The sequence below is a fragment of the Falco peregrinus genome, chromosome 7, assembly GCF_023634155.1.
Source record: "Falco peregrinus isolate bFalPer1 chromosome 7, bFalPer1.pri, whole genome shotgun sequence".
Lineage (NCBI taxonomy): Eukaryota > Metazoa > Chordata > Aves > Falconiformes > Falconidae > Falco > Falco peregrinus.
In genome coordinates, this window is record NC_073727.1 from 66,229,829 (window position 1) to 66,301,917 (window position 72,089).

At 41.8% G+C, this 72,089-nt stretch overlaps 2 protein-coding genes across 4 annotated transcripts; both read right to left on the reverse strand.

The window, feature by feature from the left end:
- Positions 1 to 15,839: 15,839 nt before the first annotated feature.
- On the reverse strand, positions 15,840 to 57,505 carry COLEC11 (collectin subfamily member 11). 3 transcript variants are annotated; one of them, XM_027787839.2, is made up of 7 exons: positions 57,289 to 57,505; positions 39,464 to 39,619; positions 33,654 to 33,725; positions 20,862 to 20,933; positions 20,089 to 20,142; positions 18,664 to 18,759; positions 15,840 to 18,507 (listed from the first exon to the last, which is right to left on the reverse strand). In XM_027787839.2, the coding sequence occupies exons 2-7, from the start codon at positions 39,591 to 39,593 to the stop codon at positions 18,098 to 18,100; spliced, it is 834 nt and encodes a 277-aa protein (XP_027643640.1). In that variant the 5' UTR covers positions 39,594 to 39,619; positions 57,289 to 57,505; the 3' UTR covers positions 15,840 to 18,097. The 3 variants fall into 3 exon arrangements, with proteins under 3 accessions (XP_027643640.1, XP_005238202.1, XP_055666872.1); XM_005238145.3 differs by having other exon boundaries at positions 15,840 to 18,489; positions 57,289 to 57,499; XM_055810897.1 differs by lacking the exon at positions 57,289 to 57,505 and adding an exon at positions 56,509 to 56,698.
- A 7,366-nt stretch (positions 57,506 to 64,871) lies between these two features.
- Positions 64,872 to 72,039, reverse strand: RPS7 (ribosomal protein S7). The gene is made up of 7 exons (XM_055810718.1): positions 71,914 to 72,039; positions 71,248 to 71,329; positions 70,844 to 70,915; positions 69,127 to 69,270; positions 67,463 to 67,527; positions 65,627 to 65,777; positions 64,872 to 64,987 (listed from the first exon to the last, which is right to left on the reverse strand). The coding sequence occupies exons 2-7, from the start codon at positions 71,320 to 71,322 to the stop codon at positions 64,910 to 64,912; spliced, it is 585 nt and encodes a 194-aa protein (XP_055666693.1). The 5' UTR covers positions 71,323 to 71,329; positions 71,914 to 72,039; the 3' UTR covers positions 64,872 to 64,909.
- Positions 72,040 to 72,089: the final 50 nt, after the last annotated feature.

The window sequence follows — 72,089 nt, forward strand, 5'->3', positions numbered from 1 at the left end:
AGCTTGTACAAATTCTTTCTCCACTGGAAGAACACCCACAGGCCAGAGGAAATATGTCTTAGAAAAGATATCTGAGCATTTTGACTAGTGTGTTCACCCTAAAACCTACTTTACAGTCACTTTCACAAGTGTAAATGAGAGAAAAGGCATTGCAAAATATGGTCCTTTGATTTCAGACCTATATTGCACACACTACATAAAAAACAAAAACACAAATGCGAAGATTTTACTTGTATTTTAGTTATAGAGCTTATCAGAAATTTCCCAGCAGCAGTATGAAAATAGTGGATATGACAGTATCAAAGCATTCTGCAGGGATATGCCAGTTATGTTGCAACCTCTGAGGAAAATCTACTCATTTTTGGCCACTCTGCCCCCTGTCCATCTTCTGGGTGCTTGGCTGCTAAAGCCCTTTATCTAGCCAACTCCTGCACTGCTTAATCTCTTGAGCTCTTTGGAGCTTTTATAAGCAGTCTGGTTGGCAGAGTTCTCAGCCATCAGGGAGCTAGTAAAGCTTACTGGTTCCCTGGGCAGCTGGAAATCAAGATAGCACAACAACAAAGCTGAACTCTCTAGAGCTACTGCCTCACTCTGCAGCCAGCTGGCTCCAGCATGCCACAGACAACACCAAACATGCTACCTCAACAGCCTCCCAAGCTATCTGAGCTACGTGGGTAACTAGTACCTTAATAATTCAGGTCTCTGGACATTTCCAGTAGCTTCCTTTCTCAGCTCTTCATCTTCCTGACAACACTGCTTCCCAGAAGCTGTTTTACTAGGGAGCTGGTAAAGCCAGGTATTAATGAGATGCATTCAAAAAATGCATTTTAATTTTATCCTTTTTTTTTTCTCCTAGAAATCATGCTTCATACTAATTGCTGTGCTCCCAACATTTTCTTCCAGTGTTGTATTTGTTTTTTAAATGCAAGAATGTTTATTGCAAGGGTTTCCTCTGGCAAACTGGAGGTTGGCTTTGATCTCGGTAATTGTCAGATATCATTGTTTCTCTCATTTTCGCCTCCCAATTCTCAAACTATGTGCCTACACTCCAAAATATACTTAGCTGTTTTCCTTGTCCAAAGAATAAGAATCCTACTGAAATGTTGTCGTTATCAAAAACAAGTGGGCATGTAGGAGCAAGAATACAAATATGGTTTAAATAATTAGCATGTCCTCTGCTGAAGCTTGCTCCCCGCAGTCTGCTTGGTTTAACAGTTGACATGAGCAGTGAAGGAATAGGGGTTAAATACTCAAACTTTCACACCATCTACAATTTCAAAGACCTGACTGTCACACTGATCTTCATTTTTATATCTTATTGGTCCACTCTCTAGAGCCAGTCATTCTTCCAGTATGTACTTAATGGTTGGATTTTCTTCAGGGAGCTTTTGTTTCTTGCCATATCGGATGACAACTAGAGGTTCCAAGCTTGCAGTGGAACTCCAAGATTACACATAAACTTCAGGAGAGGGGGACAGCTTATTTTACCTCTGTTTTCTGTATTTGAGAATAAAACCTATCTCACCCAGAGAGCTGAGATCCAAGAATAGCAAGCAAGACAGGTAAAGGAACATGAGTAAAAAATCCTAAAATTTATTGTACAAATGCCAGCTTCTGTGTAATACCAACATGAAACTAGACACATGAACTACCTATTTGTTTATGCACATCATGATTACTTTTCCTTTTCCCCACCCCACTAGATTTATTATATTTTTATAACGTGCAAGGTGTCTAGTCTTGGGCAAGCTGAGCATCAGCATACTATACCTTTAATAGATTTTCTGATGGGACAAAAATATCACCCTTTGTAAATAATGTCTATTAAAAAGAAGAAACCAGAAACGTAATACTTGGTGAAAATTTGTACATAAAAAAAAAAAAATACACCTACCCATCAACTTCCATTTACAACCAAGCACTTTTTCCTTTAAAAAAAATGACCTTTTTGTGCCCTGTGTCCTGATCGATAAAAATTAACTACTCCTGAAGAGCATGTAAAAAAGACAAGCTCTATGAAATCAGTTAACAAAGGAAATGTGAATGTCTCCCAGTGCACATGCATAGCCATATGTGAAGTTAGCCTTGCTTTGAGCAGGGGCTTGGATCTGATGACATCCAAAGGTCAGTCCAACCTCCTCTGCAATTCTGCATCTTACTGCCCAGGGGACACAGCACATAGCATGTTTGCCATTGAAGAAACAGCCTGCCTGGTAGCTTGTGTAATGTGGCCATAGCAGGAACAGGGGGGTGAAATGGCCTCTGATCTCCAGACTGAATGATGGAACAATGCCAGTCAGGATCTTACCCTCATTTCTCTGACAGAAACTGCTGTAATTTTCCCAGCGGCAGGAAAGCCAGATACATGTCCACACTTCAGCCACTCCATTTCAGTGTATTAACCCCATCCACTGTGAAGATAGAACTGTGTTAACATGCAAGGTGTGACCAGGAGTGGATGAAGTGCAGCAACCTGTTCACATTTTGCCTTTTCCAACAAGTGGCGGCAACCTCTTTCAGAAATATAAGGCAAGCAGGAAAAGTAACATTTGAAATTGCTGCAGCTAAACCTGTCAGAGCCTTTTCACAGGTTTTTGAATATAGATAGGAAGCGTAATGTCTAGCCTGTGGTCCCAAAGCAGCATGCATGTTTTCTTATAGTCATCAACTTCTGCATGTGTAATTCCTACTTCTAATATATTCAGTTATTTCACATGACATTTGCAAGTAGTTCAGTTCCAATATACATATCTGCCTATAATCAGAGCCACCTGCCCTTTCTCTGGCAGATACCAGCTAGTTTGAGTTCTCCTCGTTTTGATTTATAAATGATTCAGTAATGCACCATAAAAACAATATTTTAATTACAATTGATTTTAAAGAATATAGTCTCTGTTCTTCCATGCTAATGGATGTAAGTGCGCATTTTCATAACACAAAGCAACTCAGCAGGATATTTTTTCACCTTTTCATTAATAATCTCTCTCAAAGTACATAACTCCATCTACTTCAATGGCACCCAAAAAGCAGATAATGCTGCTGAGCTATAGTTTATGGTGAAAGATAGGGAGGGAAAGAGGGGTTTGCCAAACAAAAAATAACTTCTTTTTTATGAGCTCTGCTGTAAACTGTACATGTCCACCCTCAGAAGACAAGAACCTAATTTCCAAGCTTTCAAAAGATGCAATATATATTTCAATGAGTTATATTAGTAGAATTTCAACCTGTACGCCTATTGTCTACATGAGGGATGAGTTACAGCAGAGGTCTGTGGATTTGGAGGGAGCATGCGCAGTATGGAAAGAACTGACTATTCATGGACTCTTCCCGTACAAGTACCGATGGGTGTGAGATGAAGCTGGTTGGAGTCATGCTCAATACAAACAAATGCTGTGAACCACTACTTGAAACATTTACAAGATTTCTTTGAAATTACTTCAGAAAACCAATATTTAAGTTGGAACAATTAATTCTAATGGAAATATTCTTATATTTCTGTAAAATGTAACATAGCTCCCCAAAAATATTACTTAGAAACCTTAAAAAAAAAAAAAAAATCAAAAACAACCTTGTGCCTATTTCCACTCTGCTATCCACTGCAGAGTCTGTTAAGAGATTAAAGTTGGGAAAATACTATGGAGATCATAAAGCAAAGTTATAGATCTGAGCAGCAAGCAATCACTGGACTTAATATTGATTCTAAAAGGCCAAACATCAACAGTTTATGTTTCCTTATTTTGGAGTGATGCTGTATGGGTGTTGCTGTAATTCTCTTTGCAGTGTAAACACATATGGCTATTTATATCTTAACATTGCAGAAGTTAGCCTAACATGCTCACAGCAAGATTTCATTTGAGGCACATTTTCCTGACTGCCTTTGCCCTGTGTTGCACTGGGCCATGTGCACAGCACAGCACTAGCACTTGCATTGCCAGCCACAGGAGACTCACCCTATTATTACTTGATTTTGCCCTTGGTGCTGAGCCAGCCCAAAGGTGCCTGGGATACAAACAAGAGCTGCAAGGGATTTGGACAGGAAAAACAACAAATTCTTTGCAGCTACTGGCAGTGAGCATAATTGTGTATCCTTGATGCTGGGCAGGCATAGGTGGGTGCCAAGATCAGCGTTCAGCTGGCTGAGAAGATGACTGAAAATCCTTTTTTGCTGACTGAAAATCCTTTTTGCGCAGTTCTGCTTCACGCTCATTATCAAACACTGTCTATGTCATGCTACACTCTGTCAGGAAAAGAAGACATAGCATCATGGCAGTAAAGACATATGGGCCTGGAAGGGACCAGAAGAAACTATTATAGCCCAGTGGCTTCAAAGGGGCAAGGTGTAGCAGTCATGACAATCTCATATGGGTTGTTCCCAGCCACCACTGCTGGAAGTGGCAATTAAGAGGCAAGCAGAAGACAGCAGCAGTGTAGGCTGGTGTGGGAAGGGCAGGACAGCAGCAAAAAGGAAAGAGGGGGGCTGGAAGGCAGGCAGGGGAGTAGCCGCAGGAGTGGTAGGGCACAGAAGAGGTAAAGGCAGCAGAGAGATTTAGCTACAACAGTATTATGAATCACTAGTTTAGTCCATCCCTCTGCACAGGGGCCAAATCCACTTTAACTTGATTTTAAAATAAGACAAACCAATTTTTTTGCATTTAATGTTTAAATATTTTCAGTGAAGATGGAAATAGTAGTAGAAGAAGAAGAAGAATACTGCTTCACTAGAAAACCTGTTTTAGAGCTTAAGTTTTGTTAGATTTTTCCTGATATCTGAACCAAAACTTGTTGGCTTCACATTTAGCCTAATTTTTTCATGCTATGTTGTCAGTGGGCATTGGTAATGATCAGTTATCATCTCCATTATAAAGATTCTTTACAATTTGCACCATAAACTTCCTTATGTAACTCTTTTCTACATTAAATGTTGCTCTTAGACTTAGTTCCCAGGTCACGTTGTCCAACTCTTGATCAGTTTTGTTGCTTCATCTTTGGATTCCCAACATTTTGCCCATATCCACTACTCAGAAGTGAGCCCAGTATTCTAGCTGAGACCCCACCTACACAAGGGAAAAGAAAATAACTCCCTTCCTTCTTTATATATGAGTATATCCCAGAATGAAATTTCTTCATAAAACACCAAATCTTCAAATCTTCTGCATTTTAGGACTGATGTTAATCCTGAAACCTCCCAATCTTTTCTGCCTTTGACATATTTTGGGGTATTTTGTCACCTTTTTTTTAATGTACAATACTTTTCTCTTTCTGTTATTGTATTTCATTGGTTGATTGCAAGCATTTTTCCACTAAGTAAAGGCCAATTTAAAACATGATGTTGTCTCCCACAGTTTCTGAAATCTTCCTTACTTGTTCATTATATCATTCAAAACATCATTGTAAATACTGAATAGAATTGTGTACAGGATAAACCTTAAAGAACTCTGACTTGAAATGCCCTCTCATTTTTACCCCAAATCACTGATAATGTCTCTTTTACAGCAGTTTTTTAAGCAGGGCACTCACTTTCTGGGAATTAATCAAAGTTATTCTCAATTTGGTATGTAAGTATCAAGAAATACCACATCTCACTGGTTTTCTACATCTACCAGATCAGCAAAGAAATAAAAAAATATAAAGATGGTTTTGACATGATTTATTCTTGACAAATCCATGACACCGTCACTTTATTATCTACTTGGTACCTTTACTTAATTATGTAACCATTTTCTCTAGTATCCCAGCCAAGCTGCCAATGTGTTACTTTATTTTTCTTTTTCTTTAAATACAGGTATGATGTGAAAGCTTCACTAGAGCTCTGAGTCCTCTTGATCCTCCATAAGCATCTGAAGACAATCACTAATAGTTCAGCAATTGCTTTGGCAACTTTCTTAAGTATTCTGCACCAAATTTCACCTGACCCTGCTGACTAGAACATTTCTAACTCATTTAAATATTCTTTAGCCTGCCCTTTCTCTCTTCTGGCTTGCAATTCTCTTTCCCTGTTAAAATTAATTGCAACAAAGATCTGATTGCAATTAACCTTGAGACAGTAAATCTTTCAGCCTTTCTTATTTCATCACAGCAGACAAAATATTCTTCCATCAAATTAAAAAGAAATATATTGTCTATGCGGTACCATCACCACAGTAAAGCATTTTCATGATACACCACCAGGCATTTGTCTTCTGGGTAGTCCGAATGCAGTTCTGCACTCCAATGATGCCACTGGATTTGCAGGCCTGAACCCTCTCTCTGCTGATCAGCACCGACTGTCACGCCAGGACCACACAGTGCCTCCACGCACCTCCACAGTGGCATTTTCCCCAGCAGACACTTAAAAGGGCAGAGATACCACACTCACACAGTGTGTTGTAGGAGACTTGGGTGGTGTTCCCCAGGGCTCAGTACTGGGGCCATTTCTGTTTAGTGTCTTTATCAATGATCTGGATGAGGGGATCGAGTACACCCTCAGTAACTTTGTAGATGACACCAAGTTATGTGGGAGTGTCGCTCTGCTTGATGGCAGGAAGGCTCTGCAGAGGGATCTGGACGGGCTGGGCCTATGAGCTAAGGCCAGTTGTATGAGGTTCAACAAGGAGAAGTACTGGGTCCAGCACCTGGGTCACAACAACCCCAGGCAAAGCTACAGGCTTGGGGAAGGGTGTCTGGAAAGTTCCTGTTGGGAAAGGGCCTGGGGGTGCTGGTTGATGGCCGGCTGAACATGAGCCAGCAGTGTGCCCAGGTGGCCAAGATGGCCAACAGCACCCTGGCTTGTGTCAGACACAGTGTGGCCAGCAGGACCAGGGCAGTGACTGTCCCCCTGTACTGGGTACCAGTGAGGCCGCACCTCCAATCCTGTGTTCAGCTTTGGGCCCCTCACTGCAGGAAGGACTTTGAGGTGCTGGAGCGTGTCCAGAGAAGGGCAACAGGGCTGGTGAAGGGTCTGGAGTACATATCTTATGAGGAGCAGCTGAGGGAACTGGAGTTGTTTAGCCTGGAGAGGAGGCAGCTCATTATTGCTCTCTACAACTACCTGAAAGGAGGTTGTAGGCAGGTGGGTGTTGGTCTCTTTTCCAAAGTAACAAGCAATGGGATGGGAGGAAATGGCCTCAAGTTACACCAGGGGAGGTTTAGACTGGGTATTAAGAAAAATTTCTTCACAAAAAGGGTTGTCAAGTATTAGAAGAGGCTGCCCAAGCAGGTGGTTGAGTCACAATCCCTGGAGGTATTTAAAAGTCATGTAGATGTGGTGCTTAGGGACATGATTTAGCCATTGACTTGGCAGTGCTAGGTTAACAGTTGGACTCGATCTTAAAGGTCTTTTGCAACCCAAACCATTCTATGATTCTATGGGTTTTTGCAGACTATACCTTCCCTGGCAGCCTAAACCCTTTCAGAAAGGCCAACAAACCCAGATTTTGTTTCACACACACAAAAAAAAAAAAAAAAAAAAAAAAAAAAAGAGAGCAGCAGGATATTTTGTCTCTTTTGCATTACTATTTTGTTGATATTATAAATACATTTATGCTCTGAATATACCTTTCACTAAGGAAAGGTCCCTTGGGGGTCTTCCTGTCCAAAAGAGAAACAGCACTGTGCTTGCAAGACCTTCTGCCATGAGCGCATCATAACTCTTCCAGAGACCTTTTGGTTAGTGTGCTCCTTTTCTTTTCACCACCATCAGCCATCTTGCCCTGAGAGCTTCAGGCTTGCCCTCAGATCTTCTCATGTCCCCATCTGAGTTGTTCTTCTTGCACTCTCCATGCAAAAGGAACCTTTTTCTTTTTCCTCTGCCTCCAAGCTCACAGATTTAGATGAAGCGTTGAAGACCAGCTTATAAAAAGCAGTACAGCCCTAGCTAGAGCTGGATTAATGGAAGATGTTTGATTTTACATTTACACAGAGGAAGCCAGTAACCTTTTTAACACATTCAGTATGGTATGTTCCCATTTGGGTTACGGAGCACACCCACGGTGCTTCTCTGTCAAGCTGTTGCTGTTGAAACTAGTGAAGCAAGACGCTCTGTGTGTGTAAGTGACTGAAATGGTCTCTGCGATGGCTGTGCTTGTGGTTTCTTCTTTCTGTTGCCCATTGTCTCTCCTGGAGGTGCTATTTATTGCTTTGCAGCACAGACTAGGAAAGGCACATATCACAGGTGGCAGGGAAGGAAGAAACAGTGCAGGCAACCATTATTCTCTCTGTCTCATGCAAGAAAGGGAGATAAGTAGAAATTCATCTTGCCTCTAACACAGTGATCATAACTGCCAGTTTGGGAAGGGTAGAAAGGAGAGTTATTTTCTGCAGGCAGAGCACTGGGTTTTTTCCTGAGTGTGACTCATGAGTCAGTTCCACACTGGGCTGCGTGATAGAAGAGGCATCTGGATCCACCATGTGACAAAAAGTCACCCGTGGCAGGTCGTGCTTTTCTAGTGGAGGTCACACCTCCCTCACAACCTCATATAGCCTCTTTTAATAAACTTTCCTGACAAGCACAGCTGGTCAGCCAGGGAAACATCTGAGTGGCAGCTCTATATAATGGGTATTTTGGGGTGGAAGCTTCTGAGATGTGATGGGTGGGATTCATCTGATCAGACAGAAATGTCTGCACCTTGGTCTCACCTTAGGGCAATGGAAAGAAATGAGAAGTCAGAACAAGGAACATTCCCATCCCAATTTAGACATCTAAAATAGGACAGATGAATCATACCCTGAATGCACTTATTTCTCCCCACAGACTATAAAGAGAGACAGTGTGACTAGTTCAGATGCAGATATCTGTACAGATAACAGTGCTGGTGTTAAAACTGGCAGAGACAACTCCCTTCCAGGGGACCTGAGCCAAGGGTTCTGGCACGCTAGCAGCAGTTGGGGCAGCAAGGGGATCTGGACACCTCCATTGAAAAGTCTCCATCCATTTAGGTGTTGGCCTATGTGCATGGAGCATAAGCTGCTATAGCTAGCAGAAATCTGCTGTCAAAGCTGTCAGTGGTAACTGGAAGGAGGCTAAATTGATCGTCATGATGGACTCAATTCAGCTGCCTCACACAGAGGGACCTAGTGGCCTTTGAGGCTCCCCAAGACATGAAAAATATTCAGCAAATTTATTCCACTGTTCTCTGTTGAAGAGATGCAAAACTTATAGCTTAGCCAGGCAAAACATCTACCAGTCTATGTTGTCTGCTGCAGTGGTGCTCCCAGCACAGTAAACCCTGCACACTATCACTTACAGCAGGGGAATCATCTCCTATTAGGAGACTGGCAATGAAGTCAGGGATTGAGAATACGCTAAGTAATCTGCAAGAATAAGCTAAAAAACAGTATCTAGTTTGAAGAAACCTTTTTTAAAAAATCAGTTCAGGGTAATTAAGGGTAAAACAGGCTCACCAAAAGCCACCAAAGTAAGTAACTGCCCAGGTAATTATGCCCCATAATTGCTTTCCTTCAGTCCTTTTTACATGAAATAGTACCTTCTTTTCTAGACTAATTGCATACATAATACCTTAGTTAATATTGATTTCCACTGTATGTATGTATTTGGTTTCTTTTCATTTTAATTACATACCTAGCAATTAAACTAGTCTACATAATCATTATCATACTCTTTAAAAAAATCTTCAAAGATTTTAACAGGTTTAAATATTCTTCTCCGCATCTTATGATAAATTATTTTTCCCTGCCTGCTCACTATTAAAAATGGATTTCTGCGAAGGCACTTACCTGTAGCCTCCAATCACACATATACATTACTTGTTTAAACAGCAGAGAAGGTAAATGTTTTTGCCTGTATCCCACCTCAGCATAAACAAGGTAAAGAATAAGAGAAGCAAAATACAGCCAGTGGGAAAAGCCATAAAACATTGTAAAAATGCAAACACAGCGTGCAGCATGCATCCAGCAGAAAAGGTGGGATGCACAGGACCCTATATTGCCCGGCTCCCTCGATACCCATTCTTGCTCCCAGGAGAGCCAGGACAATGCTGAGAAGTTTTGAAAGCTCTGTCTTCATCCCTGCTTAGTGATTTCAGCAAGCAAGGCCAGGGAAAGGCAAGGGATCAAGTAAAGAAATGATCAAATAACACTTATATCACAGTGAAGCTGATTCAAAGACACGTGTATGGAAAGCATTCTCTTCTAGGAAAAGAGGTGATCTAATGGTTCTTTTTCACTGCAGCCAGCATACCATTAACTAGACATATTAGAACAGATGACTTGTTCCGTGGTCAATCGGACTGACAAAGGCTGGTTTCCTGTAGTATCCACCACTATCATCTCAAGTCTTCAGTGTCTAAAAAGGATGATTTCTAATCAAGTCTCTTCCTGCTGCTAGAATTTTGTATAGTCTGTCTCCAAGATGACTCTTTGGTGTTTAACAACAGATGAGTTCATGCTGCAGCCATTTCCTGAGGAGGAACTGAGGGAAAACTTTGTTCATCACCCACTTACATCTATACACAAAATGTTTCAAAACATTCAGATCCCTGAGATCATCTGTAACACCTGGTTGAAAATGGCTAAAAGGTTCAAAAGTTATCAGAACGAAACATGTCATGCCATTGCATTGGCCTTATTCTTCCAAGAAATGGGCTAACACTGATGACAGAAGGAGCAGCCAACACCTGAGGCAGGCACTGCTAGATAATGATCTGCAAGTGGCACCAGAGATTTGTGTAAAACTGCCAAATATAAGGCTCACAAAGCACCAGAGCAGGTATCCCTGGTGTCAGCTAATAGTGCACATGCCAGAACACAGCCTGGCGTCAGCAAACTCGGGCCCTGCTTTAGCTGAACGATAAGGTCAAGGGACACTGACTTGTTACCAACCAGCCCATTTTGGTTTAATTTAAAATTGTGAAGTGGATTTTTCTCATGGGTTAGGTTTGTTGATCTTCTATTTACTCTAAAGGAAAAACTGTCTAGACTTAAAGGAGATTCATCTTAGTTAATAGTATAAACCATATTTTCCAAGAATCCATTTTAAATTGCTTATGATTCAAAACAACTGCACAGCCAAATCAATTTCCAAGATAATACAGTATGGAATATATAATAAAAGTACATAATTAACTTCCCTTGTGAGTCTGATGAAGTGCAAAGGGAAGAAAAGCTTTAAGAATAAAACTGAGGACACTGTGGAGAACAGGAAAGTAATCTCAAAAAGTATTTTTTTAAAAAAGGGGTTATCAACTAAGTGTTAGGCATGGTGTCAGCACATCAGCTGTAATGCATTTATGCTTTTGCAGTGCAGGTTTAAGGGATCCAGAATTTATCTTCCACTTTCAGAAGCTTCTGAATGGTAAGACATAGCCAAAAATCAGCACAAAAAGGGAATTGCCTGCATCAATGCCATCTATAAACTCTTCTGCTAATCCAGCTGTGGATATTTAGAAGAGATACTGAATTTTACCTAAATAAGTCACAAGTTACTATGTTAGATTTTTTATCTAGTGGAGAAGGGAAGAGATACTGGGGAAGAAGCAGGGAATGGGATTAAATAAAACAAGCTGATATATAGAATGACCAGGATTGAAAGGGACCTCTGGAGATTCTCTAGTTGTACAGAATCACATCCAGGCGAGTTTTGAATGTCTTCAGAGGAGACTCCACAGCCTCTCTGTGCAGCCTGTTGTTCCAGTGCGGTCACTCTCAAAGCGAAGAAATATGTGCAGAGCACTTTGTAATAAGGAAGCTGTATTTTGCATTTTTATATCTTCTTTTATTTCAATGTGTGCTACTAACACAGTAAACTGAACATATTGTTCGATTTCCCTATTGCAGAATGTTTGTCTGTCTTTATCGTTCTAATCATACTAAAGAATGGAGCAGAAACGAGTTGGATTTGTACCTCTTTGGATATACAAGAAATCTTTTCTTCACTAGATGGCACCCGTCTACTCCTATGGATCAATGCTGAGTACGTCAAAAAGCAAAGGTTTAATTTTCTGAGGAGAATATAAAACCATAGGAGACTTACTCTTTATGTTGAATGATTTGACTGCTTCTTTGTGTTCTGCATCATACCCCTTGTGTGCTTTCAAGGGTAAAGTTTCACAACATACAGCTACTTCAACTATTTTATGTTCAGTATTTGTGGCACAACAGACTACAGCCCAGAAATTTGCATGAGAGATTGTCTGTTACACCAGCTCAGACTTTGAATAACAGTGGTAGAACAAATTACAAACACCAAAGTGCCCCTCTCTCTCCTTCTTTCTGAAATAAGAATAGGTCTAGACTTTACGAAGATACTGTGCCAAATCCTCAGCAGGTATAAATCAATTTGGCTTCACTGAAGCTGACTGATGCCAGGTGAAGATCAGCACCTGCAGTTTAGATGCTGGCCTGCAGAGCACAGCTTGACTTGTTTTCTTTTTCTTAACTCCAAGGCATGACAATTGAATTCATTTGGGCACACTTCTCAATTCTTAGTCAAAACTACCACCTGGGCACTGGACTTAAAATCAGTGCACATCTCTTTGTTATAAATCAAAATAATCTTTTCACAAAGAAGAGAAAAAAGCTCACTAAAGATGTCAGACCTGGGAAATCAGTTGTTCAATACCACATCAGTGGCTGCACTCAGTAACATGGTAACTGATGCAAGCAGAAGCAAACTGCTGCTCAGCTCCTTCGTTTTGCCTCTTCCTGCCACTAGATGATAGTATGGTAACACACGTATTGTTCAGCAGCACAACAGGCCTTCCCTTGCTGAATTCTTGGCAGTATTCACACTTCTGTATGCAAAGAATATACAGAAACTCATCAATACTACATAGCTAGTCTTTGAATAGCAGTGCTTAATTATATCCCCAATGATTTCATACATTAATACACCCAAAGAGTAGTAGATGCTATTATTTGGCCATAGATCCAAACCGGGCTTTATTTTGAAGCAGGCGTTTGTCTAAACTAGTCACCTTCCTTTATTTTTGTAGCTACCCATCCACAGCTATAGTGAGATGTTTCAATGGAAAGGGCAAGATAATTACATTTCCCCAGCAGAAACAGGCAGAATGACTGGAGGTAACATTTACATTCCACCTCATGGGCATCCCACTCGCTGCTGGTTCTGCACATCCACTTGCTGCTTCTCCCACCTTTTCCATTTCATGCTCTCCCTCTTGGGAGGACTCCCCTTCTCATCCAATTGAAAAGCTTCCAGCTAGGAGGAGACGCGCATCCAGAAAAACACCTTGAGCACACAGCTATCACCGTCTCCACAAACTCCTCCTCTCCCAATTCACATAGTTTGTACTCTCTTAACAAGTAAAATTAAAAAGAAACTGTTCTTTCTCTCAGCTACTCTGTAAAGTAAATAGTCAAAAACATCCACTGCACATATTTTTTCCTAAGCAAACCTTAAGACTCTGGTTTCTTTTTACCCACAATAACAAGGTCAGATCCCCTCTCAGTAGGCTACATATTCCCAGCTAGCAATATGCACCCCAGAGAATGGGTGAGTGGCTGACTCCCCGGTCCTGCACAGTCCTCTCACATCACAGGAAGGTTCACAGACACACTTTCATCACTCCCCCGGTGGAAAAAAACCCATCTCTTGGTTCATAATCTGTGGCAGACAGGTTGAGTGGCGTGGACCTGTTGACACCACAGGGCAAAACGAAACATGAAAACCAGAATCTCCAGTGAAAAGAGATTGACCCTTGGGACAAACTCCCACACACATTTCTATACAGAGCTAAGTGAGCAGAATGCTTGAAAAAAAAAAAAAAGGCTAAGGGGAAGCGGTCCAGAAAGTGCAAGGGGTAGAGTCGTAGATAATCAGTGCTTGCATTGTAAGCTAATTTTCTACTTTAGGATTTGATTCAGCCACCAGCATCACAAGTCACTGAGTTTCCCATTAAAAATAGATCTGGATATACACCTAGGGGAAACCTTGAATGTCTGCTTTACTGGAAATTTAGTTACTCTGCCATTTCTTCTTATTTTAAATTAGGGTGAAAGTATATTTGTAGATTTTCATATTTAAAAATGCTTGGATTTGTTTTATCTTATTTAATTGTGGGACACTTGTAACTGCATAAACTGCTAGTTATATGGCATAATACTTAAATAAATCATTTTTGTAATCGGTAAGATTATCTACTGTCTGATGTTGGTTGAACTATCCACTGCTTTTTATTCAGAGTGTCTACAGTGTCATAGCAGTCCCAGAAGGAGAAACTGATTCAAGTGTCAAACTCTTGCAGTATGGCAAACAACAGAACTTTAAAAAAGATAACTTGTTCCCACTGGAAATTAAGACATGAAGAATAAAGTAAAATATTTCAAGTATTATACTGAATACTGTTATTGACATGGTGTAAAACATAGTAACAATAATATAAAAATCATATCCCTTTATGGGTCAAAATGAAGCTTCAGAACTCAGAAATGGAATCTGGGAAAATTCCAAAAGGAAGGACCTTGAAAAATGTCTACTTCAAAACTTCTTTGTCTGTTCTGAACCTTCATCATATTTTACAATTATTATTTTTTTATTTCATCCTATTTCACTTTTTATCCAAACTAACAAAAAAAGTCCAACCAGCTGCTATTTTGTAATGCATATTTGAACTGGCATTTCCTGAGCTTATGAAAAACAAAGCACTCCGTTTTACTTATATGAACAAAGATGCTCTATATCCCATGTATAAATATTAATTTTTTACAGTTCTCTGTGACACAAGACAGTTTAAAACTCACAGCCAGGGAGGACCTGCTGCTAACCTGCAGCATGTCACAAAACCATATTTTCAGGGATAATCATGTCTGCTGTCAGGGCACAGCAAGGACCAGATGGTCCATGAATGATGACAAACCAGGAGCAGAGCAGGATAACAAGGCAGGTGGGAGCAGCACCTTCCACCAAGGAGCCAGGGTGTGGAGTGGCAAATCCATGTGGTGATCAGGGTCAGACATCATCCAGTGCTCTCCAGGCTGTTCACAGTGATACAGGGCTCTCACCAGCAATGGAGCTCCCCTTGGACTCAGCCCGCTAAATGCTTTACCTTTGCCAAGTCATCTCCTAGAAGGGGGATGCACATTTGGCCTTGACATCAATAATACAACAACACAGACTTAGCAGCTAAAGGTGCAGAATATAGTTCAATGAAATATGCGTTTTATTTGAAGAAGTCATTCAAAAGCATGAATGAGTGACTACATTAAAAAAACCCCAACACCAGACCCTGTTATTGTTGCCTTCTTAAAAAGCACCAACATGCCCCTTAATTAAGAATAAAATAAATAAGGGCGATGGGGAAATATTTATAAGGAAAAATCATCCATCAAAAAAAGTACAGCACATACGAGTAGTCTGGGAAACCTCAGTGCATGCTTGCCAGACATGCTCCAAAAGCTTCCATACAGCCACACAAAATGAGAAATTATATTACAGTGCAGGTTTTAATGCACGTGGAAGATACCCCAAATAAAACTAATTTACCAGTAACTCCAAATTCCACTGAAAGTAATGGAAGTCTTACCATGCACATCAGCAGGCGTCATGCAGGCCAAGCACCACATGCAACATTGATTTCTGCCTCCAGCAAGGGTCCACCTATGGGGGTCAGCAACTGGAGGGTGAAAGAAATGATGAAGGGCTCATTCATTTCCAGCCCCTCCATCATTTCTTGCCCAGTTCCTTGCAGGGGTAAGATGTGCAGTCTTTACTCCTTGCAGGACAGGGGGAGACCGTACACACTAGCCTTGCTCCCCTTGCCCAAATAGTGAAATAAAGACTGTTGAAGACAACGTACAGGGCTCTGACAATACAGCTAATTTCCTTTCTCATATATCATGAGCTGCAAAAATATATCCTGAAGAACATGAAAACCGGGGGAAATAAATGTTTTTTCCATTGACTTTATTTTTCATCTTAAATTTTAACAGAAATTGAGACTGCTTAAATGCTCTACACATCAAGGCAATCTTTATAAACATCATGTGACTTCCAGCTAAAATAGGAGAATCTGGCATCTGAAAAAGCTTCCCACCTCCTCAAAAGGCCTCTTTTCATGTTTCTGAAGGAAATCGAACATTACAACAGAGACTTTCAAAACCTGGGTGAAAAATAAAGTTAGCAACTTCAGGACATACATAATGATGGAGCTCCAGATATCTGTAACTCAGGTTTGGACTGTTTTAATATAGCTACAATGATTCAACAAAAGTACGTTGGAGATTTAAATGGTTTCTGAGGATTTCTATAGCAGGCAGAAAACAATCATAATATTCAAAAGGTGCTATTCTAAACAAATTGCTTCAGTGGAATTGTTACCTCCCTGCAAATTCTGTAAAGAGTCTTTGAATATTACTGTAGAGCCATTATTCGCATCATTTCATAGATTTCAATATATAGTTGGAAGAACACCTAACATATAGGAATCATACCTACCTTTATTAGAAAGAAAGTAAAGCAATCAAAGGACCATTCATTTCTTAGAGTGACTGCTCTGGAGCTGGGCCGATATTCAAATATTATGGGAATTTACTACTGATGTTCAAAATTAATAGCAAACATATATATATATATATATATATATAAAAAATGCATTCACACTCACAGAGTAACTATAGTAAGCAAAATGGTTTGTTTTCTTAGGTATGTAATAATAGCATTGCATCAAATATTGTCAGACTCTGTAGATATAAACAGAATTTTATGGCCATCGATTGTTTATATACCATAGCACTGTAGAGTTGATGAGCGGGTCTTGCCTCGTGGTAGTGAAATCTCTGGGACCACTGCCACATCCACTGTGGATATCCTGTAGACCAATCTCCCATAATGATCAGATATGTATTTTGATAACTATGTTATACAAAGGATAATTTCTCCTTAAAAATCATCTTAAACCACCGTGTAAGATATTCCTTAAAAAACACAGTCAGAGATTTTGCAGTCGTCTTTCTATGCCTAGCAGCAAGGTAAGATATGCAACTGGCTCTTAGGAAGATCCAAAGTAATTCATCGTTACCTTTGTGAAAATATGTTGTTGTTGTTTTTTAAAATACGCATCATATTTTCCATCACATGCAATTGTAAATTGGGTACATAAATTATTTGTGCAAAATTACTTATTAATGCTATATACATAATCAGGAAAATTTTGGAAACCTCTGCTGTTTTTCAGGGGGTCGTCCTTACAAACTGAGTAAACATGTAAGCTGTTTTCCTACCAAAGGGAACTACTAGCTAAACTGGTTTGATGAGATTCATTGTCTATTTATGAAGTCTGCCTTAAATTGTGGAGGGCTGGTATTCTGTTTGTTTTGTAACAAGATGCACCAAGATCATCTTATACAAATGTGAAACGTGCTTACTCTGAGAAATTATTTGGGTTCTGAAATAGTTCATGCACTGAATCATGTTCAGCTAAAGAATTCAGAAAACCAAAATCTTACTTTTACCTTTAGTCAACCCCAAAACAAAACACCCATCTAGCTGGGATCCCTCTTTCAGTACTAAATTATAAGAACTTTGTCCTCCCGCAGCACTAAAAAGCACTAAAACTCAGTTTACTTAGGTGCCTCCTTGTCATACATCTGTAAATACACATTACAAAATTGGTAGGACTCCTTATTTGTTGATTTGCTTTTACAGTTTAAAAAAAAAAAAAAGTTGTAATACCTTCATATCCAAAAAACTTACAGTAATATTTGTACTTAACTACAGTATACAAAATATTTGCTGAAATATCCCTGTAGCACTACAAGCAATTAACATTTATAACTAAAAATTTTGTTAAGCTAAAATATCAGGAATCTACTTCTTCAGAAATAATCATTCCATCAACTAGAGGCCAAATTCTGCCTTCCCTTACAGCCACACAATTGCATTTGTTACCTGTTGTCAGAGCAGAATTTAGCCCCAAACCACATTTTTATCTAAATACATATATTTTCCTACAGAAAAACCAAGCTATATCTTATCACTTCCCTTCTGAAGGGTAAATACTGATATTTGAAATACCTAAATTGTATTTACAGCTGTACAACACTGATGCCACATACTTGCAAAATACCGCTTGTACTCTATTAACATGGCGTAACTTGTACAATCCGCTTAAAAACTTGCCTTAATATAAAGAAAGAGCAGACAAGCTTAGACATTTTCTTTGTCAAATTCACAGACAAAATACATGGTAATATGGCATGCAACATCATTCCATCCTCCAGATGCCACCATCTCCACACAGTCCTCTTCGTCATAAGCATTGTTGGGCTCCCCACTGCGCCATTTGTTGAAGGTCTGCATGGGCGATCTGTCAGAATAGACAAAATTTCCCTCTTTCTCTAGGTCGTTAATCCCAATGAAAACTCTGGTTAGCCCAGCTTGGTTGATGTACGAGGCAATCAGATTGTTGGCAGTCTCATCCTTGGGCATGCTCAGCGTTCCTCCTCTTCCATGGCAGTAGAGTTGGGCTTCCTTGTATCTTTTCTCTTCCTTCACCAGCAGATATATCTTATTATCTGTCTCACGCACACCAGCAACAGCTGCGGGGGAGGGCAGTGCTGAAAAGTGAGCACTCGCATTTCTATAAACCAAGTTACTGTACACCCCAAAATAGCTTCACAAGTCAGATGTGGAACAGTGACGTTTTCTATGAGCAATTACACTGGTAAAATGAGGGAACAAGAAAGGAAAATATTTATATAAAATTAACCTACCATTTTTTATGAATTTTAGTTCTGTCATCAGCTGGGCCACTTGGATATCCATTTCACCAATAGCCTTCCTTAGCTGGCTGCACTCACAGGGGATGCCTGTGAAATGATACAGACACACCAAAATCAAAAAGCTATCTAATTTCAATAATTATGTAAACAAAAGGTCCCGCCTGGCAGCCCTGAAGAGGGCTGTCTGGCAAATAACAGACAGAAACCTAGAGCCTTTGCTACCCTGCACCATTGCATGGTTCTCATGAGTGCCCTGGCCTATCCAGAACAGCTCAGTTCACGTCCCATGAAGCTTCAGCCTTGCATGATTAGTGCTAACCTAAACACAGACAGATATTCCCTGCAAAAAAAGATACAGATTTTTTTAAAACAAAAAACTTTTGTCAAAATTTTTCATGTTGAGTAAAATTATTCTCTTCAGTCTTCTCCAAAGAGCACATTTTCCACAACAAAAATCTGTACAGCACATTGTTTGCCTGTTCCTCAGGAGGAACATAACACAGTAGATCCAAAAGGCTAATGTTCCAAACATGTAAAGCGCATAATTACCTGCAAAATGTAGTTCTGTACTTTTGAAAGTACAGAATTTACAGTACTTCTTCTAATAAAATAAGACAATAGAAAACCATCTATTAACCCAAATCTGTATTAGTTTGACAAAGATAATCTCAATGAGAATACTATGAGAGTGAGTTGTTATATCTGTGAGCTCAAATTTCAAAACAAGGATAAATTCCAGTTTCCGGTTCTGTGTGTAATTATTCAAATCTGCATTTGACCACCCAATTAGTCAGTTTAGCTGTCTAAGTCAGCCTAAGCCTAGGGTACTTATACCGCAAAACTGTGCTTGATGACTAGGTATATGGTACTCTGGCTCAAGAATTAGAGTGACAGATTATCTTCTTATGAGAAAAGTAATTGCTGTACCTCACCTTTGAAAGAACAAATTGGGTAAAATCTGAATCTGCTACTTTTGTACGGCTTACACTTCTTACACTAGGCTTTGACATTTTTCTCTGGAAGATCTGTATCCCTGGTAATCTCCTGCTTCTATAACAATAATCCATGGAGGGCCAGGCACTTCCAACTTTTTGTTGGCTGGAAGCCAGAGTGTGATATGCATACATGTCCCTTGGCAATGGTGATGAATGATACGGACAGTTGCACTTTAGTTCCTGCTAGTCTTCAGGAGTGATTATACCTCCGATAAGCTCTGAGACATTGCTTCAACAAATACACTACAAGTCCAGCAACTACTGCACCTTCAATAATTCTAAGTAATTCGAAAATATTGCAGTGAAATATTACAGTGCCTATACAAATATTACTCATTATTTCTCCCAGTATGTATTTTTGGTGATAATGCATGCACCTCGTAAAATCCTTCACATACACAAGGTGTGTGTCATGGATTACCTGGGTCACCATTAGGACCTGGTGGTCCTATGTCACCATTATCTCCTTTTTCACCTAAAGACAGGAAAAAGAATGTAAATCTAAGGCAGCTTTTTTGGTCAACAGTTCATTTAGCACATACTTATTTTTTCTGTAGTAACATTCAAATGTGGAAAGTAGAAATATGCCCAAGGAAAAATAAAGATTTTTCTGTCCTAGGTGTTCCACAACAGAGGCCAACCAAAGCTGTGAAACTTGAACACAAAGAACATGTACCAATATCCATTTTGTTTACATTCATGAACTTCACAGAACCAGTACGTTCAAACACTGCAGAGGGAAAAGGGCTGGATACGCTATGCTGGTGCCTAGATCTAGATTCATAACCTAGATGCTTAAGTAAACATTGGTTCAAATGACTTAAAGTCACATAGGAAGCCTATGGAGTATGCAAGATCAGAATTCAAGTCTTCTGGCTCTTAAAATTTGCCAGAATACAGTGCATTTTCCCATCTACTTCTTATAACTGTCCACACTTGTGTGATGGTGCACGAAGTTCTTTACTGAGCCTTAAACCAGGATTCTCACCCCGTTTTAAGGCTAAATATACTGGTGTCAGAGCGAAAGGTAACTGGCTGAGAGATCTCAGTCATCTGGCTGACTACAGCGTGAGAAACTCCCTATTATAGTAACCTCTGAGACTTATTTTTCAAGCCCTGTATTTTTCTCAACCATAAAAGATCACAGATTTTCCAACTGAAACATAAATGGAAAAACATATTAACTAAGCGTACCTTTTGAACCAATAGGACCGATTTTTCCATGCCGTCCCATGCTGCCTTTCTGTCCTTTGTCCCCCATTTCTCCTACACGTAACAGAAAGACAAAAGACACAATGTAGTCTGATTCATTCAGATTCTAGTACAGATGGATCAATGGATTAAAGCTATCACAGAGTTGAGAAGACCTAAAGGATCCAAGACAGATCCAAGCACAACTGACAGTTTCATCTAACACAGTAGCTCCACAGTGAGGGCTGAATTTGGGCTTAATGGCTTATTTATACAACATAGACACTGTGGAAGCAGCCACATGCTCATTTTTTGCTCTTGCATTTGAAGATGACATTAATAAAAAATGAAAATTAATGGAAATCTTACATAAACATTTATACATATATATATCTATATACATGGGCACATGCACATGTTGATAAAAAGTCTGACTCAAGCCAGCAATGTAGAATTTTAAAGACAGTTCTACAGAATACCTCAAAGTGCCGTTGTAGCAAAGGAGCTGCTAAAAAATCATATTGCTCAGCTGTGTTTTTACAAGTAAAAGGCAACTATCCACCTCCTAAGGTCAATTGACATTGCCAACAAATCTGCATGAACCAGCCAGTCACCTATCTGTCTTCATGAGGCATACCCAGAAATCTAATATAAGACAGCTTGATTCACTTGCTTTGTCTGACTTTGACCTCTTTTCTATTAGTTGTACTTTCCTGTGTGATGCAAAGTGAATATTAGAATGGCTTCAGGGGAAAAAGAATTTGCACTAGAACAAGGCAGTTTCTTTTTCATCCCTGTCTTCACAAACCAAGCTGAAGCACTGCTAATAAAATGTGTGTCACAGTCCAAGTATAGGTGTCACTTAATAATAAAACAGATAAAGCATGCCTGTTACATCATATGCTTTTTCTGGATGACATTTCTCAAACATTATGAAAAATAATTATCTTAATGGTGTGAACCTGAGAGAGCTTTAGCCTGTAATAGCAAAGCCTCATTCAACCCCATGTCTACAGAGCTCATCTACAAGTTTAGAAGATAAGCAGTTGAAATGAATAAGCACTAGTCACCTAATATAGTAAATACATGAGGTTTACACGTGGCTGAAGGTTTTCGCTTAAACTAAGCTATTTATAGTCAATAAAGTCTACATAGTCCAAACTTGTCAGATTATTATTTCTAAACGATACTTCGGTTATGGTATTGGTTTAAAGATTTCCTGATTTGTTTTAGGTAGACTTTCTGAGACTTACGAAGTGAGCCCTGTTGTATCATTACACTCACTATGCAGTGAATGCGGCAGAATTTGCCTGATGCTGCAGCCCCAATGGCACAAGGAGCCTCAGGAAACAGTATCGCATCTCAGTGTACATTGGTGATACCCTTTTCTGGGTGCAACACCGGAGCAAACTAATGCTTTCCCATCAGATTTAGGCCTCTTTGTATCATAATTTCAAGGAGAAATGTGGCCTGGTGGCAGGGCAGCCGTACAGCTACATCATATAAGATAGGCTTCACACTGTACCATACAGTGTTAATGGAAAGCAGGTACGGAAGGACTACAGGGACGAGAAGCCAAATGCTTTCTGAGACTCCCATCCTGCAGAAACCCAAACCGAGGCTGCTTTAGGTAATAGTGATGCAGTATTTTCAATGATTGTTGAAAAGATTGTTTCCTTCCTCAAAGTAACAATTGTTATGCACTGTTCAGCTACACAGGAGCAAGGAATCAATAAGACAAGTTAGGAGGAAAATCTACCAAAGGGATCCAGCAACTAAACTTGTGTAAATTGTCATAGTTCAGTGTCAGTTGTGGATCTATGACAACTGAAGATCTGTTGCCCTCTGTTGTTACTACAACTGGACAAACAGTCACAAGTTTCCTCTATATATTTTTAAGAGCCAGATAATTTTAAGATCCATTTCATTATTACCTTTAACTTAAAAGTGCAATCAGTAGCAAGTTTCAGAATATAAACTGATCACCACTGGGCTAAGAGATGTCCTCTACATTACTCCATGAAGTCTTAAGTAACTGTCACTTGATGGCATGAGTCAAAAAGAAATAATTTCCTCTGAACTGAGAGAAGCCGAATGTGTATGGCTTTTTGGTCTAATTAATTACTGGCAAATCTTACAATCAATGGTTTTCCTTTGTTTCCAACAAGGATCAAATTCAGTCACTACTGGACATGGACTCAAATAGGAAATTTTACCAGAAACCAAAAATATTTTTCTCTTATGCTTTATATTCTGATTGGAAGAATGGAAATAATCCCTTCAGCTAGCTGAAGATCTACTTTCTGGAATTTAGCTTCACTTTCAGAACAGATTCGTGGCTTGCCTTAAAGATGCAAATCCTTTGGGCTGTGCAGGTTATAAAGGTACAGATGCCACCATTGGGTATTTATCCAATATAGATAGCATATCGAGAGGGAATTTCCTTGAAAATCTCTAAAGTGTCAGCTTGTAATGAGTTTATCAAGTTGCTCTGAAAGTGACCCGTCTTGCTTTGGATATTTATGAATTAGGATTACCATAACAGATTGTCAGATGTTTGAATGCTTTCTCTTTCCAGGTTGCTAGACCTGAAATTAATTAACCATATTGATCTAATGCATAAATAAAATACCATATATCAAATGATTTCACTTTCTTTCTCATAAATACTGCCCAGAAAACGAACTACTTCTCAGTAATAGCCAGTAATAGCTACGTGATCTGCTCAGAAGTAAAAGTGTGTTATCTCAAACAATGAAGACATACATTAAGTCTCCTGTGCTCATTAAAAGAGCTGTTTGGATTTGGTTTTCTCTTACAGTGACTAACCCCTGCTTCTGCTCCAGGGGCTTGCTTATTCTGCTTCTTCTGCAGAATAAATCACAAGGTTTCAAGAGAGACCCATCTGCCTTGAGGGTTTCAAAAGTTTTAATACCTTTTGTAAAGTCCTTTTTAGTGTCCCTATGATTGCCAAAAATGCAGTCTAAAGAGTCTTAATGAAATCAGGAAGTGAGAGCTGGAAAGAAATTAGGACAATGAAAGACATTAAATCTCCATAGACCAAAAGTAGGAAATCTAACAGAAAGTTTGAATGGAGAATATGAAGTAAGTAATATGTCACCTCTCAAATGGAGGTGGGAAACACTGAAACCAATTATAGGAGACTTAAAGGATTTTGGAAGTAACTGAAGAGATGGAAACTAAATAATTTCCTTGGTGGCCTTTTCAGACCCACAAACAAGAGAAGAAATAAAATACCAGAGATGGATGGTGGGCTGCACCACAAGTCAAAAAATGAGGGCTTTAGCTCTGTGCAACAGTATAACTGGGGGTCTTCATACAGTATGCCAAATCTCTTCAGACAGCATTAATTGGAACAGACAGGAAGGTATAAAACTACTTAAAGAAAAAGGTGTCAAAAAGACAAACCCAGCAGAAACACAAAATCACCTTGTCACAGACAAATGGAATTGAATCGTGTTAAAGGAAAGACAGCAGTACTTAAGGATCTCGAACTTAAGAATTTGAAGACAAATCAGATAGAAATTCTTCATGATTTGACATAGCGGACATCACAGACACCTACCGAACAATGAAGGTAGAAGTGTACCAAACCAGAACAAAGGCCTCTTGACTTTAGTGCCATATTTGACAGCAAACTGCAGAGGACACTTAGAAAAATAATGTAAGATACAGACCAAAATTGCAATGTTTTCCCTCAGCGTACCTCCTTAGTCTCACAGCAGTCAGTATTCCCAATGCAAATAGTTAGCCTGACTAGAATGAGAACAGTATTTTTAAAGGAAATAATGATGTTATGGTATGGCAGTAATCTACACTCAGGACATCTAACTTTTTAAAACTATTAGCAAGTGGAAATCAGAAAATTCTGAATATACCAACAGACCACAGTACTGCTTGCAAAGGCAAGCATAAGGTCCTGCCCCTGGGCAGGAATAACCCCATGCACCAGTACAGGCTGAGGCTGGCCTGCTGGGAAGGACTTGGGAGTGCTGGTGGGCAGCAAGGTGCCCATGGGCCAGCAGTGTGCCCTGGTGGCCAAGAAGGCCAACGGGACCCTGGGGTGCATCAGGAGGATCATGGCCAGCAGGTGGAGGGAGGTGATCCTGCCCCTCTGCTCTGCCCTGGTGAGGCCGCATCTGGGGTGCTGTGTCCAGTGCTGGGCTCCCCAGTTCAAGAGAGACTGGGAACTGCTGGAGAGGGCCCAGCAGAGGGCTACAAGGATGATGGGGAGACTGGAGCATCTCCCTTATGAGGGAAGGCTGAGAGAGCTGGGCTTGTTTATCCTGGAGAAGAGAAGACAGAGGGGATCTTATCAATGCCTGCAGATGTCTCAAGGGCAGGTGCCAAGAGGATGGGGCTGGGCTCTTTTCAGTGGTGCCCAGTGACAGGACAAGGGGCAATGGGCACAAACTGCAACACAGGGAGTTCCACCTGAATGTGAGGAAGAACTTATTTCCTTTGAGCATGGCAGAGCCCTGGCACAGGCTGCCCAGGGAGGCTGTGGAGTCTCCTTCTCTGGAAGCATTCAAAACCTGCCTGGACACAATCCTGTGCAACCTGCTGTGGGTGACCCTGCTTTACCAGGGGGTTGGACTAGATGATTCCAGAGGTGCCTTCCAACCCCGACCACTCTGTGATTCTGCTTTACGATAAATAACCTGAATTCTCCATACCACTGAAGGTTGGTAATTGACTAGGGACAGTGGTGACAACACAGTTATATCTTAAATGAACTAACAGTGGATAATCCCAGGTGGTATTTTATGTAGTTGGGGCAAATTAATTTCACCTAGCATTAGCCACCTGAAAGCTAGGTTTTTAGTTTAAGCTATATATCTAAGCTCCCTTGGTAGGCAATGGAGAAATAAACACCTCTTAGCAGCAATTCATCCCAGTCATGTTAGACAGGTATGTTAATGACAAAGTGAAACTTTGAAAGCTTTGCATAACAAAAAGCGGGGGGGTGGGGTGGGGGGGGGGTGGCGGGGAGGAGAAAGAGGAAACTATTATCAATCCATACTGACTAGAAATCAGAAAGGCTGGAAAATTTGCAAAGAAAACAAAAGATGATAAGGAAAAAAAAAAACAATCTAGGAAGGCAGCAGAGAAGTTTAAAGGATCTTAAAGTACATTCAAAACAAAAGAAATGGAAATAGTATGGTCCATTCCTGAATGGAGGAGTTTATATTCAGATGCACACAAATACAAATAACTACCCTTAGGAAGCATGTATCTTGTCAGAATTACATTTACAACATAACATCAAGCTTGTTCAGGCCACTGGTCACTCCAGCCCAAGATTTTGATTCCCACAGTGGAAGAGAAGGTGCAATACAGGGAGATCACGCAACTCCAGCCACAATCTGTAGTCCATTGCAGGTGGAGTTGCTATAAGTCCCGCAGCGGTTTCAGTATGTGCCTCCTAGTTCCAGTGTGATGGGATCTGGGGATTCTGTGACCTTGATCATATCCTCCTTAGACTCCTCTGTACAGATGCAAGAGTCTCAATCTGTCCAGTTTCTCCTTGTGAGGCAGCTCCTCCATCTTCTTCACGTTCCTGGTGCCCCTCTCTGACCTCTCATGTTCTTCTTGACAGACAGAGGCCAGAACCCCATTCACTACTTGAGACAGTGCACATCAGGCTTTTATACAGAGCAAAATCAGCTGCAAAAATGAGCTTCCTGTTTTGTCCTAGGTGTCTTTTCTGATGATGGGTAGCGTTTTGTTGGCTTTGGAGCTGCTGCTAATGACTTCAGAGCAGTTCTTGAGTTTTAAGTGACAGTTCTGGGGTTTGGCATCATGTAAGTATGATTAAATCATGCATCCCTAATGTCCCTAGGCAATATATTTATTTACGCTGAAGCCCATCTGCCATCTTTTTATCCACTCAGTTTAGCAGGGATTTTCTGAAAATCCTATTGAGTTCAGGTGGAATTCAAATCCAGTTTTGAACCAGATACCCACTTTGTGAATCCACAACTGCCAATGTCAGGACTTTTATATGGAATCCTGCCTGCAGTACTCCTTAGCGAGCAATAAATTCATGTAAAAGTTGACTCAGAAATGTAAAGGATTGATTGATTACATATTAATGAGCAATCAGTAATACTAAAATATAAATTAAGATATTATTACCTCTCTTTAGAATTTGATTCTACAAATGACTGAGCACTCTGGCTCCAATCCAGTTAAATTAATGAGTCTTCTCTCCCACTTAAGAGGCTATGCCTGTACTAGTAAACTAAATGCCTGGGACTGTTCCCTGGCAGTGAGAACTAGGTGGCCGAGAATGGTACACTCCACAATATTAAATTCTCTTAGTCTTCAATCCAGGATAATCACTTGCAAGCTGCTCATTAGCTCCCAAAATGTGCCCAAGAATCACCTGGGAAAGTGTTAGCTGGCAAATGCCACAATCACTGTGCTAACAGTGCAAAGGTAGAGACAGCTGAGTTCCAAGCCTAAGAATAGTAGGTGACTCTGCTTCACGTACCATTATAATAACTGAGTATAAAAGAGGTATAACGTATAAAGGTTGAAATTAAAATACTCTAATGTACTCTTCCTTTGAAGAGTTCCAACAGTAAACTCACCCTATCCTCCTTATTTTGTTTGCCATAAGCAGAATCCATGCTACTCTGGGAATATTCACAGTGTTGTTATTGAAATAGCTGTGTGGAATTTGTACACATGGAAGCTATGGCCTCACAGATTGGGTCTTGATTCAGTTATACAGAGTTCACTCCCAACATGGGAAAGCACAGTACAGCAATTAGTGCAAGTGGAGAAAGTTACATCTATTAACTTCACACCCCAAAACTTGCACTGCAGTGCATGCTACTTTCATCTGAATCAGCCATTGTACTCAATCCAGTGCTCTACGCTTTACATGAGGCCAACACAGTTTTATATTCTGCTGACATGCTATGCATCATAATTGACCTATACGATTAATTAAAAGCAATGAGGAAAGTAAGTGGAATTTAACCTTAATCAGTGCCCAAAGACATCAAGACGTGTGATGTCACCCTGAAACATCAGGACAGAGAACCAGATTGGTTTCAGGTAAGCACCAAAACGTTTTAAAGTTTATCAGTTTCTAAACTACCAAAACCTCAAAATATCATGAGGAAAGGATATGATAAAAACATCTGCAGCACCTTCTAACCTTAAGGTGTTCATTTCAGGGCAAATATATCATAAGAAAACCATTTATTTTGTAAGTTACTTGTTCACTGATTATTACACACCTAAGGAGTTCAAAGAAACGAAGCACATTTTCCTCAGATGAACTTGCTTGAGAAATGAAACAAAGAAAGGGGAAAGGAAAAAAAATACTACTGTGATTTTGATAATGTAAATTAACAACAGAAGTAGGAAACTCTACAAATGTTGCAGGAGAATTACAGTTTCTCCCTCATGTAAACCATCACTTACTCAACTAGCAGAAAAATACAATGAAATTTAGCAGTTTCCATCAACAGAAGCCAAATATTAGCCCAACAAGACAGCAATTATCAGGCTTCAATAGAAATACAGGGGGTCAAACACATGTTAACACAGCAACTGAAGTTTAACAGGCTAATGCACAGAAACAGGGCTGCTGTGATCATCCATGTATGCTCTTAGAAAGGGCAAATGCAAAGTGAGGCAATTTCATCCATCCTTCATTATCCACTAAGTTATATGTTAAGTAGCTGGATCACGGGTCTAAGCTTTACACCAACTGAGGTTTTAAAATACTTGGCCAGCACTTTAAAAGACATCAGTGGTGTATGCCCATCAAGAGGTTAAAAACCGAAAAAATGCAAGCCCAAAAGCAGATCATGAATGGATATTATATGATCTGTCCAGTAAAAAGATAATTACCTAGTTATTTCTGAGAACATCACGAACAAAATATCAAACCCCAAATGATGCTCAGTTCTTATCCCTCCATAAATAAGATGAAAAACCTAACATGAAAAAAATGTCAGTGTGTTGGATATTTCAGTGTTATCGGCTTACATGATTTTTTCCAAGATAATTGATGTATTTTATTTTTGCGTCAAAGTTCCAGCTTCTGGATAACCAAGGGGAAAACCCTTGGACTGCTCCAAGAGAATATACAGTTGAGTCACTCTCATTCAGCTTGAAAGTCTAGAAAAGTATTTATGCATGAGCTTAACTTCAGGTCTGGGCACTACACACTGTCTGTGGAGGTTAACTAGAGACTGAAAAGAAGACAATGTTTTTTCTAGGTCAAGGCTGGTTTATTCTTCTGTGTCCTTGCCATACGGTAGAAATTACATCTGTGAAGTCTGTTTGCTTATCCAGTCAACACTGTGACACTCAGAAAATACATTGGATATTGTACCGTGATGAAATCTGGCACCATTTTGGCCCAAATTGTTTTTAAGGCAACTATTGTTCTTTAGAGAAGCATTTGTGGAAAGGAGTTGATGAAGACAAATATCTACAAGATATACAGCATTAATGGATTAGTTAATTAGAATTCACTTTAAACAGGAGCTCGTTTGTAGAAATTTCTTACTATGCTAAAATAAAGTTGTTTACCAAATATTCCAAGAATATACATTTGTCAAGTCAAATCTGGATGCATAAAGAGTAAAAAACATGTTACTACAGAAGCGGTTAAGAAATTTTGCCTGTGATTAACCTGAAAGCACTGCCTGGAAAAATACAGATATAGTATGCATTAATATTCAATTTTCTTTCATCTCTTTTCTGTTTCAAGTATGTTTTTCTTGCAGTGAATTTTCACTTCAGTGTTTCTTCTTTCAGTCTCATCAGAATTTTGGGCTTTTGGAGGTATGGAAAACTGGAAAGTTATCATTAGAGTTAATCAAGACTTCCTGATTATAATGATTTTCCAATAAATGCAATTTTGCAGTATAAAATGTATAAATTAAATGTTACACAATGGATCAGCCTGACTGAAAAAAAAAAATATTTCCACTTCTCAGATGGTCCACAACATTTGGAATTGATTTGATAAAATGCCAAGCTAGAGAAACATGCAAGACAGCACAACAGGAGAGGCTCTCAAGCTCCCCGTGAGAAAGCAGTATGACCACATGCCCATCTCAAACACTTGTACAAAAATTATCACAGTCTGAGAAAAAAACGGGAAGAACTGAGAGACTGTTTAATGACATCAATTGCCCAGGTATGACAGGACAGCCAGAACAACAGGAGTGCTGCAGTGGATGGATATTGCTCTTTAGGAAGGACAGGCAGGGATGACAAGACAAGGGTTATGTTCTGGACAGTGGGCACCTTGAATGCATGGAGCTTTGCTTCCTAACAGACAACTGGTCTACTGAAAGCCTGTAAATCAGATTCAGAGGGGAGGCCAGCAAGGGGAACGTCATAGTGGGCATTCATTACAGACTGACTTGTCAAGAAGAGGGACTGGATGTGAAGAGTTCTTTTAACTGTCAGAGCTCCATAATCCGAGGCTAGCTACTTCAGCATCTTCTGAAAGAGCAGCACCATAAGGAGCAATCAATCCAGAAAGTGCATCAGGGACAATTATCTAATGCAAGTACTGGGTTTCCATCTGGAGATAATAGTCTTGACCTGTTATTCACACACCCTCTGGCTGTGGATATAATAGTCAACAGCAGCCTTGGCTGCAGTGACCATGACTGCCTTCATGAGATAACAGCATTCGAGATTCTGAGGGAAGTGAAGAAGGCAAGCAGGATAAAAGCCCTGGGCTTCTGGACTTCGGCTTGTTCTGGGAACTCATAGACAGGATCCCACTGGAGGCAGCTATGAAGTACAAAAGGGCCCAGAAAGAGCTTCTCAGTCTTAAGGAACAATTTCTTTAAAGCATAAGAACTACCCATTGCAATGTACAGGAAAATGAGCAGATTCTGCTGCAAGCAGGTCAGCTTGGCTGGGAACTGAGACCAAATGCAGAAAGGAAGCATGCAGGAGGTGGATACCAGGACAGGCTACCAAAGAGTAATATACGAGTATTCCCCAGGCACAAAGGGATGACGTAAGGACAAAGTGCAGCTGGAGCTGGCCTCCACTATGGGTATGAAAGACAACATGTAAGACAGTAAGTTAAGGCAGCAGTAAAAAAAAAAAAAAGAGAGAGACCAAGGATAACATGTGTGCTCTGCTCAGGAGGAAGGGAGCCTAGTGACAAAGGACACAGGACAGGCTAAGGTACTTAGTGCTTTCTTTGCCTTGGCAAGGTGTGCTCGCTGGCCTCCCAGTTCTTCATGTCTGGTAGCAAAGATTTGGGAAGGACATGCTACTCACAGTAGAGGACGACTGAGTTAGGAACTACTTCACCTGGATGCACACAGGTTCATGGCACTGGCCAGAAGGCATTCAAGGATGCTGAAAGGGCTAGCTGAGGCTGTTGCAAGGCTGCTGAAGCCTAATTAGCAGCTGATAATGAGTGCCATTCCTCAGGAACCAGTCCTTCATCAGAGACAGGGAGGAAGAAGTGGAAGGCTCCTCTGTGAGTCTCCCAGGAACCCCATGCTGGCAGGAGTGGTTGGTGTGCTGCAGGGCAGCACTGCCAGTCAGGAGAAGCTTGACAAATGGCAGGAATGTGTTGACAGGAATATCATGCATTCAGCCAGAAACTAAGTTCCTCACCTGTGATGCACTGATGAAGGCTGGCCAATGGCTGGCTAAAAAACTCATTTGCCTAAAAGGACCCAGAGATTCTTGGGCCCTGGTACAAGAGAAGCAAACTGGAGTCCAGCTGAAGATGGTTTTATGTAGCTTGGAGTAGAGGAAGGTACAGGGGACTTAACTGCAGCCTTCCAATATCTACAAGTGGTTTGTAGAGAAGATGCAGCCTCCTCAGAGACCCACAGTGACAGGACAAGACACAATGATCACAAGCTACAAGAAAAAATTCAGTTGGCCCTAACAAAAAGGTCTTTCACATTGACACTAGTGAACAGACCAATCAAAAAGGATGTGTATGCTCCATCCTTGGAGATTTTCAAAAGTCTACTGGACCAGACCGTGAGCAACCTGATCTAATTTTAAGTCTGCCCTTTTTAAGAAGGAGATTGGACTACATGAGCTCTTTATGACCTCTTAACCTAAATTATTCTGTGGTACTTTAACTTCTCTTCATGCTGCATTACCTTGCAAAAGTTGAAATTTTAGTTCCAATATTTTTTATATGAGTTGTCCTTGAAGGGTACAACTCCGTAAGGGAAATACACTGGCTGAATACACACACCCCTCACGGGAGTTATAAATTTTTCAACGCATTGTAGGGGGAAGAGCTCTGGCTATGGATTTTGGTCCCAGGGAAAACTGCAGGTATCAGACTCCCATAATTGCCCGAAAGAACTATAGAACAGATCGTGCATCATCATAAGGAAGTGTAAATTACCACTGTGATTGCTTTGAAAGGAAGCTTGTAAATTCAGTTCAGTAAAAACTAACTAAATCCATCATTCCGATGACAGGAATGTCAAATATTTAATTTCAATATTGAAATAAAAGGTTTTGGCTACTCCTAATGTGAATTTTTCAGAATGTGCATCTCCTGGAAAACTTATGAAGGTCAAATTTCCTCCTTTCTTCAGGATAAAAACAAATGTGAAAAGACAGAATTTCCTGCAAGACAGAAATGCCGTGTTTTTCTCTAACTGTATAGCTGAATACTATTGAACACCATTCCACTCAAGCTCCAAATATTTTTTAACTACAATGCAAACAGCATTATCATCATATTTCCATAAATAATACTGAACTGCGATCCAAAAGAAGTGGAATCACTCATGGCCACCTCTGCCTATTATGGCCTACTGCCTGCCCTCAGCGGTTTTAATTAAGGTATTGTGAATGTTCACATTTACAAAAAAAGCAAATAAGAAAATTGAGCCTCATGTTTTTTTCCCTCTGCTCTAATAGGAGATATTCATTTGCAGAAGGCAAACTATGAAGAAGACATTATGATGCCTTTCTTCACAGAGACCTTTCTAAAAAATCAAGAAGGTTTTTTTTCCAAAATGAATCTTTTTGATCAGAAAACAATAGTTAGTCTACAAGTAAGTGCATATGGTTGTACTGGTTTTGGCTAGGATAGAGTTAATTTTCTTCGTAGTAGCTGGTAGGGTACTATATTTTGGATTTGTGACCAAAACAGTGTTGATAACACAGGGACATTTTCTTTACTGCTGAGCTGCGCTTACGCAGCACCAAGGCTATGCTTTCTGCTTCTCACGCCACCCCACCAGCCAGTGGGCTGGGGGTGCACAAGAAGCTGGGATGGGACACAGCCGGGACAGCTGAACCCAACTGACCAAAGGGATATTCCATACCAGATGATATCGTGCTCAGGAATAAAAGCTGGGGGAAGGAGGAGGAAACAGAGATGTTCAGAGCGATGGCGTTTGTCTTCCCAAGTAACCATTACATGGGATGGAGCCCTGTTTTCCTGGAGATGGCTGAACGCTGCCTGCAATGGGAATCAATGAATGAATTCCTTCTTTTGCTTTGCTTGCATGCAGTTTTTGCTTTACCTATTAAACCGTCTTTGTCACAACCCACAAGTTTTCTCACTTTTACCGTTTCAGTTCTCTCCCCCATCCCACCACAGTGGTGTGAGCGAGCGGCAGGGTGGGGCTGGGCTAAAACACAACAATAGTACATGAAAATGTCCAAGGATGATTTAGTCACCCAGAAAAGGGAGAGAGGATCCCGATCTTCATTGCCTCACAAGAAAAGGCAGTATTTGGTCAGCAATGACTTTCAAAATATCTTCTTTAACAAAGATACCTTTTTCTCCTGGAGGCCCAACTCTGCCTGGACGACCTGGAGCACCTTTCTCCCCCTTTTCTCCAGCCTCTCCTGTTGATACAAAAGGAAAGAAAAAGAAGAATCATATTAAACCAGGACCATTTTCTGTTGGTGGCAGTGACAAGAGTGTCATTCTCCCCAGTGAAAATAAAAACCTACTATAACAAGAGCGGGGGGAAATAAAAGCAAATGCAACCTGACTTAACAGCTTTACTTGATGCATGGAGAACAGAATTTTCCGCAATTGGCATAGACACCGACAAAACTAAGGTCAATACGTTACTGAAATCTCATACAATGGGTCTAGTTTTGTGGATGTTACTCACATTATCCACCTTCAAAAAGCCCAATGGTACTTCTGGGTCTGCATTCACCAAACACTTCCACAATATCTGCTAAGGAGATGCTTCAGTCTCAAGTGAAAATGGCTTAACTATAACCTCAATTTTTTTTTTTTAACTTTTTTTAAAGAAAAAGTGCTTATGCCATTTATGGAGGCCCATAGAAAGTCATTGTTACACCCATCATTTAGAGAATCATTTTTAGGCATGAAAAAGTATCTCCTAATCCATATTCTCAGTTATATACTCTGCCTTTCTCTGTGACATGAGCCACTGTACATTTTACTTACATGCACATGGTTCGTGGCATATTATTATATTCAGCATATTTAAACATCAGTTTCTGTAAATGTTTGCTTCCCTGATGCCTTTCATTGGAAATTTGGGGATGCTGAGCTTCTCCCCCTACCACTGTACTACTATTGTAGTTTGCCATTGATGTAAAATTAAAATCTCTTAAACAAACAGACATTTAATGATTTACATAGCCACCTTTACAAAAAAAAGATTTATATGAAGGAGAAGAAAGTTTTACGGCTTCCACAGAAAAGAAAACGCCAGGATCTAAAAGTCAGAGCTAGCACAGCACACCTGATGCACTAGCACTGTACTTCTACAGAGGACAGTAAGCATTAGCTACTCTCCAGGAAGCTGAATGGAGCCCCACAGCAGGAAAGGCAGTGGTTATCATGCACCCCTCAAGCTCTGCTCTCCGGCATAGCTGGGCGCTGAGGTTCAGAGAGGTACCATAGAGGTGACATGTGAAAACAAGCCACAACATGGCATGCTTCAAATATGCAGCCTCCAGCTCTCTCTCCTTATGGCAGACATAGGTGGCTGCGAGTTGAACTTGGCCCTCCATCTGTTATATATTCCTTCTTCAGGCTGCCAGCAGGCTCCAGACCATCTTCCCTGCCTTCAGACATGCAAAAATAGGCCATTCTCTGACCTTAATGAGGACAAACTTCACATAATCCCCAGTGAATTATATTGTTAGTACGAAACAGGCTATTATTTGGCACATTTGGGAACGTCACTTTTTCTATTATCAGGTAACCAATAGACTTTGTACGATTGCCTTTCCCCCCCTCAGGGCTGCTTATGAGTTCTTTGCTTCCCAAAGATAAATCCTGACAATGACTTTCCCCTGCTCTCTGGAGGCTGAGAGCAGGCTATTACAGCCTATTGCTTTACATGTTCTTCAGAGTGAAAGCTGTGCGTTAGGGATCAATAAAATAGATCACTCTTGCTTCAGGCCATTACACTTGCCTGCATTTATTCCTATAATAAGATGACACTGCATTCCTTAGCGTGGGTGTTTAAGAAACTTTTCCTGGGAGGAGATTACCCCATTACAGGCCCACCTACAGACCACTCTGCATGTTTTGTTATCAGCCGTTTTAAGCAGCGAGACTTTGGCCAAGAGGGAGCAATCAGTGGTCCAGTTCAGCTTGGCCATGTTTAAGTCTCTATTCTTGCTGTATGTACCCTGAGCACCGTGCAAGCTGAGGAAACAAAGCCTGTGCAGGTGTCACGGGCAACAAAAGGTTTATGTCAAGGAATTTCAATCAATCTCATTTATCACCAATTAAGACTAACTTTTAACTTTTGATTCCTGAATTAGATAAAAAAAACCAACACAAATGAACTTAGAGAAAGACACCTCCGTGCCCTTCTTCTGGTCTCCAGCCCCTGTGCCGCTCATCACACTCGGTCACTTTGGAGCAGGAGGCTGGGATCGGTGCACCGTGGTCACTACCCAGCTGCTCCGGTGTCACCTCCTCCCACCAGCCACAGTCCCTTTGCATTCATACCTCCTGCTCAGTCTTCTCCTCTCCATCCCTTCCTGGATGGCTCTTTGCTCCAGCCTTACTGCATGAAGGAACACCTTCTTCCTCAGCACAGCACAGCTCTTGGCATGCAGTTGAGACAGAGCAAGATGTCCCCAGCAGTGCTGCACAGTGCTGTGATGACCCACACCCCCAAAAGAAATTTAGTCCGGTACCAAACTGAGCCACAGCAGAGTCGCAGGTATCGGGCACAACCCTGATAGTACTACAAGCTGCTTCTTTCATCATCTTTGAGAGATATCTTTCATAATTCAGATGATGTATCTTACTATTGCTGTTGATTTGTCTCCTTTTGTGAATTCTTTGGGACAGGATTATGGTTGTATCCTGCCTACCTTGAGCTATACCATCTACTGTAATGAAAATAGCATGCCAAATATTAACTGCATGAGCTATTAAGCATTCTTTGACTGGTGATAACTTTCTTCCATTACTCATATTCCCTGTGTAAGTAGACACATCAAGTGTGGGCGTAAAAAAACTGGGTTTATTTTATTTATGTAACAACAACGGTTTTACATGTTGTATGCCGTTGAGACTATCAAGACAATTCCTGCTTTAGATTCTAGAATGGAGACAAAACAAAGTGGTAAACCAAGATTTTAAGCTTTGAAGGCTTGTTCAGTGTTATTTTTTTCTCCACTATGTAACTTCAGTCTCATGTGCCTATCAAAAGGAGTCAGACTTTAGGAAGAATATGAGTGAGCAATGCAGCAAGGCTTCATCTTCCACACCTTCACACACAACACATTTTCCCATTATTAATAATCGGCTTTCTAAAACACAGATCAGTCTGCTGTTTGGATTCTCAGAGCCATGGTATTTTTCCCTTCTATATTTCATCTTACCCTTTTATATTGTTGAGGTTATTAAAAAAAAAAAAAAAAAAATCAGTCCCTAAGACCTAAGCTGCTGACCTTAAACTCATTTGTGCCTTCTTCTATTCTTGGTGTCTTTACCGGCTTCCTTCATCTTCCATTTCTACCTCCATTCTCATCTCATCCCCCTTCCGATTCTTCCTTTTATTCTGTGGGGTCCTAATTGGCTTTGTGCCATTTTTTTTTTTTTTTTTTTAGTTTCCAGTCTCTCCACTCAGTCTCATTCTTTGTCCTTTTCTTTTCTCTTTTCCCTTTATCTCTTCCTGTTCTTCTAAAATTTCTCCATTACACTCCCCCACTTTTGGGTACCTTTGCCTGGTGTCTTTCTCCTTCACCACCCCATGTGGGTTCCACTTTCTGCACCACCTGTTAGGCTTAACCCTCTTCTCCTGTTTTTTCCCTTTCACACATACCATGGTGTCCCTCATTGCTTCCTTGAACCTATTTTTTCCAAATCCTGACAGGCTTGTGTCCAGCAGTGGTGTGGGGCTCTGTTCCTCCATCATTGGAGATGTTGCCAGCAGCCCAGCAGAGGAAGAGATGGGGCAGACCTAAAAGCCGCAGCGAGCAAATCCCACTGCGTGGGAGCCGAAATTTGGGCAGGCGGCCACATATATGCTCAGTTTAAATGAAGCCTTGGCCACTGAAATGGGTTGGAGTTACGCCAATGAGGGACAGCAGTATCTCATTACCAATTCTCGCAGCCAGTCCCCCTGACAGCGTAGCTGGAGCACTGATAGCTTTTTAGGGATTTCACATTCACTAGGGCTGTATCAGGCCATTTTGTGCTTCACTGAATTTTTACATCAATCTTTCTCACTTTTGCAAGGCTTATATCTCATGAAGCGGAATAAAATCATTAATACATGACAGTTTTCAGGCCCCTCTGTTGTTTCCTGGCTCAGGATTGCCTTCTGACAAAAGGCCAGGGTCCTGCACTGTTTATAGGTTTTAAAAAACTGTTGTATGTAACAACAGTAATGGTCCTCATATAAAAATGGTAATCACAGATGTTAATTTTGTCTGATTACACGAATAAGGAAACTCGGGCAAAGAAGATACACAGCTTGTCAAAGCCTGTCAACTTCTTTAAAATGAAAAATCATTTCAAAGCTAAAATCCCCAGTGCTGTGGAGTCTGACCCTTTGACTGATCTTCTGTGTAACTTTAGACAACATATATTTAACTTGATTGTGCTCTCTGTGAATCACATCAACAGCACTACCTTATGCCTATTTCACAGCAAATATATTAAACAAATGAAACAACTTTACTCAAAGCTTAGTCAAACCTCAGAAGACCTGGATATAATGTTGTTCATTCTAACTGGAACATCTGCAAAAGGTGTAAATATTATTAAGACTTCCAAGGTCACTTATTGAAGTGGAAAAAAATAACAACACACACACAGATGGATAGATAGATATAGGTTCAGTTCAGGCATCCAAAACTGCATATATAATAACAAAACAGAAGACATTTTTTGGTCCTGAAGCCAACGGGCCAAGCGCAATCCACAGCCCTACAGCCCAATTCTCTCGCTTCCAGCAGAGGGCAACCACATCCAAACTGGGCAGCGTCTGCAGAAAGCAGCTCACACCACAGCCAAACCCGTGGCCAGGCTGCGCTCGCAATTTAACCGTATGAACAACTGCAAGACAGAACCGAGCCTTGCCCTCGCCAACCAAATAACCGGCACAGACAGCACCTGCAGTCCATACTACGGTCCTCAGGCAACCGGGTAAAGCCCAGGTTTCCACTAGATAACATTAGTGGCATCAATATTATTAGGTGAGTTTCTTGATACTACAATGCACAACTAACAGGAAAACTGGAAAGTTAGTTGAACAGCTCTTAAACAGTGCTTTATTTTTATTATTAATAATAACAACAACAATAATAATAATGATAAACCTGTGGCTTTCATGTTGGGGTTTTTTTTTTGTCCTTAGATAAAAAGTATTTCCCCATGCTCACAGGTGTTACACTCTGGTAGAAATACCATTGCCTTCATAATGGGAATTACTGTTATTGACTAAACAGGGCTGGGATTTCACACCCTAAAGGATGCTACTGCTTTAAAATGCTAATTCTTCCCACCTGTTGATTTCCTATCTAAGGTACATTTTTTTTGCTACTAAAAGATCAATAATTTATTATGCTATCTTTTTTGGTCAAGAGTTTGGAGGAATATTTTGCAAAAATGTTACTCTTGTCCACAGAAACTATAGAAATACCAAAAAACTAACTAATTTTTTATTTCTTCCAAAAGGCACTTGAACATTTAAAGATCAAGGGAAGACAAACATAAGACTAGAAAACTCAAAATACTTCCCATTACATTGCAAAATGGCAATGCAAACCTCTCCGGGCATAAACTAGGGCCTGATTATACAGTCTTTGGATATGTGCACCGCTCTCCAGTATAAACACAGAGAAAGCAAACAGGCAGTGTATCAGAGTAACAAGCACTACTGACCAGGAGCAAGCCTGGTAAACTTTAGCATGTATTCTCTGAATTGTGTTTCTCTTAACAGACTTAAGTTCATCTTATGGACCTTAAAACTCCATTTTTAAGACAGCTACAAACGGGACAAGGACAAACAAGAGGACAACCAAAAGGCACCTTCTTTGTCTCTGTTAGAAACTGTCGGTGGTGTAAACAAGCCTGTTAGAAAGAAAGATTAGTATTTGAATAATGGAGTAGGCTTCCACATTACCTTTTAGGCCTGGAACAAGAATTTGAACAGAGCAGGACTCCTCTGCAATATGTTGAGGATATCCAGACCTTAGCAGTGACAGGAAGGCAAGGCTAATTAGAGTCACCAAGAAAAACAGATCTCTCTTCATAATGAGCACTTACAGGTCACTGACTCCTAAACAAAAAAGAAATGAATAAACAGTTATAAGAATTCCAGAGACTTTCATCAGTTTCTGAACATAAGCAGCATCCTACTACAAAAACAATATATTTTTCCGTGCCATAACCCAGCACAAGTTGGACATGTGCAGGTCCTCCAAGCAGGTTTTGTGTTCCACAGACATACATGAAACATGCAGCAGTGCATTTAGCAGTTTATTTTGGTGTAAGACTGGGTGAGATAAAGCTCAGGAGAAATTTAGTTGAGAAGTATGAGGTTAAGAAATGTTAATAATAGGCAATTCTGTGTTCGGTGATTTCTCACTGGAGGCAGGGATCTCGAAAGGTCAAAGGAGAAAATACAGCACACAGGCTTGCACTGAGAGATGTCAGCACTAAGCTGCCACTTAGAAAGAGTGCATACTGCTCTAAAGAGGCAATTCAGTAGACTATGAGACCATCCTAAAGGCCTGAAATTTCACTTCCCATCTACCTGAGCAGTGAAATTGTGTCCAGCAAATTGTCTGATACAATAACCCTCACGTAAGACGTTGTAGGTGGAAGGCAGATAATATTTCACTCTATCATTCAATGAAGCTACATCAGAGTCTTCAATAAATTCTGAAAAGATTCACCTCTGAAATATACCCTTGTCTAAGCCTACAAGTGGAATGGCTTGCCTGATATTAGGCTGTGAAGAGATCTCAGAAAACGACAGTACAGAAATGGAGTTTGCGTGAAAGGACCATCAAAAGCCGATATTTAGGGGGTGTGCAGAAATACTCTTTGACAAAAGCATTATTTATGTACTTCTGATCTGTTCTCCCAGTCCCTCTTTCACCAAGGCTCTGTACTACACAAACAAGCTGAAAAGTCGTATTAGGGTTTCAAGAGAAATTACCTGTATATCATCCTTTATACCCACAATAGAGACATGTGCCTGTTACATCTAGAGCAAGAAGATTGGACTACATTACTCTCCACTCCCTGATTCCCTTCAAAAATAAGACAAATAGGATTAGGCACAGGTGTGGGGCCAGTACCTGGGTCTGTGCGTCTCAACATGCTCAAGGTCTAGGAGGGTGGATCTGTTATTTTGGGGGTGGCCTGAAGGCATAGCCGCCCTTCAGCAGGGACAGGATAATAAAGAGCTTCAAGGTAAGAATGAGCTGGTGAAGCGGAATCAAAAACTTCAGGGATGGAGCAAGAGGAAGGCAGACTGCCCTCCACGAGCAGAAAAATTCAGTTTGCCTATACTATTAAAAAGCCTCAATCTAATTTTAAATTCCACCATCAATTCTGGTATGTTTAATAGATGTCTTAGCAGATAGACTCAGTAGATGACTTTGGAGTTGCAGGAACAAATTATCCCTCTGAACTGATGTCCAGTTTGCACTTCCATCATCTTCTAGAAGTTAAAATGAGTAGACTGCAATGCGGGGCGGGGGGCGGGGAGGTGGCGGGTATCAGATGGGAGCAGATTTTGTCTCCCTCCTCATGTGGGAAGGGCACTGCACAAGTTACAGGGGAGGTTGCTCTGCCTCATGCTGCCCTTGCTGTACCACCTGAGGCTGTGTCCCCACTGCAGGGCATATTGCTCCTCAGTATACCTCCCAGTTCTCACCGATCATCCAGATCTGGGGCACAGACTGGTGTATGCTGTGAGCCCCTTTTGACGCAAATCTCTTCCTCAGCTTTCCTTCCAAAGGAGAGCAAGGTGCAGCACAAGGACCATGCCTGAAAAAGGTGGGCTGTGTGCTTCGACCTGGGAAGAACTTGTGGGTCAGGGGATCTTGATACATAGTCTAATGGGCTAAGCAGGGCAAGAAAACCTAGGGAAAATGTCTGGTGCTAGGAAATCCTACCAAGGAACAGGGGAGGAACAGGGACTATCTGGAGATTTTCACAGCCACAGCATGCCATGCTCCGGTAACAGGACAGGAGTGAACTACTTCATAGACAAGCTTTGCCCACCAGAAAGGAGACCCACGAGCGTGTTGACCAGAAAAAGGAAGTTTCCACTAAGGTATAATATAACAATTTTATTTTCAAGGCCTCTGTTTTAATTTCCTATTACCTTTTAGTCTAGCAGATGACAATATAGAAAATTGTACTAGAGATGCATTTTGTACCCTCGCCAACACTCCTGTCAGACTAAGTACAAGTGTCATTTACAAAGTCTCCTCTCATAGCTTAGCGTGCAGGTTCTGGAAGGACAGCACTCACTCATATATAAAGATGCTTACAGTATTTTTTTTCCCCCCTTTCAAGAGTGCTCAGTTCCCAAAATTTTGCTTATGTTACCACAACTAAGATGATTGCAGCTCATATACACGTCTGATTCAGCTTTAAAATACCTAGCTCAGGTATTTCTAGGAGCACAGAAACCTACAGAATTATAAACCTTAGCTGATCAAATATTTAGGCCACATTATGTTTTGCACAATTGCAGCAACATCACTCGAGGCTTCTCAAGAGCGCAGACAAAACTGTATTTTGCCACCCAAGGATGAGGAAGCAGAGCTGGAGAAGAAGGCACATCATAAAGGTAGACATGGAGAACAGGGTAGTTGGGGGCAGGAGTTGAGAAACAATAATGGAAATTTGGATGTAAAGCTTCTACAGCCATGCAGAAGCAGCAACCATCCCAGATCCCCAGGGCTCTGCCAGACAAAATCATCAGGAAAACATCTGCTGTGCTGCTGTCCTCTGCTGTCTTGGGCTACTGCTTCCTTTGCTTCTAATAGAGCCTGCCTGAACTGCTAGAAACCAGGACAGACCACTGGCCACTTTACAGCTGTTTTCTAAGGTTATACAAACTATTTGACCACAGTCTTGATATAGGTTTGAAATATCAGATCTCTGTGATGGCACTCTTCTCCCACGCATCCTCACATGCATGCCAAACAAATTACATCACATACATTAAGCTTGAATCGGGCCACACCTCCCCCGAAGGAGATTCCTAACCCCAGGGTACAAGGCACTGAGTCTTGGTGTAATTCATGGCCTAGAAGAGCTCACAGTATCCACAGTGAATGGTTCTGCCTCTTTTTGCCCAGTCCATAATCCACAACAGTCACCAAGCGAAAGAGGGAGCAGCAAAAACTAGCAAGAGGAAAGGTTGAGGAGAAGGGTGTTTCTCCAGATCTTCCCTTCAAAGGCTGCTAGGGCCAGTCTCAGCACTTGAATAGTTAAGTGCTGGTAGACTGGAAAGTGGTGGGCTCCGTAACCAGAACAGGCTTTGCGATGCCAAGCTAGGGACCAGTGCTCCCCACGTGGGAAAGCAGTGAGTTGTGGTTGCCTCAGCCAGCCAGGAGGACATGGCAGAGACTCGTGCCTGGAAGTATCTTCTACAGACCTGAACACAGGTGTTTAACTCTGCAGCAGCCACCTTTGAGAGACAGGTAGTGGGATCATCCTGGAGGACAGTCACATGGATGCTCTGTGGGCTAAGCAGAGGATGTGGGTCCTGCCTGCCCCTGCAGCTCCCATCCCACAGCCCAGCAGAGCACTCCCGCCTTTTCACTGTAGTGGGGGAACTTTAGGATCCAGAAAAGATCAGACAAGGCAGCTTTCAAGCCAAGTGATTTCAGACACACAGCTGAAAGCCTGGAAATTAGGCAGTTTCAGCATGAGCACCCAGGAGGCTGGTGATAACAAGTCTCAAGAGATGACTTGTAGGGGGGAGCAAAATGGCCTGAGATGGAAGAAAACTGAAATTAGGAGGGTGCTCCATTCTCTGCATTAGTGAATAAAAAGGCAGCATCACCACCTCCTCCGGCTGCACTTTATGAAGTTTTAGATGCATCCAGACTACAACTGAAAGATCAAAGCCTGCAGGTATGTTAAATATTAATCTTCCTTTGCAAAATCCTTACACAGCTCGGAGATGAGACAGGCAACGAGCAGCAGAGAACTGTCAAGGCTGCTTGGTGGCTCTGCTCAGCAGCCAGATATGAAGGATTTTCTGGGGAAAACAAAACCTCCAATGAAGCTTCATCACATTCCCCACTGCCTGCAGCTGCTGCAGGGCTTACAAGCCTTAGAGACAGAGGATACAGCTCAGCCTACATCATGATGGCTCAACCCGCAGAGAAAATGGACTCATTCTAGAAAACAGAGCTTCTTAGCGTCAGTCAGGTCACAGCATCCAGACCCATATGACTACTGGGGAAATTACCTTGATCTGAGAAGAGCCACCAACAGGAAATCTCCAAAGAGGTTGTAGACTGAATAATTTATAGAGTCTGCAGCTGCAGTAAAGGGACACATTAGTAGTAGAAATCAAACCAAAAGCACTTTGGATATCACACTCTCCAGCTTCTCCTGCTTTAAAAGGAAACCTCTTCTACAGCTGAAATTGCCTTATATGATTGAAATAAGAGTTTGATCTCCAGGTATGTGCTACAGCAGTAACTTTCATTTTTAAATCCTGGAAAATTCCTTGCCTTTCTGACCTACCTTCAAGTCCTTTCAGACCCAGATTCATAAAAGCATTTAGAAAACTAAGTCCCACTGAAACTGGTCCTCAGAAAAAGGTACCAGCCTGTTTTTTCAAACACTATCGTAGTCCTGGTACTCAAGTATCTTCAGCATTGATAAAACCAATGCCAGAGAGAAACAGAGAAACATTCAGCACTTGTAAAAGCATAAATATTTTCTCACTGTCTATGCAGGGGTCAGGAGTCAAATTTGCAACACTTACAATGATGGCCATTAAATCAGCATAAGCGGAAAGCTTGGGGAAAAAATGAGAAGGAGAAGGCAGCATTTACATGGCCTTTCCTTTAAAATCAAAATGCCTTTATTCCTATTAGGAATTGGAACATAGCAATGCAACCAACACAATCTCAAAACAACTTTTGAGACCTGTCAGCTTTAGGGAATCTGCCTCAGTTGCCAAGAGAGAAGATGTTTATTAAGCCAAGCTTCAAGTGACAAGTTCTTGAGAAGTCATCAGAGAATCCCGGAGGCATTGCTCAAAACCACTGCAGGACCAGCCAGGCCAGCTGGCACCCAGCACTCCTTGAGCTCCCCCACAGCTGTGAATGGAAAGCTTGGAGACCACTTCAGCCAGCAGACACCTCATGCACGAAGACTCTGTATCTGCCAGCAGCTGCTCTACAAGGGCCGGTGCCTTATTGCACACCGTTATTTTGGACCTAGAAGCAACAACACAGATGATCTGCCTAGCTGAATCCAAATGGCTGGGAAATGCAGAAGGATAATGATGCTCGCTGGCATTAGTGCTGAGCCAGCCAACAGCTATCGAATGGCTGTAATCCTCTGTATCATCCTACAGGACTCCTCTTTGAGCTGTTTTCATTTCACTATTGCTGAGTTGTTTTCACTGTTATTATGATTTTTTTTTTTACTATGATTTTTAAAACTATACTTCATTCTTGGAGATCTGGGTGGAATTATCTATGTCCTGAATTGAGTACGTTCCTGATGCAGACAGGCACACAAATCTGCAGAGCCACAGCCACATTTGGCAGACGAATTTCCCAAGCAGGTTTGAGTCAGCACTACTGACACATCAACAGCTTTCAGCAGTTTTCACTCCCCTGACGTTTCTAGTCCTCGTCATCCACATCCCGACAGCTCCCAGAACTATCTGGCAGCCTGTGTATCCTCAAATGCCCCAGCAGTCCCTAAACTGCATCCCAACAGCTGCAACACACACAAAATCATGCTAGTGAGATGCCAGGCTGTCAGGCCGTGACACAAACCTCACACTATTACTATTCACACTATTACTTTGAAAAAATAAAAGAAAAAAAACCAATCAGAAATTAGGTCCCAGGGCTACAAAGGTAACACCAGGGCCTCGCACAGATCAGGGATACATCTCTGGGGGAAGCAGGGAGAGGCAGAAGGGACAAGCCTCCAGCTCTGTGCCTGCAAGTTGCTCTTCACCCCTTGGCCTGAGGGCTGCATATCATTCCCTGGAGAGGATGTCTTTCACACTGGAGATGAAACCTGTGTCACTGACCTCTTCTTTCTCCATTACAGCCTTGCAGATCTTCCTAACCTACAGATGTTTTATGTAGCTATGCTTTTACTTTATCTAAGTGTTTTCTCATTTGTCCTCCCAGCTCCCTCATGCATTACCTTGTATAAGTAAGAATTCACCATTTAGCCAGAATATAAAAATCAGAATCAATGATAGAGGTGCTTAAACAACGGGAGATCATTTCCATAACATTGCAATGCTCTGAAGTTAAATTCTACGTGTTGATTTAAAGGTTAAAGCAATGGGCTTGAAAGATTAAAAAAAAAAAAATCCCTAAATGTTAATACTGTAGAATTGCAAAAATGAGGACTGTAACTGCCGCAGCTACAAAGTCTCTGTAAAGTCTACAGAGCATGGAGTCGCATAAAACAGAGACATAAGACATTCCAGGTCCTGATAATGCTGAAGAACAGTGAAAATTGCTGCAGAGGACAAAAGGGTGAGTCTAAGCTGATGGGAAGCTAACATTACCTAAAAATCTAACTGATAGGAAGTCATCGGTTACTCCCCAAAGTACACTTAATTCTTGCTCAATAGAGCTATTTCCTCAGTCAATGTTTGTGAGGTATAAGGAACTATTAGTTCTGACTGTACAACGTAGGTGCCCTTGTCATATGTAGGAATAGTAGCCTCACTTTCCATCAAGAAGAATGTTTTTAAAAATTGAAACAAATTTCTTCCTGATGTAGTTCTACTGAAGTCAATGAGTTTATGTCAGAATTAACTTACTGTCACCTGTGCTGAAAATATAAAATCAGGGCTTCAGCAAGGGTGAGATGAAAACAGTGCTAGAAGAGGGCAAGTATGTTTTCAAAACCTATAACTACAGGGAGATGGGACCAAAGTGCCAAATCTCTCACAATAACTCTGTACAGTTTTTTAGATGATAAAGAATAACACCTAAGTAGTATTTTACCTTTGTGCAAAGTGTTGGTCAGAGTTAACTAGACATGCTAAACAAAATTTCTCCTGCAGTTTTAATCAAAGTCCCTACTGGGTTACAAGATCTCTGCTGTAGCCTCGTTTGCAGCTGTAATTTACAGAAATAGTTTGTGTTTTTGGGTGCCATCCCTGATATATGTTAGATCAGATTTTCAGTATTCTTAATCAACCCATTTGGGTTTCAAACATAGGTGTCAGTTCTTCTAAAACGTGTCTAAACTGTCTCTGGCTAGCTCCACTCCTATAAAGCATCCACATGAGAACTAGAACACCAGGAATTCACCAAGAATCAATGAATGATGTGGAGAATGCTCCAGAGTACATTTCTTTACATGAATAAATACATATTATTCACATATGCATTTATCATCCTGTTTCTGAAGCTTTAAGGCATCACTTTTCAGCCTTCCACATACACACAAGCTCAGGACTGCCTGCAGAAGTTGGGGTATTTGTGCAATATCTAAGTGCTTAATGCCCATTCAACCAACTTATGCTTTCCAACATATTCTTCCCTCCAGGTACATAGGAGTTTTCCAGGTGGGCCTGAGAGCTGTCTTCTGGAGGGCTCTGGACAGACTCAAAAGGCAAACTTAATCTGGGGAGGGTGGGCCCTGTCCCTCACCAACATTCTTGGAGGTGCAGGGAAGTGGCAGAAAAGTCTATCTAGGCCACATCCAACCACCCCAGACACGTCAGTAGTGCCACATGACTTTTGCTCAACAGAAATGCCACTCAAGTATTGATCGGAAAGATGAGAAGTGCCAGCTATGGAACATCCTTAAAAGAATTCAAACCCACCACTCCAGCTCCCCATGACAGCAATTGCTCCCACTGGATGGATGCAGTAGACTAAGTTAGACTACACTTAGACATGCCACATTAAAGAATGGAAGGCAAACAGGGAAGAAGCCAGCTCAAGCCTAGCAGTGGGACACTAGACTAAAAAGGGGGGAAATGAGTGTTCTCCCTTCCCTGCTTTCTGTTATGACGTCCCACAATTGACTGATGTATAAACACATGGACAGGTCAGGAATGCCCAGACAGAAGACAAAATTTAAGCAAAGCAGTTTGTGAGGCTCGAGGAAGAGTAAAGACAAGAGAAGAACATAGGATGTGATTGACTAGTGGGAAAAACACAAGGCAAAAGTGAAAAACCATATAGGCCTGACCAGGGCAGAAAGGCCGAGAAAGGACAGAGGGAGAGACGGCACCATCCCAGAGTGCAAGTGGATGGGAGAAAGGTTTGCTTTTGGTTGCCCCAGCATCCTACTCCTCCCTGAGGAGGAGAACACACAGAACAGAGCAGCAAGAGCTTTTGCCCCCATTTCTCACACATTAGATATGCAACAGCTACATTCAAAGAAGGTTCCGAGAATAAAGGGAAGCCGCTTGATTGCTGCCCCGTCCTTCTTAATGCTGCAAGCGTGACACCTCAAAAAGCAAACCACAAGGCAGGGCATAGCTGGCATCAGGAGATGCCTATTTATCAGGACAACTTTACTTAGAACCAGATCTTGAGCTAGCAGAAGTTATAAGCAGACCTTTGGGTGGGATTTAACCATCCTGGCTGAGGTGCACAGCCTCAGAAAACTGCCCTGAGCTCCCTGTATAATGAAGTCAGAGAAAGGCACCTTGGTGTGGGGATTCTTATCATCCTAAAACAGGACAGATAATTAACTGGAGGTATCTGTTCATTGCCCAGTATGACTAGCTCGGTCTTTTAAGTATGTAAAGTTAGGTAAGGGGAGCCCTACCACCCCTAATTAGCTAAGCCAGTCTATGGGAGGGCTAATAGCAGCCTGGCTCCCCCACAGCAGTTCCCGTTCTCTGTACTCATTACCCTCCCTTTCCCTGTACTATCACCAACCACCAGCTGATCACATCACGAGCTAGCACAGGCTACTACACCAGCAGAAAGCTATTCTTCTTTTTGTGATGTTATTTTTCACTTGATTTAGTTCCTTGGTTCCTGGCGAGGGTAAAATGGCCATCATTCCTGTGAAAAATGTTGTCAGCCAGGGAAAGAAATGCCCTTGGCAGCAGCTGAGATGGCCTTCAGTGTGTTACAAAACTGTGCCCTTGCATGCCAGTGGCATACAGAAAACAAAGATGCGTAAGTGAAAAGATGCGTAAGTGAAAGAATTAAAGGGTCTAAATTCACCAGGGGAAAAAAATACAAAAAAAAAAAACCCACACAAAAACAAGCACGTAATTAGAGTAGGAACATTTCAAAAGGAGAAAAGATATGGCAAAATACCAGGCTGCAATGGTAAATAATATCCAGCAAAAGACAGAGAGCATAGATATAACTACATGAGGTGTTTTGCAATAACATGCAAGCCACCAAGGGTCATGGAAATGATCCAAGAGTGTTATCCTCAAATGACAAGGACATACTTCTCATAACGATATCCTCAATATAACAAAACACCATGGTACATAAGCATGCATGATCAACATCGTGCATTTGAACTGGGGCAGTATCAATGCAATTTCAACAAAGGGTTATTTTACTCTCAGGCTGGGGATCTGCAGAGACAAAGTAACACTCTAATAACAGTAACACGTGATCCTACGCTGAAACTTCCCTACCAGGTCCCAGGAGCCTCGGAAAAGGAGAGAAGATAAGTTATATTGGTGACACAAAGACCAACAATACATTCAGTAAAACGGCTAAGCCTCAATGTAAGAGAAAAAATTTAAAGAGTATCAGAGCAAAAATCAAGCCTCACAGGAAATACAGCCACATATCTTCACTGGACAAGTAAAGGGTGAACTTGATAGCAATAGTACTACTCAATGTCCTTTCACTCTTAGAGACCTGAAACACCTTTCCAAGTGCAGGAAGGGGAATCTACCAAAGCAGCTCCCCAGGTTAAGAGAAAATATATGGTAAAGTACATAGAAATTGCTGTAGAAGCTAAACACAGCGGGGGAAAAACCAGGGGTTTGTGCATCTGATATGACTTAGTAAAAGCACACGTAAAGATACACGATTCCTGGAGATAACTAGACATTAAAAAACTTCTCAGAAGTCAAAGTGTTCTTACCTTAGTATGCCACAGCAGACTCACTAATCAGTCTGTATCATTGGCAATAGTCACGATCCTACTTCTGAGGTATGCCGAATGGCAGCCAGCTGAAAGAATATCTTTCAGTGGCAAAACATTTCCCACAGCAGCTTTTATACATACCACGATACGCATATTCAAAATCCTTTGCCATGTACAACACACTGGTCTGCAAATATTTCAAAAAATTAAGAAAGAGTACAAGTGATTGCATGCAGGTTTGAGATGCTTTTGACAATCTCATTTTGAAAAAGAAACGTGAATTCAGAAACAATGTGTAGAACGCAATCTGCAAACAAGGGTGTTTACCTGAATTCACATAAACTGAAAGTGTTACTTCCTTTATCCATATACCACCATGCTTCTGCTACCAAAAGATTCTTGAGGATCACAACTCCCCTTGGGAATTTTTTGTTAAAGTCTTTCCATCTAACCAACTGCCCTGAGAGTATTCTTTATTTTAATAATGTACACTTCCAGGGAAGATTATAACCAGTTATGTTAAGTGGTAACTACTGGCATCTCCACCTGCTTTGGTACTCAGCAAATTCTCTAATAGCAGCAGATGCATCATTCACACAGCTAGAACATGACCGGAGGCCAGTTGCACACAAACTAAGAAGCTGTACATCAGCTAAGCAGTGATCCTTTGAACCTCAGCATGTACCTGTCCAGCATTGATAGGGCACTTAGAGGAACAAAAGCTAATGCTACCGCTTTGATTATGCGGCTACCAGTAAAAGAAAAGGCTTCAGAGGTGTTAAAGACTACACTGACCCTGCCGTGGCTGAAATCCCAGCATTGCCAGCTGATTTAAGCAAAGGAAGAATGAACAAAAAAAATGAGACTTGCCACAGTTACTCAGTGCTGCTAAAATGGTACAGAGCAATCAACTCTAAACACATCAGAAATTTCATATATCTGACACTGTAGGTGCAACATGCAATAACAACTTCCCTAAAATCAAGGAACAATGTGAATGCAATCACGTGCAAAATAAGCCTAAATAGGCAAATGCATGTTTAAATAGAGAGCTGCTTCGAAGACATAGTAAAAACTATGATGACCAGATGTGGCGGGTTGACCAAGCCTTTCTTTCCCAACAACTTTCCTCTCCTCAGCAGGGAGAAAATGAAGTAGAAAAAAACTCGTGGGTCAAGATAAAGACACTTCAATAAAGCCAAAGCAAAGACCATGCATGAAAGCAAAGAAACCCAAAAGATTTATTCTCTACTTCTCATCAGCAAGCAATGTCCAGCCACTTCCTGGGAAGCAGAGCTTCAATACCCATAGGAGTTGCACCAGAAGACTAGCATCATAATAATGAATGCTCCCTGCCCCCCGTCTCTTCTCTCTCAGCTTTTATTGCTCAGCATGATGTCATATGGTAGGGAATACCCCTTTGGTCAGTTTGGGTCAGCTGTTCTGGCTGTGTCCCTTCCCAAGATCTTGCCCATGCCCAGGCTGGTGGTGAGGGGGGAATGCTGGAGACACAGCCTTGGTGCTGTGCCAGCACTGCTCAGCAGCAGCCAAAACACTGGTGTGTGATCAACACCTTTCCAGCTACCAATACAAAGCACGGCACTGTGAGGGCTGCTATGGGGAAAATTATTTCAGCCAGATCCAATACACCAGCACCATTGACAAACATCTGACAGACCCTGGCATTAAGTGCCAAGAGATTTATTTTACATGGAAGGACACACACACACTGTTGTAGCTAACATGACAACATCCCTGGGCATATCAACTTGGTGTTGCTTTGCACAAGCTTGGCACGTACCATCCAGAAACTAAACTCACGATTTGCAAGATGTGGGATGCCCAGCTGGTCTCTCTTCAGATGGGAAGGTTTCAAGTCAACCATAAAACTGCCCCAGCATCTAAAGAAGAGTTTTTTTCCAACAGTGTACTAAGTTCCCGTTATACCTGTAGCACTACGGAAGTAGATGTAGCAGTGGGCATGGTCTGTGTAAAAATCAGTCATTTAAACACTTCTGGTATATAACCTATTTACCTACCCCCACAAAACTTGCAAAGATAATACAGTTGCCTCCAAATACGATGCACAGTGTAAACTTAAATGGTCCAACTTGAATAATTCTGGAGACGTGATATTCAAGGCATGAAGATATCTGGAAACTGGTAGAAATCAGCACATTCTGTCTAAGGGGAACAGCACAAGGACTTCTTCAGACAAATCAGGTCCCTCTTCGCTATTTCCTCAACAAAACAAGCAAAGATTATCTGTGAATGCTCTGTGAAGAAATACACCTTGTCCTTTCAAGGACTACCCTTGAAAATTCAAAAGAAATACGGTACTGGAAAAACTGTAATTCTTCCTTGAAGATTTAAGATTATGTTCAGAAATACTTAAATGAAGAAGACGTAAGGAAATAGCTATTTACACTGTCTAAGGATTTTAAACTAATTTTGAACTATTTAATTGTGAATTACTGTTATATGTTCATGCCTTTGTGAAGGTTTTATATAACATTTATAAAAAAGAAAGGTAAGCAGAGAGTGACTATAGAGTTTTTGGCACTCTGCAATTACATAGAAAGCAATTCTGACATGAAGGTATTAAGCAGTAATGGAAGAAAACCTTCAGTAAGGAGGTTTCTCAGCTGCAGCTCATAACATGGCTCTCGTTACACCATCACACCTCATCTCTGCATTGGCTTTAAACTGCAAGTTCATTGCACAACTAGAAACACTGCAAATGCATCTGTGAATGCTGCTGACAGATCCACCACCCTGGAGCCCCCGCAGCATGCATGAGCATGCTTGCTCCGCCACATTTCCTCAGTATCTGTTTCCTTCACGTTTCTTGTATGTAACTCCACTAACCAGCCAGCCATCAGAGACCTGTTTTCTCATTAATACCATTCTGACAAGAGGGTTGATTGACAGACACTTTTCTTTTCCTATGTAATAAGAACTTTTTGCCATTTCCTGTGCTAGGCCTTCACTACATTCTTGTCTGATGTTTTTATTTTGATTGGCTGCAGTTACCATGCCATCTAACACTGCCAGTTCCTTCACATATTAATTTTTTTTAAAGCTCTTTAGTTTAATTCCCAAAATTTAGAGGATCCCTTATAACTCGTCCTCTGATGATAATCATAAAATTCTACTTACATTAATAATGTCCTTAGAAAACCTACCATGCTTTCTTGTCTCCCTTTAACTCTGATAGAATCAACAGCTTTTGTACAAGATTCTCTTAAAGTGCTTGTGAAGCCTTTTAAAATGGATGTAAGTTATTTTTGTGCCTTCTTTAGTGAAGATGAACAACTAACAAACCCTTCAGCTTCTGTGCAGCACATTCTTTAGCCAACCAAGCATTACTTCATGCAAGCTTCATTGTCCAGACCTCACAGCACAGAAACGAGCAGACTGCCCCCAGCATTCAGACCAGATGGAGATAAAATCAACCCCTGATCCACAGTCTCTCATTAGGTCCATAGACTAAGGAGTTCACTGAAGACTAATAATTCCATGGTTATTATCAACAAGGTTCAATATCTACTGAAATCAGCATTATCACAGGGGAATTTGGAGGGATCCACAACTAACCCTGAAAATAACTCAAACTGAAAATCTTCAAGAGTGCTATCTGTTGGATTTCTTATTGTCATTATTTATGCTTATTCCAGTTAGCAAATCATACTAACAGGACCAAAAAAAAAACCCCCAAAAAAACCCCCAAAAAACCAAAACCATACAACAAAACCCCCAACAATCACAGAGTGAATCATGCTTATGACCAGACAAAGATGGGCACCAGGAACCTAAGCACAGCTATGGATATAGCTTCATTCTTCAAGGTCCCCACTCAAAAATTAGCCGGAGTTGAAGCAGTTTCTCTTTTCATTCTCTCTCCTTTGCTCCTGTTCCTCACCCAAACCCTCCAGATGAGAGCTGCTTAAGTCAACACTGGCAACACTACCACTGAATCTGTATCTGTGGTCTCTTCCCAAGTCCAAAGCATCCAAAACCATCTCCTAACAATTCAGCCACCTTGCAGTAGGAGGTGCCTGTGGTCCTGTTGGAAAACTTACTTAGGTGCCTATGCCTTCCTTACTGCACAGACCAGAGACCATGAACATCTTGCCTGAAGAGAGTGACATGACACTACTCTCCCACCTAGCCCATTTATGCCCAAAATAACACGTCCCAGCTCCTTCAGTCTCCTCTAAGCACACTGTAAGCATAAGGTTAACAAAAACCAGCCATTCCTTTCCAAAATGTGGTGGGGAGATGCCTCTCTCTTGCAGACTGGCTTCTTACAGGAGTGCTCACACCGAAGGAACAGACTTCCCTGGACTGTTTAGGCTTTCCCTTTTTTGTTTTCTAAAATCAAAGCGGTATTAACACTGGAAACTGTCTTGGGAGCTGCGGACACAGTCGTGGATGTTCAGTGGCCCCACTTCCAAATTGTTGTGTTAGTGACAAGGGCACCTTTCCAGCAGATGAGAGAGGCAGTGGGTTGAAGCAGTGCAATGAGCTGCATGTGGATCTCCCGCTTCCCAGGTAAGTGCTCCCAGCCAGTAGATTATTACATGACAGCTGGGTAGCAGCAGTCCATTTTTCAAAGAGAACTGCAGAAAACTTTTTTCAGAGCCAGTCTTCAAAGTCTCCGTGCCTGAAGGACCATTGGGCACCCACATTCAAGGCAAGGTTCCAGCATCTGGAACTCAAGTTCCTGTAAGCACTTGGCACCAAAGGTGGTGAATTTATCTACTCCCACATCCAGCAGAGGGAATCCCAGCACATCTCCCTCACAGGCATTTTCCAGATGGCTGCTGTGGCCATCACACTTTGCTGGCTGTGGCAAGTCGCTTTCTTCAGCGCTTAGCTCTCCTCCGTTTGCTCCATACAGCACATAAACATTGTGGATTCTTGGTCTGGAGCCAGGTATCTAACTTGCAGCACCATGAAACTGTTTATTCACCTCCATGTTTCATTCACATGCTTTATTCTTGGACTAGATGATCTTTCAAGGTCCCTTCGAACCCAAACTATTCTATGATTCAGTGTAGAAGAAAACCAATGTAAAACCTGAAACACCCCACCATCTGCCTCACTGCTCTGTTCTGGCCTCCAGGACACCCTATGGACCTCCTAATCAATTTTCTGATACAGTTTTGAGGAAGCAGCATCCAAACAGTGACAGCAGCTAAAGATCCTTGGATCCTAATAAAAGAGGGTCCACTGATGAAGAACTTGAGCAGACCAACTTCCATTCTCTTCTTGCCAACAGACATCTTATACAACTATAGGCAAATCACCCAGAACTGGATTTTTCTGAAGGGACACTTCAATGCATGAGATGAGACCTTGCTGGATTTCCAAAACCACCTCTTTCTAAAGCTTCAGGCTCCTACTAGGTTGTTTTCCACTTGACTGAAGAGTTTACCTAGCTCTTAAAATCCAGCCATACTCCCTTGCAGCTTTCAATCCCAAATATATAAAATTGAGCACATTTAGCATTGGCAGAAGCACTTAATAAAGCATTTTTAGATCTCCCCCTTGTACAGGTGTTTTCTTGGCTAGAAACATCAGAAGGCTTTAAGCATTCTACTGACATCTCTTGAGGGATCCCACTTTCGCAGCCCACGAACAGGACGCCCGGCAGCTCAGGTGCAAACCAGAAGGAAGCACTCGAATTTTAAGCTGCTGTACCAACCAGTAACCTGAGGGGCTTTCCCTACAGCTGATGTCTTACAAGCCCTGTCCCTGCCTCCTTCACTAGACTCGTTTCCCAAATTACATCCCAACACTCATCAAGGGAAAGGAAAACAGCAAGACCCTGGCCACACGGCCTTACGGGAAACGTGGTTCAGCTGTGAAGTCCAGCCAGCAGCAAAATGCAATGCAAAGCACAAGCTACGCTTCCCATGAGATACCATGAGAATATTTTTGGCTAAACACTTCTGGTTTTCAGCCAAAAATACTTTGACAACAGAACTAAAACTACCCCGGAAAACTGACACTTTTCTTTAAAAAGCTATTTTGCCAAAAGCCTTCCCACTTTAAATGGATTCTGGTTCAAGAGTTTTTGGAACGGCCCTAAAGATGGCTAAAGAAGAGCTTTAGAAACAATGTAGAATCACTCAAAAGTAATCAGAAAAAACGGCCTTCAACGTAATGTACAATTTGTAAATTACACTGTAGATTTCTGCCGCTTCCACAGTGCAATTCTCTGCTGGCTCTAGGACTACACCATGTCTGAATACCATTTTGACTATGGATTTAAGTTGTATATTCTCTTTCATGTATTAATTAAAACAATAACTTCACTTTAACAGATACATCTAAGAATTTTCTGAAAGACAGTCCAAACACTTAAAAGAAATACTTGTTAAGTCTTGTCTACAATATTTGCATACCTTATTTATGCTGCAACAGTAGCATAATAAAATTTTTTATATACGTCTAGCAATTCATCACAGATTAAAAGATCCCAATACCACCGTTATAAGCAACACCTTTAAATCAGTGGGGGTTTTATATCCTCTGATCACTATAATGCCTCAGATATTCATGAACACATAAACAATGTAACACAAAAGATCTCAGCTACAGAGAGGAAAACATGGGACAATAGGTTTTTTTACATTTGCTAAATTTTTAAAAACTTTAAATACCCAAGGATCAAAGTTGCAGTATTTCCAGTCCAGAGGCTCTTTCTATTTCACTATATGGCAAGTGAAATTAGGTATTTCAGCTGTCCGCAGTGGTTTGATTTTGCTAGAAAATTATCCCCCTCCTTAATCTCACTGCCTACATTGAGCACATACGTATGTATGCACAGAGGTCAGAATGGATACTCACAAGTCCCTTTATGAATCCTATTTTTCATACCTCATGACTGAAAAGGTGGCATGTGGCCTTCTGGTTACCGAAGTACAGCTTACTCTCATATTCCAGCTCATTTAGACCAAGATTTTATATCTTTACAGGCCCTTAATTTTCATCAAGCATTCCTGTACACTACAACTTCCAAGTTGATTTGGTTTTCACCGAGTTTGCTCTTCATTACCCAGTGGTGTAAATCCAGCCCTTACTGGATCTTCTGTCATCTGCTTCACTTCTGCAACGTCAGTCTTCACTCCCTGCTTTGCAGCTGTATTAAAAGTTCACTTTTTAAAGTAGAAAACAGCCAGCTGCTTAGGAATAAAAGTAGAAGGATGGAGAAAAGCACTTAACATTTCCAAAACTAAACTGATATTGACTCTCTGTTACCAGGAATTACAAACCATTAGTGAACTGCCCTGAGTTTCAACTGTAGGAAAAGTTATATATCATATAGTTTTGTCCTTCCCTGCTCAAAGGAAAACAAGCTCTTCCAATGGCAAATTTGTATTTTTTATGTTGTTTTAAACGATTTTTTGTATGTTTTAAACGCTCAATCTCCCCCACGCCCCCAAACAGGAATTCAGTGATCTAACCCACATGGGTACTTCTCAACAGAAAGGTCCAACATTATCTGAAAGAATCTAGCGAGCTCTTATTTCCCTTACCTTCCCCTACTACTTGGGGATCATCAATCATATTCTGTCACTTACAGGGCAGCCCCCTAACAAACATCCAGGCTTTTTCCTCTACATGCTTCCAAAGAGTGAAAATATAAAAGTCTCTTACCTTATGGTTGCTGAGAAAACGGGAACTGCAGAATGCTCTGTGCCTGCAGGGACACTGCACAGATGAACCTCATTGCTGCTGTTTACAGAAGTCTGACAGTTTTTAATTTGAAAAGAGGTTGTCTTTTGCTTTTCGACAGTTCAACAAATCAGACAAAACAGTTGCAAGTGTTATCTGTAAACAGCTTCCTGTTTGAAATAGATCAGCTGTCCTACAGGACAATAATTAGGAAAGAAGTGTGGGAAAGCTGAAGAGGTCCATGATGTAAGCTTTTTATTTTGGGAATGTACTTTTTTGGGAATGCACTCTTACTCTCCCCTCCTCCTCTCTAGCAGAGAACCCCTTTTTAACCATTTACATCTATCCAGCTCTAAGCCATGCATGCACACTGTCCCAGCACAGCACTTTCCTTGCTTTGCTTCAGTGGATATGAAATGCAGCACCAAATCTTAATGTGGATAATTAACACACTCTCCCCTTACTGAAATTCTCTCCATTCTTGCAGTTGGCTGTAGCATTCTTGACTTGAGTAAAACATGCAACGGTTTCAGAGCTGAGTCTCAACACTCCTCAACACTGTAAATGCCAAGTTACCCACATGGCATACTTCTTCACAAAATTTTGGAGTTTGAGTTTTTGGGTTTGGGTTGTATTTTTTAAACATTTTTTGATTACGCTTTCTATGTCAATGTGAAGGGGGGAAAAAGGAGACAGAAATCCTTCATGATAGCTTCCAAATAGCTGTACAATTCTGGTTTTCATCTTAAAGAGCTAGACTAGTTTGAGCCCTGGGTAAACCACAGTACTCCAGGTATCTTCAGATAGGAAAAAGACAGAGTCAGCCGATTGTGGGAGGTGGTATTTTGAGAACACCTCCCTCTGTTACAGCAGTTTATACTTCAACAGATAGTAACAGCTTCACTCTCGACTTCCAGGGCAAACACAGAGTACCACTTATGACTATACCAATTAATACCCTCTAATGAATACCTGCTATATTTGTAAGGCTGTAGCTCTGTTAAGCTTCAACAAAGAAGGTACCGGAATCACCTGCCCCCACCCCTGCTCGTGTCACTGTTCCCCTCTCCCAGTTTCTCCAGTTATGGTTTGAGGAATCATGCTGTAAGCCAAGTGCTCTGCAGGACAAAAGCCTGGGTAACTCCCACTACGTGACTTCTTACTGGAAGACTAGGATGGCAGCTGGAGCACTAGTGGGAGGTTCCTTTCCATCTTCCACAGTCCCAAGACCAGAAAAGTATCAGAACACCAAAAAGGTTTTAGACTGAGGCACTAGAGAAAGCTGTAATAGGACCACATGGGTGTTCACCTCCTTACCACCCTTCTGATCCACTCTTGGGGGAGGTAGGTCCACTCCATGGAGAATTTCATGGGGTGGGGGGTGGGGGTGTGTTTGCAATGCAAGCTGATGACACGCAGTAACTATGCACTCTTTTCCTGCATTGCTTATGTTATGTCCTCTCCCGCAGCAAACCTCTCCCTGGCACCAAGGTGTGCAGCCTCCACCCCCACCACAGCTCTGCACACGCTGAGCAGCTTTGCTGGCAATGACAGCAAAACCAGGGATTGCAGATAGCACAGCACTGCAGAGGCAGTGGTGCTGCATACTCAGGACTCCGTGTGGGCTACCTTCACAAAGGCAGACCTTTCCTAAATCCTCCTGTTTCCGTGTTGGGCTGGAACCCAGCTACCCTCCTCCATTGCTATAAACGCCTGCAATTTAACATACACCAAATGGTCACAAAATTTAAGAACTGATGATCACTTCAGTAAAAAAAAAGACAAAGTGGTGGAACATGAACATAAGGACCCCACAACTCCAATTTAAAGTTCAGTTTTATGCACACAAGCCCCGTTATTCAGTGGGAGCAGAAAGCAATTAGCAGGATTGGGCCCTTGCAGCACTCTGTTGACAGCAACTTGCCAAGAGAAATGTTTGATGTAAAGAATGCAGCAAAGTGACTGCAGTCCAAGCCTTTGAAGATCATATTACGATGGCAAAGGCAACGGCCATTTACATATATATCTACTCTCCCTGTAAACACAAGCAAATAACTTGGAGGCCAGCACCAGAAATCAAGGGAAAAACAGAGGCATTTCAGGGAAAGCTAGTAGAAAAGGTAGGATTAAATGCTGGGGAAGCAGAAGTGAAAAACAGACATAAATAACCAGAGTTCAAAACAAAGGGCAAACACTATAAATGCAGTGAAAATGCTTTCTGTAGGAAAGGGGAAAATAAGCAAGTATCTGGTTTCCTTTCAGCTATGAGAGAGAAAAGGGGGCAGACCACTTACAGAAAGGCATAAGCATCCTCGCCCACCCAGAAAGCCAACTGGAAGCTGTGTAGCTGCATTGGTGCATCATCTAAATCGGGCTGCTATGTGCAAACGGGGGGTACTGATGCATGCACTACACAGGAGCAGCTTAAGCCATCACAACAGATGTTGGCTATTAAGCTAAAGTTTTTCCTCATGTTAATATTCCTGTCTGAGAAACTGTAGCACTTCAAGAGGTGATTCACTAGTCTTTCAGCCACCCTTGTCAGATGGAGAGGGACAGCCTTCAGAGGCTAGGGTATACAGCAAGACACACCAGCTAGACCAGCCACCTCAGCTTGACACACAACCCAACATCCACCCAGCTTTTAGCTCAGGTTAAACACCATGTTGACACAACTATAGGTAAAAGTCTTGGATTGAAACCAACCAAAACCACATAGACAAAAACCAATTGATTTTAAAAGGACAAGAACAAGTCTTCTGTTAGAAAAAGAAAAAAATGTTTATGCATTTTAGGAGCCTTCAGGCAAATTTTTCTCCTCTTTCCATAATCAGTTGGCATTATCTTTGTGTCTGCTAAGAGGATTAAACATAATACCTATTTAAATTAAACACAATGGCTATTTTAAAATGTTGTTATGACAAGATGACAAGGCCCTAATTCTCCCCTTGGTTTCGTAAAACACGCAATGGTATCAGCAACATTCCCAATCAGATTTTCCCAGAGAATGAAAACTGCCAATACCCAAACTCCTTAGTAAATCAGTATGTGAGCTCAACTGCTGGAGCTCAGCTTGGCGTAGACCATCACAAATGCTGTTCCAGCTCCCGAGAGCAAGGGCTGCCTTGCTAAGGAGCCCTCAGGGGGCCTCCCAAGGCAAAGTCCTGAAAGAGACAAGGAGATTCAGCAGACTCACAACTCCTCCACGGTACAGATTTGCACACCAGCACTGCGAGTGCATCCCCTCCTCTGTCCTGAGGCAACGTAAGGATGTGTCCCATTCCCTTTGGCAACACCTAACAGTAATTGTTTAGGCATGAAAATAGGAAACAAATTTATTAAGCAAGATACTCCTGCCAAAAAACAGGCTGTAGGGCTGCCCCTGTGGAGATACCCATCTGAACCCCATTCCCTTAGCGCAGCTCCAGAGGGCAGGCAGCACCACTGCACTCCACAGGCAAGGAGACACCAGAAACTATCCTTCACCACCTCTTCTGGGCAATACACAAGATGTATGGTGGGCAAGGTCAGTGCAGAAACAGCAACATGGGTTTAACTTTGCAGTTGTGTAAAATCTGGCCTTCAGCTTCATTAGTTGTGTTGCACTAACGGGTTTTTGTATAAAATTTCTAAGCAGCCTTTGCTGCCGCAGCAGCACTTTTTCCTGTTACTCCCCATCTCTGAAACTGGAATCATCTTTTCAGTGCCTGGCTTTAATTCTATCTTTGCTGCTCCAGGGACAGATCAAAACTGAGCCAGACATGTCAGCACAATATCCAATAATGAAAAGCATTAGCTATTAATCATTTAGCAACATCTAGCAGTGACTGCTTGTTGCTAAGCTTAAGAATAATTTTCCTGAAAAAAAAAAACCAGTAACTGGAGGGTAGAGGAGGGTATACCTGAACTTGCAGACCGTAACAAATCCAACAAACTTTCTCCTCTTGATCACAAGACATAAATAAGATCCTTTACACGCAGCTCTCTGCAGGGAACAGAGCACTAGTATAAAGAGATGCTCCTGTCACTTCTTTCTTTTACTCTCGGCAGAACACAGGCTGCTCACACGAGCGCCCGGCAGGCAGGCAGCAAGAGGCACCACGAGGCCACTGCCTTACAGAGGGGTCAGCCATCGGCACTGATCAATGCTGCACAGGCCCGCAAGCAGGACAGGAGAACACTCCCTCAGCCTAACCACAAGCCTTCTTTTTACGAGACTTCATGACTTTCTGTAATCAGTATCTTTTTTTCTGTCACTGATACACCTCTGGAGACCTAGAAAGCACATCCCACAGAGGAAAAGGTCTAGCTTCTCGGCACTGCTCTGGCTTTTAGGTATAACAAGAGAATCAAACTCGGGCCTCCCACTTGGAAAATTCAGGGAAAAAAAGGCATAGGAAATAGATTATTTCAGCCCACAATGCAGGAATGACAGGATTTCCTTCTAACGCTGTTTGGTGCGAGGATTGCTACATTAAAACTTACACTCAAGAAAGGTTAATCAGACATGATGTTATCATTCATCGGATTATCGTATTAATACGAGACAGGTCAAGCACTTACCACCCAAAACTTCAAGCAAGTTCTGCCACACTAGAATTGTGACACATCTACACACCCTTTCAAAGGAAAAATCAACGGGCAGCAGCCTTCCTCACAGACCAAAGTATTTGAAGACATTTGTGAAAGGGTTCATATGGAATAAACAATGAAAGCTCTAATATCGGGTGTAAATCCCAAGAGCACCTAACAGATGTAAAGCTCCTGCTCCTCGTTTTGGGCTACTACAGGAAAGAATCGCTCTTTTTATACTCTTCAGTACCTGGTTGTCTCTTCACATCGACACCACCCATGTACTACTACTGCTCAGGGTCTTGGTACAGAATGCCCCAGCACTTCTGCACACAGACCAGCTGATAAAACTCCTGAGGAATCGCGCGTTCAAGAGTTCAACTGCGCCAGCACATGAAAGGTATAGGAAAAGTCTAGCAGCATCTCATATGGAGTCTGTTTAGGTTAAGGTAGCATTTGACACTAGTATTCCAGCAGCCTCATTAGCACTTGACCAGATGGCATCAACTGACTTTCCAGATTGCAGGCATACACTTGATATGCTTGTCGAGGGACAGAGGGAGTTGGCTGACTATCACTGACACTAACACACAAGGGAGCCTGTGAATAAAGGTAAACTAGGACTAAAGTATTTTGCAAAGCACACAGACTGGTATTTTTATGCCACAAAAAATTCACCTTTACTTGCAGCTTAGTTGATGCAAGAACCACGAATGGCTTTGACAGCATTATCCTTTCACTCAAAGAATTTGCTTGTGGGGCCAACACGGGCCTTTGCATTTCATATAGTTCAAAGGGCTTGCAACAAGAGCCAAGAAAAATCTATAGCCAGCTGGCAATGCCTGGGAACATTTGCAATCTTTACATTCAGTTTACTAGATTTCTCCTCCCCCGCTTACCCCCTCCCAGTGCTTCAAAATAGAAACACTACTGACATTTTTATTACTATGAAGAGATCAAACCTGAGTTGTATTCACCACGAAACAGGAAATGCCATCTACTGAAGCCTGCTGTCTGATCACCACCTCTTCTTGCAGAGGTTACACAGCCCCAGCAGACTCGCCAACCTCTAACTAAAGGCAGTTAAGTCTCCCAATACTCCTCAGACTGCTTCTTCCAATGCACACCAGCAAATATCAGTTTGCACAGGCTACCATCTGGTATTGTTGCAGCAGGAAGCTTAGTAACATGTCTGTCTTGAGACTAGAATTAATTTGGGCAGACTTGGTGGGGTGGGGTTTCCGACCTGAGTAATACCCATTTTGACAATGACAACTTGAATTCTAAAGTTCTGGTACTCCTGCTGTAAGATGTTTTGTGATTACTCTCCACACAAGCTGCCAGGGTTCGGGTTATTACATACCTATAAGTCCCCTCACCTGATTCTAAGGGAAGCTGATGAAGTCACTTCTGCTGAATCATCCAATACGAACAATAAATAGTGAAGGAGTTAAGCGAGGAATAAAGTTATACTCCAGAGAAAGAAGCTCGAAAGGAGAGACAAGAAGGCCTTAAGGTAATCCAACTTCTTCAAAGATACAGCCTGCTTTTTTGTGCAAACATTTCAAGCCTTGTCAGCAAGTAGCAGGAAATTAACTACTAATTGCGACGCAGCACGTGTTGTCCTTGTTCTCTTTGCATTCTCTGCACAAAAAGGAACAGCATACAGCTATCCATCCTGTCCTACTAAACTGAAGTTACGGCATGACTTAAGCGCCTTCAAAAAGCAATGCAGAACTTGTTTTAAACTTTTAGTTCTTCAGTTGTGAAGAAGAAAGGTATCAAATGGGAAGCACCCAAAACCACAGTAAATGGGAGAAGGAAATAAAAGGTACAACCCTCAACAAGTGGCACTTCTCCTCCATCTACTGCCAGGTAGGAAGATGCAAGTTATTAAAATCCCCTGGAACACAGGCTGTTACCTACTTAGCTCTTCACCTAATAGGCTGTCTCCATAATCAGGTGTCTTTTACTGTATTAAGCACTTGCTCCTAAGTAACAGAACAGCCTGTTCAGCACAGTGAAGTACTAAATTTATATAAACTGCTCAGAACATTTACAGGCCCAACTCCATGCTCTCCCCCGAGCCAGAAAAATCGTTACTTGCTGGAAGTGTTTCTAAACAGATATGCAAGTCAAAAACGTAGTGTTTGTAAGACACTATCCCGCAGCCTTCAACTGCTGTGACACAGCTAGTCCTTCCTCACCTCTCCATATACTGCCAAGTGTGTACCAAACTATGTTAAAACATTATTTAAAACCCAAATGTTCCAGCAGTCATTGCTTTACCCTGGTGTATCTATCCCTGCCTTCAGCTATTAGCCATGAAATACAGACATACATACTGCTAATATATGGAGATAGAAAAATCCGTGATTTCTGAAAGCAAGATCAATACCTAGAAAACTGTAGTTATTGTCCAGCAAGACAGTCAAGCTCTCAGAAATGAAAATGTTTCCTCATGTCACTCTGATAAAGGTGAGAAGCTATAGGACCTGCTTTTAGGTAAGAATTGGTACATAATTTTGCCACGTAAAGAGCAAGAAGCTTATCTCAAATTCAAACTATACCTCCTCCAACATACTTCCCAAAAATTCAAACCCCTTTTTCAGATGTCATTGCTTCATGTTTCAGAGGTCACATCACCTGCTAAGTAGACTTCTTCCAGTGTCAGGAACACGTAGGTCTCCAGCTGGTATTCTTGTGTGCAAAACTCAGGAGTTCCACTGCTCTACAGTAATTCTCCATATCCTCCCCAAAAGGTGACTCTCAATATACTTCAGATTATTTTTCAGTGCCAACTCTTTTTGCAGACTCTGGACTTTTGTTGCAACTGTGACAAGAACAACCTCCTAAGAGTGCTACCTTTAAAACACTGGTGACTTAATAGTTTGATATACAAGTGTCACTCATCCAGATAGTAGAGAAGTCCCATGAACCAGTTAATCCCCATCTACATTTACGGAATTCAAAATGTAAATGAAATTACTCTGTTATATGAACAGTTGTTTATTGAGCCATTTTTTGCACTTTACAGCTGGAATTCTGGAAATTCAAACACCACATCTTTGCCTGTGAGCTTCTTGTAGACACCAGAAAATGTTTCCACCTGTGAAGACAAACAATCTTGTTTATACATGCTGTGTAAGGAAGTAAAATCTATGTTAACATACTTTAGGTACTACACTATTTCCCACTGTGCCTTCACTCTGAAGTGCAACTATGAGGTTGATTGTTTCCTTCTAGATTATGGTAGCTGAGTATTTACATAGAAGACATGTTTCTGGAGAATATTTGGAACCTCCTTGATTTGCAACCATAGGAGACCTAGAGAGCTGAGCAGACCTAAACATGTCCCCACAGAAAAAAAGCAAAGTGATAGGGGACTACAGGCTGTACACCAAGCACATCTGTTGAAGGTCAAAATTAAATGCTTCACTTAAAAAACCAAAAACCAAACCACACACACACAAAAAAAAAAAATCCCCAAACAAAAAAACCCCAACAAAACACTGTTCCCATGAGGGAACCAAGATAGCTACTTTACAATCCAGGGGTTTTGGCAAGGTGAACTAGAGCTTAGTTCAAAACAGTCTTGCCCCACCTGCAGCATCATACTCCAAATACAAACAGAAGCCTCTCCATTGCCACAAGCCAAAAGGCAGTCTTTTGCTGGATCACTAAAACGACCTCTTAGCTATGTCAGAATGCCACTCCACCCTTCACGAGAAAGTAGTTTCCCATTTACCTTGTGTTCAACATTGTTCTGTTGTGCTTTGTCCAAATGGACTTTTATGAGCCTGCTGCCATCCAGTTTTACGCGGATTCTCTTGCCCACGATTTCACTTGGGAAGACCAAGTCTTCAAGAATGGCATCGTGCACTGCAGTAAGCGTACGGCTGAAATGCCACATTTGTGTCATTAAAACATGTCCTCTTGCAAAATTTTCCAGTTTGCTAAGGCTTAAACCTTCCACAGCATGCTTTATCTGAAAATTCAGTGGTGTTTTGGGGTTTTTTAATGCTGCAGTGTAACAATACACTTCTTCACAGGTCATGCAAAAATAAAAGCTAAATAAGTGTAGAAACTTAATGATTTCATGAGGGGAAGAAGTCAGTAGCATGGTTTCTGACCTTTTAGATCATGTTGCTTTGCAGCAACAGCCCTGAAATTCTCCTTTTATTTCCACACATTTAAGGAAGAACTCATTTAAATCAGAACCCAGTTGTCCCATCTGCAATTCTGCCAGAGACCCTCACTGGAAGAGCTTCAATATGCAAGTATCTTCAACTACACAGTATGTTCATAGGACACCCAGTTTTGAAAACACTGTTTCTTCATCTGCCTAAACCCAAGAGACTTAGAACACCGATGCAGCACAGGAAAAAGCCTAGCTGGTGAGTTCAGTCCATGCTTAGAAGACTGTTTAATGTCTACATTTGTGTTCCAAACTGTCCAGAAGTGAGCCAATATGAGAAAAATGAATCCAGGTTATTTTGTGCATAAGTCTAGATGACCAGTAAAATTTCCAGCTTCCCGATCTGCAGTTTCAAGGCAGTATTGCTAGTGACTAAGACCTGTGCCTACAGCAGCATTTCAAACTTGCAAAGATCGGGATAGCTAAGGCAGATCAACATCAATCGCATTTCTACGCTTTGCAACATACATATCAGTTTTACAACACTACTAGCCTGATATAGGCTCAGGCTGAGAAAGGGACAGTCCTGCACACTCTCCTTCTCTTGTGCTGAAAGTGACAACAGGCTAATTACATACACAGATGCCAACATCTCTAGCCACTGTACAACACTAGTTTCAATAGAACACAAAGTCATCCAGACGCAGGACTTCAGCTAGATGAGTACTATGAAACAGCACTTTTAAAATCCATGCCTGAAAATTTCAAAATACAGTAACAGATGACACAGGTATAATACTGGGGCTGGAAGAGGTTACAGGAACACGCCACATGTCATACAGAAGACAAACTTAAGACACGGACTACATAATGATACAGTAAAATAAAGAACAGTATAGAAGAGGCACTGACATCCACATAGACATAACAGTGTTGAATGTTTATCAATAAAGAGACTAGATAAGAGCAGGGAGGCAATTTAACACAAATAACTGTTAAATTCATACCCCAGAGGGATGACCCATACCAACACCCTGCCTCAGCCACTCTCCCTCATTGCATCCCTTCAGTGTGCCAGCCCTGCCCTCTGTACAGCCCGACATGTGATGTCGATGTGGCTCTTCCTACTTCAAAACACCAATTCCTGTCTGCCCACTCTGGTAACAGAGACAGCAGGTCGGGGTGTCTTAAGCCAGTATTGCTTACTGAAAACTGGCTACAGCTGTAGCTGGAAACACAAATGGAGCTCTAAGAAATGCAACACAGTGCTCAAAGAGAAGCTTTTTACTGCACTTTAGCAGTAAAACAGCAGATACTATTTCAAGCAGTAAGAGAAAGGATGAGACCACCACTTGAATGACTTCTGAAAAAACTCAACTAAACATGTGACTAAACTACCAACTTACAGAAGGCAGCTGTCATACTGCATTAGTATTATTTACTTACCTCCTGGGACGCTTTTGCTTGTTTTTTGTGCGACTTTTTCTTGTTGGCTTGGGCAGAATCCTCCTCTGTTATGGGGGGGGGGGGGAAAAAAAAAAAAAAAAATCAAACAAAACCCACCATTTCTCAGTATCTAGTGTTTACAATCAACACAAGAAACAAAAAACACACCAAAACAAAACGAACCCAAAAACCACAACACATGCACTGCCTCACACACACTAGAAACAGACATATGAAACACCAAAAAGGGAGACTTAGATATGCCCAAAGCTACACCAGCATTACAACTTGATATTACTTGCAGAGGCTGAAGTACTGGCATTGTTTTATTTCTGTTCTACTGATCCTGTATTCAGTACACTGAAATAAAAAGATCTGTATTTCACCTCCCCCTTCCCCCATGAATACAACCAGGATACTTTACTGGGTCATATTAGCAACCTGAGCAACACTTCTTCAGGAGCAGAAAAAACAAAGAATTTTAGATTATTTGTTAGACTGAACCTCTGGTGCAAAGCAGAGCAGGTAAGCTATCTTGGTCCCACAGACAACTAGGTGACATCTGAGCTTGTTTGAATAATGAGACTTACTACACAATCCAAATCAAACCGTGGCTTAAATATAATGTGTTCCAAAAGCAGCATCTAAAGGTACTTATACCAGCTTGGACCAGTAAAACTTATTTTCTACTTCCCTATCTGCAAGGGCACATGTTTTAAAACACTGAGGTTTAGATGCAGCTGTAACCACCTGCAGTATCTTCTACCAACACATCACAGATTCTCCACGACTGTATTCATGATGGGGTTACTGTAATCCAAACTGGGTCAAGGTATATTCAAAAGGAACATTTTGCCTACAGCAGAAGAAACGTACACATTCCTTTCTAAAACATGGATTACTAAACCAACAGGGAATTCTCAATTCTCACTTTAAGTGAGCTAGCCTTCTTGGCCACATAAGATTCAGGGTAAGGTGCTCTGGCTCATGAAATTACGTTATGAAGAATTTTCACTAAAAATAGTTTCAGTCTAACAACTACTAACTGTCCACTCTATAGACGATCTCCCGAGTCCGTCTACCCCTTAGTACTGCCCAGAGAGCCCTCTATCACTTTTTCATGGCTTAGCTCCTTCCATAAATTCAGAACCTGAGTCAGGTTCTTCCTTCCTCTCCTATTAACTTGAATTTTAAGTGCTTAGATTATGTAAGTGTAGTAAAGGTCCTATTAATATTTGCTCCCTTTCACTTTCTTACTCCTGCAGAAGTTTGAGAAGCAACGCCTGAAAGGCCAGAACAAAAAGGTTATATCCTCCTCCAAAAAGCTTCAATTTCGCCAAGTTTCCATAGCCTCAACTGCTACCTGAAATCATTTTAGCCTACATCCATAGAAGGACATTCATTGCATTTCCTGCTGTTACAAAAATATGCGTTGTATCAGTTACCTTGAACAGACAAGACAAGAGCAGCAGTGCAGCACTGAACAGGTTACCCAGAGAGGCTGTGAAATCTCCATCCTTAAAGTGTTTTCAAGGTTCAGCCAGACAAAACCATGGCTGACCCAATGTTATGTTGGTACCAGTCCTGCTTCATGCACGAGGCTGGACTAAACAACCTCCAGGGATCCCTTCAAGTCAACATTTTTACAATTCTATGTGTTTTACCTGAGCAATGAACACCACATGCTTTCCACTGAATTTCTTCTCCAGCTCACGAACTAGCCGCACCTGAATCTTCTGGAACGATTTCAGCTGAGGAACTGGTACGAAGATAATGATGGCTTTTCTGCCACCACCCACTTCAATTTCCTGAAACAGAAGCAGAAAGTAAACGTTATCTGTGGGTTGAGAAGTAATGTTTGGTTTGCTCATGAACCCTCTGAACACAGATATTTGATAATCTTGCTTACAACTTGGGGCTGGGGTGCATCAGAGAGCAGTACCTGTTTTAATGCATTTAAGACTGAGCATCGAAAACAAAAACCTCTGTCAGAGCACTTGTTTTACTGTAAAGGAGGGACTGGGCAATAAAACCCACTACTCCCTTCAGAGCCCTAGCCTCTGAATAGCAAAGCTCATTCTTTCTGCAGGACAGGACTCAGATGCTAGAATTCTAATTATACTGAATGCTTATCATCACATCTGCAGTGGTACTTACATGCTGATACAGTTTCAAAAATTATTTGCTTCTAATGCAGACTCTAGGTAAAGTTTACAGTAATAAATATCTTATTTTTGAGCTACTACATGAAAATCCTCTCTGTCCACCACTTGCCAAGGCCTGCATCACTACTCCTGTCATTTCCTTCACCTCCAAATGCCAGCAGGTTTATGTCACACCAAAATGGATTACTTTTGCCCCAGTTTGTTCCCCCAACAGTTGATCAAAACAGAAGAAGTTTGTATAGGCTTACAGCGTGCTTCTCCCACAAACTTCACTGCAGAGACATCCTCATTCTCCAACAGAATGGAAAGCTGAATTGCTTTTCACCAGCCATGTTCCCAAATAAGCTAACTCAGATGCCCACAGGGTATTTCTCACAATGAAAACCAAGTAACTAACTAAACAACAAAGCTATCTTAAAAAGCTCCTCATTGAGGACTGTAAGCCTTGCTGTACTTCAGCAACAAAGCAGTTATTCTGAAGGCCCCTGAACTCATACATCAAGCTGACTTCTGCATTCCCAGATTCTTTAACTCTTAATCAGTCATGCATGTGTGCCTGTATTGGTGGGCCCGGGCAAGAATCAAAGAGCAAGCTACTTAAGTTTTTGATTGCAGCAACCAGTTTCAGAAGTTCCATCCAGTCTCCAAGGCTGACAAATTCCAACACTAACACTCTTCTTCCTTTTCTTCCTTAAGGTTTCAGTTGCCTTTACAAACCAGAAGTTTACAAACAGGCTAACCTACACGATCAAGTCAGTCTACTACCTCAACCCACCTCCTATCTATTGCTTGGTAGGTAAAAGAGGATTTACAACTGATTTTTACAGGGTATTGTAGCTTGCACTCCTGACAAAGATTCTGCAATGCCTACAGTTCCAGCTAATAGCCACAAACACTTGAGGTCAGTTTCAGACCTCAAGCCCAGTTTGCAGAAACAGAAAATAGAACCAGCATTTTTAAAAACATTTAAAATTACAAACTGCTATTGGAGTTTTTACAATGACTTTTCAGACCAGCTCCTAAAAAAAAAAAGCCACTATTATAAAATCCTACATGTTAAGAGCAAATACTAGAAGATACACCACAACAGTGTATAAAAAACAATCACAGGCTGTTAAGAAAATGCTAAGTTCACCACTGACCTAGCATCAACATTCCCAAGAAGTAAACACACAGAGCAAGTCACCAGGCAATTCTCTGCAGAGGTCTAGCCTACCTTAGCTGCTGTGATGTTCAACTCCCGCAGCTGAGCCTTTAAGTCAGAGTTCATTTCCAACTCCAGTAGCGCCTAGAAAGGTGAAAATGCACATAAACCATTACATACAGATCAATTCATAAAAGTCTTTGAGGCCACAGTCTGTCCACAGTGCCACAAAGCAGCTATATACTTTTTACCGCTGTCACTATCAAAGACATAACTTCCCGTAGCGTCACACTGACAGATGCAACAAGTTCAACTGGTGGGAACACAGGCTGACTGCCCCAGTTCCTAAGTAAAACTAGGAAAGAGTACACATTTAGACAGCATCACGCTGATCTTTTAAGCTCTAGACAACTGTCACAACACTGTCTCCACAAGCCGCATTCGGTTACCAAACAGCAGAAGGAAAAGGCACGTACCTGGGATATACCAGACTCAAACTCATCTGGCTTCTCGCCATTAGGCTTCACAATCTTTGCGCTAGAGCTGAACATGGCCTTTCTGCAACGCAAAAGAACATCTCGGTTGTCAGCAGGAACGTGTCTTCTGCTACAAACACTGCAAGACTCGGCAACCCGGCTACTCGGCCACACGCCTCAAAGCGAAGCCGGAGCGCGCCCCGCGGGCCCCAGCAGGTCCCGCCAGGGGATGCCGGCCACCGTACGGGAAAACCGCCCCGGGGAGCCAGAGGCCTGCCCACCCGGGCGCCCCGCCTGTGCGCTGGGGACCGGCGGCCAGGCCCCGGCCGCACCAGGAAGGTTGCCCGGGCGCCCACAGGGCCCCACGTGCCGCCGGGCGGCCCTGCCCGGCCCGCGGAGCGCCGCGCCCGGCCCCGGCCCCCTCCTGCCGGCGGGCGGCCTGCCGCCCCACCACAGCGGCCTCCCCCGGGGAGCCGCCAGGGGAGAGTGAGGGGAGAAGCCCGCCAGCTCCCCTCCCCCAGCTCCAGGCGCCCCGGCGACCATCGGGCCTCGGGCAGGCGGTAATCGGGGGCATCCCCACCGCGGGGCCGCCGCGGGGAGCACTGCTCGGCGCCCAGCTCCGTATCGCGGCGGCGGCGGCGGGGGAAAGGCGGCCGGGGCACCCACCTCTCTCAGCACCGGCCTAGGAAAAGGGAGAGCTCTCGCGAGCGCGCCTCAGATCGCGGCCCGGGAAGGCGCTCGCCCCGCCCACCCGGGTGAAGCCACACCCGGAAGAAGGGCAGAACGGAGCCCCGCGTGCGCCGCGAGCCGGCGGCGACTTCCGCCGGAGCGAAGCCCGCACG

What these genes read in the sequence shown, in the direction of transcription:
- COLEC11 (XM_027787839.2), bottom strand. Translation starts at nt 39,593, where the DNA reads ATGAAGAGAGATCTGTTTTTCTTGGTGACTCTAATTAGCCTTGCCTTC. An exon ending in TGGGCCTCCAGGAGAAAAAG is followed by an intron (nt 20,934 to 33,653) that starts GTATCTTTGTTA and finishes TGTTACGTGTAG; the next exon opens with GAGAAATGGGGGACAAAGGA. An exon ending in AGGTCCTAATGGTGACCCAG is followed by an intron (nt 18,760 to 20,088) that starts GTAATCCATGAC and finishes ATCATTTCACAG; the next exon opens with GCATCCCCTGTGAGTGCAGC.
- RPS7 (XM_055810718.1), bottom strand. Translation starts at nt 71,322, where the DNA reads ATGTTCAGCTCTAGCGCAAAGATTGTGAAGCCTAATGGCGAGAAGCCA. An exon ending in TTGAGTCTGGTATATCCCAG is followed by an intron (nt 70,916 to 71,247) that starts GTACGTGCCTTT and finishes TCACCTTTCTAG; the next exon opens with GCGCTACTGGAGTTGGAAAT. An exon ending in AGAACAATGTTGAACACAAG is followed by an intron (nt 64,988 to 65,626) that starts GTAAATGGGAAA and finishes TTGTCTTCACAG; the next exon opens with GTGGAAACATTTTCTGGTGT.